This window comes from Ambystoma mexicanum, chromosome 7p (genome assembly GCF_040938575.1).
Source record: "Ambystoma mexicanum isolate Mex_15411 chromosome 7p, UKY_AmexF1_1, whole genome shotgun sequence".
Classification (NCBI taxonomy): Eukaryota; Metazoa; Chordata; class Amphibia; order Caudata; family Ambystomatidae; genus Ambystoma; species Ambystoma mexicanum.
This window is the reverse complement of record NC_090939.1, coordinates 8203736-8275824: the sequence shown is the minus strand read 5'-3', so window position 1 is coordinate 8275824 and position 72089 is coordinate 8203736.

The window sequence follows — 72089 nt, the reverse complement described above, 5'->3', positions numbered from 1 at the left end:
CAGTTCATGGGAATATACCTCAACGCCATCCCGATCCATTTGGATCCCTGAGGACCGCATGTCCAGTTCATGGCAATATACCTCAACTCCATCCTGATCCATTTGGATCCCTGAGGACCGCATGTACAGTTCATGGGAATATACCTCAATGCCATCCTGATCTATTTGGATCTCTTAGGGCTGCATGTCCAGTTCATGGGAATATACCTCAACGCCATCCTGATCCATTTGGATCCCTGAGGACCGCATGTCCAGTTCATGGGAATATACCTCAACTCCATCCCGATCCATTTGGATCCCTGAGGACTGCATGTCCAGTTCATGGGAATATACCTCAACGCCATCCTGATCCATTTGGATCTCTTAGGGCTGCATGTCCAGTTCATGGGAATATACCTCAATGCCATCCTGATCCATTTGGATCCCTGAGGACCGCATATCCAGTTCATGGGAATATACCTCAATGCCATCCTGATCCATTTGGATCCCTGAGGACGGCATGTCCAGTTCATGGGAATATACCTCAACTCCATCCTGATCCATTTGGATCCCTGAGGACCGCATGTCCAGTTCATGGGAATATACCTCAACGCCATCCGGATCCATTTGGATCCCTGAGGACCGCATGTCCAGTTCATGGGAATATACCTCAACGCCATCCTGATCTATTTGGATCCCTGAGGACCGCATGTCCAGTTCATGGGAATATACCTCAACGCCATCCTGATCCATTTGTATCCCTGAGGACCGCATGCCCAGTTCATGGGAATATACCTCAACGCCATCCCGATCCATTTGGAACCCTGAGGACCGCATGTCCAGTTCATGGCAATATACCTCAACTCCATCCTGATCCATTTGGATCCCTGAGGACCGCATGTCCAGTTCATGGGAATATACCTCAATGCCATCCTGATCTATTTGGATCTCTTAGGGCTGCATGTCCAGTTCATGGGAATATACCTCAACGCCATCCTGATCCATTTGGATCCCTGAGGACCGCATGTCCAGTTCATGGGAATATACCTCAACTCCATCCCGATCCATTTGGATCCCTGAGGACTGCATGTCCAGTTCATGGGAATATACCTCAACGCCATCCTGATCCATTTGGATCTCTTAGGGCTGCATGTCCAGTTCATGGGAATATACCTCAATGTCATCCTGATCCATTTGGATCCCTGAGGACCACATATCCAGTTCATGGGAATATACCTCAATGCCATCCTGATCCATTTGGATCCCTGAGGACGGCATGTCCAGTTCATGGGAATATACCTCAACTCCATCCTGATCCATTTGGATCCCTGAGGACCGCATGTCCAGTTCATGGGAATATACCTCAACGCCATCCGGATCCATTTGGATCCCTGAGGACCACATGTCCAGTTCATGGGAATATACCTCAACGCCATCCTGATCTATTTGGATCCCTGAGGACCGTGTGTCCAGTTCATGGGAATATACCTCAATGCCATCCTGATCTATTTGGATCCCTGAGGACCTCGTGTCCAGTTCATGGGAATATACCTCAACGCCATCCTGATCCATTTGGATCCCTGAGGACCTCGTGTCCAGATCATGGGAATATACCTCAATGCCATCCTGATCCATTTGGATCCCTGAGGACCGCATGTCCAGTTCATGGGAAAATACCTCAACGCCATCCTGATCTATTTGGATCTCTTAGGGCCGCATGTCCAGTTCATGAGAATATACCTCAACGCCATCCTGATCTATTTGGATCCCTGAGGACCGCATGTCCAGTTCATGGGAATATACCTCAACGCCACCCTGATCCATTTGGATCCCTGAGGACCGCATGTCAAGTTCATGGGAATATACCTCAACTCCACCCTGATCCATTTGGATCCCTGAGGACCGCATGTCAAGTTCATGGGAATATACCTCAACGCCACCCTTATCCATTTGGATCCCTGAGGACCGCATGTCAAGTTCATGGGAATATACCTCAACGCCATCCTGATCTATCTGGATCCCTGAGGACCGCATGTCAAGTTCATGGGAATATACCTCAACGCCATCCTGATCTATTTGGATCCCTGAGGACCGCATGTCCAGTTCATGGGAATATACCTCAATGCCATCCTGATCCATGGACGGCATGCCCAGTTCATGGGAATATACCTCAACGCCATCCTGATCCATTTGGATCCCTGAGGACCGCATGTCCAGTTCATGGGAATATACCTCAACTCCATCCTGATCTATTTGGATCCCTTAGGTCCACATGTCCAGTTCATGGGAATATACCTCAATGCCATCCTGATCCATTTGGATCCCTGAGGACTGGGTGTCCAGTTCATGGGAATATACCTCAATGCCATCCTGATCCATTTGGATCCCTGAGGACTGCGTGTCCAGTTCATGGGAATATACCTCAATGCCATCCTGATCCATTTGGATCCCTGAGGACTGGGTGTCCAGTTCATGGGAATGTACCACAATGCCATCCTGATCTATTTGGATCCCTGAGGACTGGGTGTCCAGTTCATGGGAATATACTTCAATGTCAATGCTCTCCACGAGGACACACTTCCAAGTCCCTCTAAAAGCTGAGGTGGGTGCAATGCTCTGCACCTGAACCAGGGGCATTCCTCTGGACAAACCTCCAGACCACTGTTGTGTATCCCATCTGCGCCACTGCAAAAGGGGAACAATAGTGTGGAACAGAGGCGTTGCTAAGGGTGGTGAGGGAGGCTGAGGAGGCTATAGTCCCGGGTCTTTTGATTGTAGCCCCGGATAGAATCTCAGGGGTTACAACCAAAAAAGGCTAGCTATCCCCCAGTCCCGATAGTACCAAAATTAGCATAGCCCCAGATCTTTTACAGTCCTAGCAACACCCCTGGTGTGGAAGGTTGCCCAGAACAATGTCAGTGGTTATGATTAATGTATAACCTTCTACCCATCACAGCCCGTGTTTATAACCCACCTAAAAGGAAGGCAGACAAAAGGGGCATTAACAGAACTGTTCACAGACTAGGACTCATCTGATGTTCAGAGTTGCACATTGCATTCTCCTCCGCTTTGTTTATTTGAAAAAAAAGCTTCAGACACGCGGGCGAAGAAGCGTTCTCCAAAAAACACGCCCGTTATACTATTTTCTGATGCTAATTTGTGGGAAGATCTCAAAGAAAAGCTAGTCTAGTCAGATCCCTGAGGACCGCGTGTCCAGTTCACGGGAAAATACCTCAACGCCATCCTGATCCATTTGGATCCCTGAGGACCGCATGTCCAGTTCATGGGAATATACCTCAACTCCATCCTGATCCATTTGGATCTCTGAGGACGGCATGTCCAGTTCATGGGAATATACCTCAACTCCATCCTGATCCATTTGGATCCCTGAGGACCGCATGTCCAGTTCATGGGATTATACCTCAACGCCATCCTGATCCATTTGGATCCCTGAGGACCGCATGTCCAGTTCATGGGAATATACCTCAACGCCATCCTGATACATTTGGATCCCTGAGGACCGCATGCCCAGTTCATGGGAATATACCTCAACGCCATCCTGATCCATTTGGATCCCTGAGGACCGCATGTCCAGTTCATGGGAATATACCTCAACGCCATCCTAATCCATTTGGATCCCTGAGGACTGCATGTCCAGTTCATGGGAATATACCTCAACGCCATCCTGATCTATTTGGATCCCTGAGGACCGCCCAGTTCATGGGAATATACCTCAACGCCATCCTGATCCATGGGAATATACCTCAATGCCATCCTGATCTATTTGGATCCCTCAGGACTGCATGTCCAGTTCACGGGAATATACCTCAACGCCATCCTGATCTATTTGGATCCCTGAGAACCGCGTGTCCAGTTCACAGGAATATACCTCAATGCCATCCTGATCTATTTGGATCTCTCAGGACTGCGTGTCCAGTACATGGGAATATACCTCAACTCCATCCTGATCCATTTGGATCCCTGAGGACCGCCCAGTTCATGGGAATATACCTCAACGCCATCCTGATCCATGGCAATATACCTCAATGCCATCCTGATCTATTTGGATCCCTGAGGACCGCGTGTCCAGTTCACGGGAATATACCTCAATGCCATCCTGATCTATTTGGATCTCTCAGGACTGCATGTCCAGTTCATGGGAATATACTTCAACTCCATCTTGATCCATTTGGATCCCTGAGGACCGCATGCCCAGTTCATGGGAATATACCTCAACGCCATCCTTATCTATTTGGATCCCTGAGGACCGCATGTCTAGTTCATGGGAATATACCTCAACTCCATCCTGATCCATTTGGATCCCTGAGGACCGCGTGTCCAGTTCATGGGAATATACCTCAACTCCATCCTGATCCATTTGGATCCCTGAGGACTGCGTGTCCAGTTCATGGAAATATACCTCAACACCATCCTGATCCTTTTGGATCCCTTAGGACCGCATGTCCAGTTCATGGAAATATACCTCAACGCCATCCTGATCCATTTGGATCCCTGAGGACCGCATGTCCAGTTCATGGGAATATACCTCAACTCCATCCTGATCCATTTGGATCCCTGAGGACCGCATGTCCAGTTCATGGGAATATACCTCAACTCCATCCTGATCCATTTGGATCCCTGAGGACCGCATGTCCAGTTCATGGGAATATACCTCAACTCCATCCTGATCCATTTGGATCCCTGAGGACCGCATGTCCAGTTCATGGGAATATACCTCAACTCCATCCTGATCCATTTGGATCCCTGAGGACCGCGTGTCCAGTTCATGGGAATATACCTCAACGCCATCCTGATCCTTTTGGATCCCTTAGGACCGCGTGTCCAGTTTATGGAAATATACCTCAACGCCATCCTGATCCATTTGGATCCCTGAGGACCGCGTGTCCAGTTCATGGGAATATACCTCAACTCCATCCTGATCTATTTGGATCCCTGAGGACTGCGTGTCCAGTTCATGGGAATATACCTCAACGCCATCCTGATCTATTTGGATCCCTGAGGACCGAATGTCCAGTTCATGGGAATATACCTCAACGCCTTCATGATCCTGAACTGGACCGCGTGTCCAGTTCATGGGAATATACCTCAATGCCATCCTGATCTATTTGGATCACTGAGGACTGCGTGTCCAGTTCATGGGAATATACCTCAACGCCATCCTGATCTATTGGGATCTCTTAGGGCTGCATGTCCAGTTCATGGGAATATACCTCAACGCATCCTGATCTATTTGGATCCCTGAGGACCGCATGTCCAGTTCATGGGAATATACCTCAGCTCCATCCTGATCCATTTGGATCCCTGAGGACGGCATGTCCAGTTCATGGGAATATACCTCAACTCCATCCTGATCCATTTGGATCCCTGAGGACGGCATGTCCAGTTCATGGGAATATACCTCAACTCCATCCTGATCCATTTGGATCCCTGAGGACCGCATGTCCAGTTCATGGGAATATACCTCAACGCCATCCTGATCTATTGGGATCTCTTAGGGCTGCGTGTCCAGTTCATGGGAATATACCTCAACGCCATCCTGATCCATTTGGATCCCTTAAGACTGCATGTCCAGTTCATGGGAATATACCTCAACTCCATCCTGATCCATTTGGATCCCTGAGGACGGCATGTCCAGTTCATGGGAATATACCTCAATGCCATCCTGATCTATTTGGATCCCTGAGGACCGCGTGTCCAGTTCATGGGAATATACCTCAACGCCATCCTGATCCATTTGGATCCCTGAGGACCGCGTGTCCAGTTCATGGGAATATACCTCAACGCCATCCTGATCCATTTGGATCCCTGCGGACCACATGTCAAGTTCATGGGAATAAAACTAAATGCCATCCTGATCCATTTGGATCCCTGAGGACCGCATGTCCAGTTCATGGGAATAAAACTAAACGCCATCCTGATCCATTTGGATCCCTGAGGACCGCATGTCCAGTTCATGGGAATATACCTCAACTCCATCCTGATCCATTTGGATCCCTGAGGACCGCATGTCCAGTTCATGGGAATATACCTCAACTCCATCCTGATCCATTTGGATCCCTGAGGACCGCATGTCCAGTTCATGGGAATATACCTCAACTCCATCCTGATCCATTTGGATCCCTGAGGACCGCATGTCCAGTCCATGGAAATATACCTCAACGCCATCCTGATCCATTTGGATCCCTGAGGACCGCGTGTCCAGTTCATGGGAATATACCTCAACTCCATCCTGATCCATTTGGATCCCTGAGGACCACGTGTCCAGTTCATGGGAATATACCTCAACACCATCCTGATCTATTTGGATCCCTGAGGACCGCGTGTCCAGTTCATGGGAATATACCTCAACGCCATCCTGATCTATTTGGATCCCTGAGGACCGCATGTCCAGTTCATGGGAATATTCCTCAACACCATCCTGATCTATTTGGATCCCTGAGGACCGCTTGTCCAGTTCATGGGAATATACCTCAACTCCATCCTGATCCATTTGGATCCCTGAGGACGGCATGTCCAGTTCATGGGAATATACCTCAACTCCATCCTGATTCATTTGGATCCCTGAGGACGGCATGTCCAGTTCATGGGAATATACCTCAATGCCATCCTGATCTATTTGGATCCCTGAGGACCGCGTGTCCAGTTCATGGGAATATACCTCAACGCCATCCTGATCCATTTGGATCCCTGAGGACCACATGTCCATTTCATGGGAATAAAACTAAATGCCATCCTTATCCATGTGGATCCCTGAGGACCGCATGTCCATTTCATGGGAATATACCTCAATGCCATCCTGATCCATTTGGATCCCTGAGGACCACATGTCCAGTTCATGGAAATATACCTCAACTCCATCCTGATCCATTTGGATCCCTGAGGACCGCATGTCCAGTTCATGGGAATATACCTCACTACATCCTGATCCATTTGGATCCCTGAGGACCGGGTGTCCAGTTCATGGGAATATACCTCAATGCCATCCTGATCCATTTGGATCCCTGAGGACTGGGTGTCCAGTTCATGGGAATATACCTCAATGCCATCCTGATCCATTTGGATCCCTGAGGACGGCGTGTCCAGTTCATGGGAATATACCTCAATGCCATCCTGATCCATTTGGATCCCTGAGGACTGGGTGTCCAGTTCATGGGAATATACCTCAATGCCATCCTGATCTATTTGGATCCCTTAGGACCACATGCCCAGTTCATGGGAATATACCTCAACTCCATCCTGATCCATTTGGATCTCTTAGGGCTGCATGTCCAGTTCATGGGAATATACCACAATGCCATCCTGATCCATTTGGATTCCTGAGGACTGGGTGTCCAGTTCATGGGAATATACCTCAATGCCATCCTGATCCATTTGGATCCCTGAGGACTGGGTGTCCAGTTCATGGGAATATACCTCAATGCCATCCTGATCCATTTGGATCCCTGAGGACTGCATGTCCAGTTCATGGGAATATACCTCAATGCCATCCTGATCCATTTGGATCCCTGAGGACTGGGTGTCCAGTTCATGGGAATATACCTCAATGCCATCCTGATCTATTTGGATTCCTGAGGACTGGGTGTCCAGTTCATGGGAATATACCTCAATGCCATCCTGATCCATTTGGATCCCTGAGGACTGCATGTCCAGTTCATGGGAATATACCTCAATGCCATCCTGATCCATTTGGATCCCTGAGGACCGCATGTCCAGTTCATGGGAATATACCTCAACTCCATCCTGATCCATTTGGATCCCTGAGGACCGCATGTCCAGTTCATGGGAATATACCTCAACGCCTTCCTGATCCTGAACTGGACCGCGTGTCCAGTTCATGGGAATATACCTCAATGCCATCCTGATCTATTTGGATCACTGAGGACTGCGTGTCCAGTTCATGGGAATATACCTCAACGCCATCCTGATCTATTGGGATCTCTTAGGGCTGCATGTCCAGTTCATGGGAATATACCTCAACGCATCCTGATCTATTTGGATCCCTGAGGACCGCATGTCCAGTTCATGGGAATATACCTCAGCTCCATCCTGATCCATTTGGATCCCTGAGGACGGCATGTCCAGTTCATGGGAATATACCTCAACTCCATCCTGATCCATTTGGATCCCTGAGGACGGCATGTCCAGTTCATGGGAATATACCTCAACTCCATCCTGATCCATTTGGATCCCTGAGGACCGCATGTCCAGTTCATGGGAATATACCTCAACGCCATCCTGATCTATTGGGATCTCTTAGGGCTGCGTGTCCAGTTCATGGGAATATACCTCAACGCCATCCTGATCCATTTGGATCCCTTAAGACTGCATGTCCAGTTCATGGGAATATACCTCAACTCCATCCTGATCCATTTGGATCCCTGAGGACGGCATGTCCAGTTCATGGGAATATACCTCAATGCCATCCTGATCTATTTGGATCCCTGAGGACCGCGTGTCCAGTTCATGGGAATATACCTCAACGCCATCCTGATCCATTTGGATCCCTGAGGACCGCGTGTCCAGTTCATGGGAATATACCTCAACGCCATCCTGATCCATTTGGATCCCTGCGGACCACATGTCAAGTTCATGGGAATAAAACTAAATGCCATCCTGATCCATTTGGATCCCTGAGGACCGCATGTCCAGTTCATGGGAATAAAACTAAACGCCATCCTGATCCATTTGGATCCCTGAGGACCGCATGTCCAGTTCATGGGAATATACCTCAACTCCATCCTGATCCATTTGGATCCCTGAGGACCGCATGTCCAGTTCATGGGAATATACCTCAACTCCATCCTGATCCATTTGGATCCCTGAGGACCGCATGTCCAGTTCATGGGAATATACCTCAACTCCATCCTGATCCATTTGGATCCCTGAGGACCGCATGTCCAGTCCATGGAAATATACCTCAACGCCATCCTGATCCATTTGGATCCCTGAGGACCGCGTGTCCAGTTCATGGGAATATACCTCAACTCCATCCTGATCCATTTGGATCCCTGAGGACCACGTGTCCAGTTCATGGGAATATACCTCAACACCATCCTGATCTATTTGGATCCCTGAGGACCGCGTGTCCAGTTCATGGGAATATACCTCAACGCCATCCTGATCTATTTGGATCCCTGAGGACCGCATGTCCAGTTCATGGGAATATTCCTCAACACCATCCTGATCTATTTGGATCCCTGAGGACCGCTTGTCCAGTTCATGGGAATATACCTCAACTCCATCCTGATCCATTTGGATCCCTGAGGACGGCATGTCCAGTTCATGGGAATATACCTCAACTCCATCCTGATTCATTTGGATCCCTGAGGACGGCATGTCCAGTTCATGGGAATATACCTCAATGCCATCCTGATCTATTTGGATCCCTGAGGACCGCGTGTCCAGTTCATGGGAATATACCTCAACGCCATCCTGATCCATTTGGATCCCTGAGGACCACATGTCCATTTCATGGGAATAAAACTAAATGCCATCCTTATCCATGTGGATCCCTGAGGACCGCATGTCCATTTCATGGGAATATACCTCAATGCCATCCTGATCCATTTGGATCCCTGAGGACCACATGTCCAGTTCATGGAAATATACCTCAACTCCATCCTGATCCATTTGGATCCCTGAGGACCGCATGTCCAGTTCATGGGAATATACCTCACTACATCCTGATCCATTTGGATCCCTGAGGACCGGGTGTCCAGTTCATGGGAATATACCTCAATGCCATCCTGATCCATTTGGATCCCTGAGGACTGGGTGTCCAGTTCATGGGAATATACCTCAATGCCATCCTGATCCATTTGGATCCCTGAGGACGGCGTGTCCAGTTCATGGGAATATACCTCAATGCCATCCTGATCCATTTGGATCCCTGAGGACTGGGTGTCCAGTTCATGGGAATATACCTCAATGCCATCCTGATCTATTTGGATCCCTTAGGACCACATGCCCAGTTCATGGGAATATACCTCAACTCCATCCTGATCCATTTGGATCTCTTAGGGCTGCATGTCCAGTTCATGGGAATATACCACAATGCCATCCTGATCCATTTGGATTCCTGAGGACTGGGTGTCCAGTTCATGGGAATATACCTCAATGCCATCCTGATCCATTTGGATCCCTGAGGACTGGGTGTCCAGTTCATGGGAATATACCTCAATGCCATCCTGATCCATTTGGATCCCTGAGGACTGCATGTCCAGTTCATGGGAATATACCTCAATGCCATCCTGATCCATTTGGATCCCTGAGGACTGGGTGTCCAGTTCATGGGAATATACCTCAATGCCATCCTGATCTATTTGGATTCCTGAGGACTGGGTGTCCAGTTCATGGGAATATACCTCAATGCCATCCTGATCCATTTGGATCCCTGAGGACTGCATGTCCAGTTCATGGGAATATACCTCAATGCCATCCTGATCCATTTGGATCCCTGAGGACTGGGTGTCCAGTTCATGGGAATATACCACAATGCCATCCTGATCCTTTTGGATCCCGGAGGACCCGATGTTGAACACATGGAAAAATAGGCTACAGATATTTATTTTATTTAGTGTTCATGTGCTCGCTTTGAGAAGCAACGGAGCGCTTTACAGAGGAATACAACAATACAGATACATTACAGAGCACTTTACAGATTAGCAAAACAGCGGGTGGCCGATCTCTTTCCTCGGCTGGCTCCTTCCTATGTAACAGCCTCCCTCTTCCTCTTCGTCTTGAGCCGGATCTCCTCAAATTCTAGAAGCTCCTCAAGACCTTCCTTTTCACCTCTTCCTTCCCTCCCTCCCTGACTTCTCTGCTAACCGCCACAGTACTGAGATTGGTAACCAGGGCCCTTATGTGTCCACCTGGGTCCTGGCCTCCCACACCCAATCGCCTCAGCCCCCGCCTGCTCCTAGCACTTGCCTAGGCACTCACTGGCCTGCGCTTTCACAGGCCTGCACTTATCTATTGCAGTTGACCACTCTCCTGAAGTAACTTAACAGCTGCTTACACCCTAACACTTCCCTCTGGGGCATTCCAAATGCTTATCTCCTCCGTCACCCCCCCCCTCTCTCTCTCTCTCTGCACTTACACGTTCTGAATGCTCACAAGACCTAGTAGGGCCGCCTCTTTGTTTCATTGTTATATTTGCATTTCATTTCCTTGTTCCCTCCCTGTTGCCATGTGCCTGCTTTGAAACACAATTGACTTGATATATAAGCGCCTTACAAATGCACAATCAATAAATAAATAAGTGCTGCAGGCCATAACACAGGAGCATCAGGAAACTTAGCAAGAACTAGGCCTGCAATGAGGGTCCAGGGTTGATCGACAGATATGTTCCCGATTCTCCCCACTTCTGCCTCGTAGGATAAAATGGTAACACCTAATTGTTAGGAAACATGCACAGGAAAAGGTGTATGATTGGACCAAGCTAAGGGATCTGCACAGTTAGATGGAGGAGGCTTCAAGGAGCATTGTACCTTGAGATCATAGTCCTCTAGGCTTGGTACTCACAGAATTTCTATTCCAGAGTTGACCTTGTAGGAACCATTTAAGGGCAATCCTGGGTAAAAGCCACTTTCCACACTACAGGGGTCCGCTTGAGCCCATCTCAAGCCCAGAACTACTTGCTCTTATTAGTTACCTAATGCTTTCCCAAACTGCCACACAGGCAGTCCATGGATTCCAAACATGTTAGAAGTTCCCTATTATTCTGCATCCGGATCAATGGTCCACTGTAATTGAATTGACATTAGCCCAAGCTACCACAAAACAAGACTCCCCCCGCCCCATGTGTATCCTCCATTCCCTATGTATGGGGCTCCTCCACCCTTTCGCCTCCTCTTTCCTTGTTCCTCTTGCTCCTGAGACCAAGGCCTAGATACCAAGGCAGGGTCAGGATCTGCTAACCTCCAGAAAAGCTGAGACCACAACAGTGGAAATTGTGCGCAGCATAAATCCTTCGTAACATAACATAACATAACATAAGCGAGGTGAGGCGGCAGACGTTGGGGATCTGTATGAAGTCTTGCTCCACTCTTTGGTGTGGATGGAGTCTGTTCCAGAGTGACGAGGCCTGTCATTGAGAGATCTTCTACCAAATGTTTCATATCTAGTGGAGAGATGGAAGGGAGTCAATGAGGCCAATAGCAGTCTTCTCATTTTACCTTCTGAAACTCTGTGAAGATCAGGTAACTGGGGCTCGTAGAATAATTTCGGAGTTGTGTCCATTGAGACAGTGCCAGTTTAATAGCGTTCATGCTGGATTTCCTTTATGATATGATATATGATGCAGCATTTATAATGAGCCGTGTTTCTAGGCGCAACAAGAAAAGGAGGGGGGAATAAAGGGAGGAGAAAATAACGATCAAACTAGGCCTTGTGTCAGTCAGATCGCGCCAGTGCAGGGATGAGGGAAGGGGAGCAGTGCCGGGGGGAGGGGAAGGGGGAAGTGCAGTTAACTCACACGTGTAGCCAGCAGGTGGCTTATAAGTTTAGAGAGAAGGGACTGTAGGGTTGCAGATACAGACCCGTAAGTGCTGGGGAGCCCCGAGGCAGTGCAAGGGCAACTGGACATGCAGGAGCCTGGGCCCGAGTTCAGAGGGTGACCTTGTGACCAGTGCGCAGAGCAGACAGGTGCATCAGCAGTGGGGAGGAAGAGAGAAAGCGGAAGCAAAAATGAAGGTCTGGAGTTGCTTCCGGAACCGGAGGTGGTTCTGCTCAAGTTTGAGAGAGGCAGGGAGGCTTTTCCAGAGGGAAGCCCCAGCCGAGGAGATAGATCTGCCCCCCACACTCTGCTTGGAGAAGCATCTGACCCTCAGAGAGTTGGAGGTGGATGAGCAGAGAGCTCGAGAAGGAAGATGTTTTGGAAGAGAAAGTTGGAGGTAGAGCAGTCCCATGCCCCAGAAAGTCTTGTGGATGATGCAGAGGGTCTTGAAGTTGATCCTTGCAGCCAAGGGGAGCCAGTGAAGAGATTGCAGAGCTGGAGAGATACGATCCCTGGGCTTGAGGCCAAACACAAGTCTCGCAATCCTGTTCTGGATAAGTTGTAGAGGTCGAAGAGTAGAGGCAGGAAGATTTAGAAAGAAGCTGTTGCAATAGTCGACCCTAGAGAGGACCAGAGCTCTGGAGACAGTGAGCTTCTGCGGGAAAGTGAGAAAAGGAAGAATACCTCTGGAGGGGAAGCTGATAGTTTGACTTCTTAGAGATGTCAGAGATGTGAGGAGAGAAGGAGAGGGTGTAGTCGAAGATGACACCAACGTTCTTAGCCTCACAGGAAGGAGCAGGAAGAGGGCCCTCAGTGGGTGGCCAGAGAAAGAGAGGAAAGGAGGGAGCGGGTGTCCCAATGAGGAGAATCTCAGTCTTACTGGCATTTAGGCAGCGATCATGTTCGTATGATGGCCGTGAGTAACGGCGGTCCGCTTGGACATTAAAAAACAATATCAGTCCCGGACTTTCGGCATCCAGGGCTGCAGCAGCGCTCGGATGTGGGCCGAGCGATCTCCACAGCACTTCACGTACCTTATACGGGCACACAGCAAATGGGGCCACTGCAACGCTCGGGCACAAGCGGTGCGGCCTCAACACTGAAGACAGCAAACGCAGCTCCGAACTGCAGGTATGGGAATCCTCGTCGCCAATTGTAGTGTGGGGGCTAAACAGAGGACACAGGGCAGCAATGGATATATGAAATTATGTATTTATTAAAGTATAACTATACAGGGAAAGAGGAGGGAGGCTCCTCTCCCTGTGAGAGCTGGGATAATGTCTATCTTCAAACAGGGTTCTATATTCCAAAATACCAGAAAAGAGCTTGTGCTTACTCCACCAACAAGGAGTAGAACACGTGGAACCATTATGTAGTCAGGCAAGTCTCTCCTCAGTCAGGCATGTTTCCTTCCTTCCATGTAGTTGGGATGCTACAGTGGCACACCATTCCTGAATTGCGGCCAGACAGTCTGGTACGAGAGAAGAAGCACAGGTGGCTGTAGGGAGCATGAAAGAGAGCTGGGTGTCATCCGGAAAACATTGAAAATCGGAGCAGAAAGTTGTAATGCAGTGTGCAAGCAGTGCCAGGTAGTGGTTAAAGAGCCGGAGAGAGAGGTTAGACCCCTGGGGAACAACACAAGTAGAGAGAGAGAGATAGAAGAGAAGAAAGACCCCAGTTGGACCTGCAAGGGTCAGTCAGTGAGAAAAGAGGTCAACCAGGTCAGGGCCGAATCAGTAATACCAAGGTTGTCGCTGAGACGATTGAGCAGGATAGCATGGTTGACCGTGTCAAAAGCAGAGGATATATTGAGGAGAGTAAGGACAGAAGGGAGATTAGAGTCAAGATTGGAGAGCAAGTCTTCACGGGTGTTCGGGAGAGCCGTTTCAGTGCTTCTGGTAGCTCTGAAGCCAGACTGGTGGTCATGGAGGCAACCAATGGATTCAGTATGCAGATTAAGCTGGGAGATGGACAGCTTTTCCAAGAGTTTGCCCAGAAAGGAGTCATGGAGATCATGCGATAGTTAGCGAGAAAGGAAGGATCGCCTAGGGCTTCTTTAGAAGGGGGTGCACAAGAGAGGGCTTAAGGGAGAGGGGAAGTTCCAGTGGCAAAGGAGTGATCACAGAAATCAGCCAAGGCTGGTGCAAGGGTGTCGATGTGGTCCTTGATTGTTCTGGATGAGCAGGGGAGTACCTACTTTGACAAGACTTTCATAGATCGGACTAGTCTAGAAACATTGTCAGGGGTGAAAATGGGAAAGAAGAAGCAGGAAGGAGGAGGAGAGACAGCCTCAGGCAGGCCAGGAGTGGTGGAGGAGGAGGAAGAGAAGGTGGACAGGATGTCCTGAGTTTTAGTAGTGGAATGAGAAGCCAAGGCTGTGCAGAGGGCCTGGGAGGGAACAGGATAGGTAGAGACTGCAGCAGGATTGGGCAGCTCCTTGCAGATTTTGAAAAGTTCGACCGAGTTGTAGATGCCGTAGAGATGCAGTCTTGGATGTAGGCTCTCTTCTTAGAGAAGAAAGAGTCTGTACTGCCTTTGGAGCAGGCGGCAGGCCAGTTTGTCAGGGGGTGCGCCCGATGCCCCCACTTCCTCTCTGTCACCATGCACTTGCGTTTAAGGGCAGCGAGGTTGTAGAGCGGTTGTGTCAGGGTGTGAGTCAGCCAAAGGTGCAGGAGGAGGAGAGAAAGTAGTTAGGTGGCTGTGCTGGAGTCAGCTTTACCTGCGGGTAAGAGAGAGAGGTGGGAAGAAAGGAGAAAGTGATCACTCCAAGAGAGACAAGTGGTTAGAGAGTTACAGAAGGGGAGGTTTTAGGAGATAAGAACATCCAGGGTGTGCCCTGCAGAGTGAGTCGGGACAGAGGAAATAATACAGAGGGAGAGAGAGAGAGAGAGAGAGAGAGAGAGAAAGAGAGAGAGAGAGAGAGAGAGAACATCGCAGAGGTTGCGAAAGCATCCTGAAGAAGGGCTGGTAGCAACCAGATGGATGTTCAAGTCTCCAAGGAGGAGAAGTTGAGAGGTAGAGGCAAAGAGCGAGGAGGAGCGGTCAGCCCACTCAGAGAGGCCAATAGATAGTGCCCCCAGTGAGAGAGGCCAGGAGAGATAGAGAGTCTGCAGACCAGGCATTCAAAGGAGGAGTAGTGCTGCATTGAAATGATAGAAGCAGGGATCCATTCCGGCAAAATAAAGGCTACACCCCCACCGGGACGGGTGGTTCTGGGTTCGGAGAGGATCTCGTAGCCATCGGGAAGGAGAGTGTCGAAACTCGTGACAGAGCTGGCCGTGAACCAAGTGTCGGTGAGACTGAGTACATCCAAATCAAGCTCTTCCAGGAGACGGCAGATGTCAGAGGAGTGTTTGACAGCTGAACAAGAGTTGAGAGTAGCGATGTGGAGCAGGTTGCCACATTTGAAGGGCTTCCGGGGAGGGGTACATGTCAGAGGTACACCCTGCAGAAGTGTTAGAGGTGCCCAAGGATGGGCAGAGGAGGAAGGAAGAGAAGGCAGGGTAGTCAGAGAGGGAGAAGAGAGTGCCAGAGGGGTGGCAGAGGAAGGAGGTAACAGGGTGGTCAGAGAAGCTGCAGGGGGTGCCGAAGTGGTGGCAGAGGAAGGAGTCAGTAGAGGAGCCAGACAAGGGTAAGAAGGGATAGCAGGAGAGGAAAGGAAGTTGATAAGGCACAGGAAGCATCTATCAAAGAGGAGGAGATTGGCCAGAGGGCCCTGGACCAAGACAGTGCCATTTAAGTAGACATTAATGATGGTCTTAGAGGAGTTGAAGGGGGCCAGGAGGGCCTCCCACGGGGTGCCACCATTAATGGGAGAAGAGGAAAAATGAGAGAGAACAGAGACCATATGGCGGGCCCATAGGCCTGGAGAGGGAACGACAAAGAGTATGTCAGTGAGGGTCTGCCTGGAGGAAGCACTGGTGTAGGTATCAGAGATAGGGTGGCCTGGGTTGGAGACCAGGATGTCCCTTTTGAGCTTCTTCCTGCTAGATTAAGACTTAATAAATGTGAACAGAGGGGTTAGACAAGGCTGCATGGTTGCACCATTTCTCTTTAAACTTTATCTTGGAGACTTCGGGACTCATTCTGACCCTGGTGGTAAGGGGTTAATGGCACCGGTAAGGATGCCGGTGCCGTTAACCCCTTACTGCCGCATTACGAGGTCCCTTAGCGGTTCCCTCTAAGGGCGGCTGGTTTTAACAGCCGCCCTTAGCAGGAGCTGCTAAGGGACCAGGGAGCTAATAACGCGGACCCGTTATTAGCTCCCTCCCCATTCCCATTGAGCCCTATGGTGGCTCAAATGGGAATGGGTATTGTTTTTTTTGAATGGGGACTTAACGGGTCCTCCAGGGTTGGAATGACCCAGTAAGTCCCCATCCAAGGAACCCGGACTCGGAGCGATTTTGGAGGCAGCCATGGCGCTAACAGCATCATGGCTACCTCCAAACCCGTAATGAGGCCCTTCAGCCAGGAGATTGATTCTTAAGCATTAGCAAGTGTTAAGTTGGGTTCCACGCCTATCAAGTGGCTCATGTATGCAGACGACATTGTCTTGTTGGTTAAGACCCCTGTTGGTCTGCAAAGACTTTTCAGAGCTTTGGACCTTTATATGAAAATAAATTACCTAGTTGTGAGCCCTGAGAAATCAAGAGTCGTTATCTTTGGAGAAAGGGGAGCTCGAGGAATCAGTTTCCTGTGGAAAATAAGTGACCAGTTAATTCCCGTAGCCAAGGAGATAGTATATCTTGATATACTTTACATGCGGTTCCAACAATTGGGCTACGTCAAGCTGAAATATTGACCAAATGTGCACAGTTAAAATCTCAGATGAAAAAGATTTTTGGCTTATACTGCACATTTTCTATTTTGCCAATAATAAAAATCTACACTGCAAAAATAGTACCAGTGATTCTTTATGGAATAGAGGCCAAGCCCCTTATTTGGTCCATGGATTGGCAAAAAATAGAAGCAGTAATCTGGACGCATGTGTTGGGCTTACCCAAAAGCCTTCAGATGGCTACACTAAAGTATGAGTTGGGTTTAAGATCTCTTAAGACCCAAGCTGACTGGAAACTGCTTTCTTTGTTTGGATCAATTAAGGACCCTATGACAAATACCCTGAAGACCTCTTGGTTCACTTGAACTCAGACTCCTCCCTAACTCTAAGAGATCTCAAAATAAAAGCTAAGGAGATCCTCGCTCGATGTGAGTGTGATATACATACACTGATCTCTAATCCTACAAAGGTTTAAAAAGCGCTCACAATGAGATGAGAGATTGGATCACAACATTTGACACTATGAGGCCCTCATCCGTTCCCACATCTTTCTCTAAATATGGCAAAAAGCTGGGCTGCCTGGCGAGATACCAAACCAAGTTCCTTGATACTAAAGGAAGCAGTACGCCTTCATTTCATCAGAACGGGCTCGGTTTTGAGTAAGTGGGGCCAAACAGAGGAGGCACGTATACTGGGCCCTGAATGTACCGACCCCAAAGACTAGACTATTGAACACATACTGAGGTTCTGCCGTGGGACTTGGGAAAGTAGAGTTGAACATCTGGGTAGTTTTGTTAGATGTATTGACCGCCTTTTATCAAATGTGTTCTGGGAAAGAATGATTGCAGGGTTTGAGACCAAATTGACATTGAAGGTTATAAAAGTCCTGCAGCAGACAGGATTTATTAGTCAAGAATTCTGGTAATGTACCTGCTGAGGGATATTTGATTTTACTTACTCTTTTTCACCTCCCCTTCAAATCTGTTGTTTGGGGAAAGTTCTTTTGGTATGAAATGAATAAGTAAAGGGAAGGGAAATGTTTTGTTTTGTTATTTATGTAATTTATGCTCTTCCTTTTCCTGTGCTTTTCCTCCTTCTTTGTTTCTTTTTGTTTGCTTTTTTTTCTTCTCTCTATGGGGTGTTTAAATCGTTTTAAATAGATGAAGTTGTATCGTAATGATTGAATTGTATGTTTTATCATTTTATGTAAGATAGTATGTGTAAAAAACCTTAATTGGTTATATCACAATAAATATTTTTTTTTTAAAAGCATCTTCCTGCCAAACAGTGAGAGGGATAGGATAGTCGATAGAAAAGCAGTTAGAAAAGATAGGTGAGGCAGAGAGCACCTTAGGAAATGCAGGGAGAAAAGAGGGGGTAGGGAGAGTGGAGTCCAGGCAGGGGAGGTGGGACGGGACGTCACGCGGGGGGCAGACAGGAGGGAGGCACAGTGGGGGACACAAAGGGGAGAGGGGCACAACAAAGAACAAGAACAAAAAACCTACAAATCAGATGCAGTCGGAACCATCTGAAAGAAAAGAGCACAACAGGGAACCTAGAAGTAGAGAATGCAGATGCAATACAAGACCAAAAGCAAAACACAGAGGTCAGCAGGGAACCTAGAAGTGAAGAATTCAGGCAATTGCAATTTGATGCCACAAAACCGTAGATAGCAACACAATATCAAAACTGTAGAGAGCAACCGCAAAGTCAATACAGTCAACAAGGCACAGAACACAACAGGAATGTAGGAAAAGAATGCATCCAATGCAAACTAATGCCAGAAAAACAGTGGAGCATGAGACAGTGTCAGAATAGTACACAATAGATCGAAGAAGGAAGGGCTGAGATGAGAGAAAGGAAGGGAGACGCAAGGGGGCTGGAACAGGATGCGGGATCTACAGTGTGAGCGAGCACACGCGACTAGAGAAGCAAGGGAGCGCATGCAGCGAAGTTGTGTGCACCAAGTTGTGGGTTAAGTATTTTAGCACAGCACAATACAACGCATAGATTCGACTCACCTGATCAGTCGCAACAGGTCGACGGCTGCAGGTTTGAGGAATTCGACCACCCACACGGGAAGAGTGCGCTCGCCTGTTTTTCTTTTTTTAAATAATGATAATGAATGATGGGAGATCATTCTCTGAGAAATGTGAGAGGCCATTCCGTGCACATTTCATCTGCTTCCCGCACAAAACGCATAGTCACGTGTACTCCAGCAAGACACAGCCTACAGGTGCCATCTATCTCTGTCCGTCATGTTCAGCTGGAATGTGACAGCCCCGGGTGCATCAAAGCATCTCAAGAAGGGGGAAAGGCACACCTCCCTCCAGCCATGGGCAGCCTTATTTAAATATCAAAGGTTCCATGGATCTGCATTCTTTTTGTCTAATCCAGCTGGTGGCAATGCATACTAACTAGATAATTGAAGCAAGCCCAGAGGAGAGGCTTGATTGCCGGACAGAAAACAGGAAGGCGGGACTAACAACCCTTTGGTATGCAATGAATCAACTTGAAGCTAGTTCCCACCTCTCTGTATGAAAGGCAGTGAATGGCCTGTCTGGGTCCAGTAGCTAGCACAGGTTTCCCTGCAGAGCAGTCCCCTTTCGGAGGGATGGAGGTTGTGATTTAGGGGAGACAGGAAGTCTGCCCCCAGCACAAACTTCAAGGGAGACCTGCGCTTTATTCAAGAGTCACAGAGGGCTCAGTTTACCTGAGAAACACTTTGATCTACAACAGACAGGAAGATGGGTGGAACTTAGGTAGTGTTGTCACCCCTTGTCTGTCCTGTTGCAGAGCACTCTGGACCTGACCTCATGCATACCAGAAGATTGTTGGGGGGACCCAGGAATGGTTCACTAAGGCAGGCTTAGCCTGCACCGATCACTGGGGCCAATTTGGCTTTAAGAGAGGGCTGAACCCCTCACTTTGAGATCATCCAACGACTTTGAAAGAAGTAAGAAGGACTCATTTAGACCCGGGCTGAAGGTATAGTCTACCTTACATCTTCTGTCAGTGAAGGAAGGCCAGGTGTTCCAGGAGGGAAGCAAGATCATTCCCCTAAACATCTTCCATGGAACAGAGGGAGATATCAGACTCAGAGGACCCATCCAGCAGCTCCAGAACCGGTACCCAGCCTGCACACAGTGTGCCCAGCTAACTGTCCCCAGCTTTGGCCCGTCTGCCGTAAAGGACAACACAAGCCCTGCGAAGAAGCTAGGAGGAGTGCCACAACAAGCATCAACCAGCATCCATCTTTCGACACTTTCGAGACAGTCGAGCCCCCGAACCGTGACCAGCTGCACCATTGACTGTTGTCACGCTGCAGTCACTAAAGCCGACCGAGATGCCACGACCAGCGTTCCAGATCTGCCAGCCAGCCCCGCGACAATGATTCTTAACCCCGAGCTGCCGTGTAGGCCAGCCTGCAGCCGTCGGTGCAGCCTCGCTTGCCGAACGGCCTGCCACCGGATACCCGCAGCTGTCTCCCATCTTAAACTCTGTCGCAGGAGCTGCAAAGCGTCCTGGAACTGACTCGATGCTGTCGAACATCAAGATCATCTCAAGCACCAGGTACTTTGTGGTACCTTCAGCCAGGGTCCAAATGAGTCCTTCTTCTTACTTCTTTCAAAGTCATGGTATGATCTGCTAAGTGAGGGGCTCAGCCCTCTTTTGGGCCCCAGTGATTGGTGCAGGCTAAGCCTACCTTATGAACCAATGCTGGGTCCCCATCAACAATCTTCTGTTATGCATGAGGTCATAACCAGAGTGCTTTGCAACAGGAAAGGTAGGGGGTGACAACATGTATTACTAAGTCCCACCCATCTTCCTCTCTGTTGTGGATCAAAGTGTCTCTGTGTTTAATTGAGCTCTCTGTGACTCCTGATCAAAGCGCAGGTCTCCCCTTGAGGTTTGTGGCGAGAGCAGACTGTGTCTCCATTAAATCACATACTTCTCCCCTCTGAAAGGGGTTGCCTACTGAAAACAGTTGTCCCAGACATGACATTCACTGCCCTTCATACCGAGGGGTGGGAGCCATCTTCAAGTTGACACACTGCATTTCAAAGAGGTGTTAGTTCCTGTCCCTTGTGTTAGTTCTGTGGCCAGGCCTCTTCATAGGCCTGCTTTTGTTTAACTCTGATCAGTATGCACTGCCACCAAACAGAACTTAATAGGCAGAGAGGATCATTGAGTTACTCCAGAGTTGATGTGAGTACTCCCAGATAGGAAGGGCTCATGCTACGCTCACTGAATGTGATTTTTCACAAAGGAGGGGACCTATAATAGAGCGATGCCCCAATGCTAGTGATCAATTAGAGGCATCCAAACATAACATTGGCATCTGGTGCATCTCGCACTGTCAAGAGGGCCAGCAGAATTACCAAACTAGTACAGCCTCAGTTGCCAACAAGGATGTGTTGCCCACCTATACTTGAAAGTGTAGTTGCAGTTCCAATGGTTTGAGGCAAGTAGGAGGTTAATTGGAGCAGAACATTTGGTAGAAAGCATTATATCCAATGCTTTCACAATGGAGGGGAGGCCAGAGATTTGTCTGCAGTTGGACAGTTGTCCGGACAGCGTGTGTCTTTTTGTGTCGGAGGTGATGGTTGTGGGTTTGCAGTTGTGTTGGGGGGCGTAACCTGTGGGAAGAAGGGTATTGAGGAGATTAGTGATGGTCAAGATCAGTGCTTAAAAGCCAAGATTGATGTCCTTTGCTCTACTGACGTCAGTGGAAGGGGACAGTGTCAGAGAAACAATAGAATCTCCCTGATGCAGCCTTATTCTCCCGGGGATTGCTTGCAGGAAGGTGGCTGTTCTCGTGGTGACGGAGAATGAGGGGGGCTTGCAGATGCAATGGTGGCCCTGATGGTGTTCTCTGTAGTGGTGAATGTGCGCTGGGTTTCTTCAGGATCACTTGTTCATTATAGGTGCTACATAATTCTTGGAAGGGGCTCTCAACTTCCATGAGTGGAGCTTGGAAGGGGGTCATTGAAGCTCCTATGTAGGTGAGCTTGTAACCCCGGACTTGCATATGACACTCCATGCTATCCTTTGGAAGTTTATTCGTGGAGTCACCATCTTTTGAGGGTTCTTCCTTGTCTTATGCTTCGGGGCCATCGTCTACCATTTCCATTGGTTGAGGGCTGACAATAGTTTGCTTTCCAAGGTTTCCACCATTTCTGTGTAGATTGAGAATGGCGGGTCGTCAATGCATACAAGAGCTTGGGGAAATACTATCGGTGAACATTTTTCAAATTTCTTGTTGGAAGATCTGATCCCCATTAATATCAATTGGGGAGTTGACGTGGATGTGATCAAACAAGTAAGTAAGAGCCCGGCAACATGTTTTGGGCTGACGTATCAAAAGCATGCAGCACTGGCGAGTGGTCCTGGCCTGTCCCAGGTGGAGAAAGCAACTGGGGCTGAGAGCCCAGCAGTGAATGAGAGCAGGATCTGAAGTGCAGGTGTACTGCTGTCCTGTCCCCGTAGGAGTGATGTCCCATGAGTATGGGGGAAAGGGGATGAGACGTAGGAGTACCTGTGGAAGTCGCTCAGGGAGGTGCATAGATAAAGAAGGTGGTTGGCCTGGTCACACTTCACTCCTTTGAATATCTGCTCCTGAAGTGTAGATGCATAATACACTTCTGGTATATTACATGATGCTGCCACCCATTCCTGTAGAGGCATAATACGCAATGGAGGAGATTGACTTCTAGTATATTACATGATGCAGCCACCCATTCCGGTAGAGGCATAATACACAATGGAGGAGACTGACTTATAGTATATTACATGATGCTGCCACCCATTCCTGTAGAGGCATAATAGGCAATGGAGGAGACTGACTTCTAGTATATTACATGATGCTGCCACCCATTCCGGTAGAGGCATAATACGCAGTGGAGGAGACTGACTTCTAGTATATTACATGATGCTGCCACCCATTCCTGTAGAGGCATAATACGCAGTGGAGGAGACTGACTTCTAGTATATTACATGACGCTGCCACCCATTCCTGTAGAGGCATAATACGCAGTGGAGGAGACTGACTTCTAGTATATTACATGACGCTGACACCCATTCCTGTAGAGGCATAATACGCAGTGGAGGAGACTGACTTCTAGTATATTACATGACGCTGACACCCATTCCTGTAGAGGCATAATACGCAGTGGAGGAGACAGACTTCTAGTATATTATATGACGCTGCCACCCATTCCCGTAGAGGCATAATACGCAGTGGAGGAGACAGACTTCTAGTATATTACATGACGCTGCCACCCATTCCGGTAGAGGCATAATACGCAATGGAGGAGACAGACTTCTAGTATATTACATGACGCTGCCACCCATTCCGGTAGAGGCATAATACGCAATGGAGGAGACTGACTTCTAGTATATTACATGACGCTGCCACCCATTCCGGTAGAGGCATAATACGCAATAGAGGAGACTGACTTCTAGTATATTACATGACGCTGCCAACCATTCCTGTAGAGGCATAATACGCAATGGAGGAGACTGACTTCTAGTACATTACAAGACGCTGCCACCCATTCCTGTAGAGACATAATACGGAATGGAGGAGACTGACTTCTAGTACATTACATGACGCTGCCACCCACTCCTGTAGAGGCATAATACGCAGTGGAGGAGACTGACTTCTAGTATATTACATGACGCTGCCACCCATTCCTGTAGAGGCATAATACGCAGTGGAGGAGACTGACTTCTAGTATATTACATGACGCTGCCACCCATTCCTGTAGAGGCATAATACGCAGTGGAGGAGACTGACTTCTAGTATATTACATGATCCTGCCACCCATTCCTGTAGAGGCATAATACACAGTGGAGGAGACTGACTTCTAGTATATTACATGATGCTGCCACCCATTCCTGTAGAGGCATAATACGCAGTGGAGGAGACTGACTTCTAGTATATTACATGATGCTGCCACCCATTCCCGTAGAGGCATAATACGCAGTGGAGGAGACTGACTTCTAGTATATTACATGATGCTGCCACTCATTCCGGTAGAGGCATAATACGCAGTGGAGGAGACTGACTTCTAGTATATTACATGATGCTGCCACCCATTCCGGTAGAGGCATAATACGCAGTGGAGGAGACTGACTTCTAGTATATTACATGATGCTGCCACCCATTCCTGTAGAGGCATAATACGCAGTGGAGGAGACTGACTTCTAGTATATTACATGATGCTGCCACCCATTCCTGTAGAGGCATAATACGCAGTGGAGGATACTGACTTCTAGTATATTACATGATGCTGCCACCCATTCCTGAAGAGGCATAATACGCAGTGGAGGAGACTGACTTCTAGTATATTACATGATGCTGCCACCCATTCCGGTAGAGGCATAATACGCAATGGAGGAGACTGACTTCTAGTATATTACATGATGCTGCCACCCATTCCGGTAGAGGCATAATACGCAGTGGAGGAGACTGACTTCTAGTATATTACATGATGCTGCCACCCATTCCGGTAGAGGCATAATACGCAGTGGAGGAGACTGACTTCTAGTATATTACATGATGCTGCCACCCATTCCGGTAGAGGCATAATACGCAGTGGAGGAGACTGACTTCTAGTATATTACATGATGCTGCCACCCAATCCTGTAGAGGCATAATACGCAGTGGAGGAGACTGACTTCTAGTATATTACATGATGCTGCCACCCATTCCTGTAGAGGCATAATACGCAGTGGAGGAGACTGACTTCTAGTATATTACATGATGCTGCCACCCATTCCTGAAGAGGCATAATACGCAGTGGAGGAGACTGACTTCTAGTATATTACATGATGCTGCCACCCATTCCTGTAGAGGCATAATACGCAGTGGAGGAGACTGACTTCTAGTATATTACATGATCCTGCCACCCATTCCTGTAGAGGCATAATACGCAGTGGAGGAGACAGACTTCTAGTATATTATATGACGCTGCCACCCATTCCCGTAGAGGCATAATACGCAGTGGAGGAGACAGACTTCTAGTATATTACATGACGCTGCCACCCATTCCGGTAGAGGCATAATACGCAATGGAGGAGACAGACTTCTAGTATATTACATGACGCTGCCACCCATTCCGGTAGAGGCATAATACGCAATGGAGGAGACAGACTTCTAGTATATTACATGACGCTGCCACCCATTCCGGTAGAGGCATAATACGCAATGGAGGAGACTGACTTCTAGTATATTACATGACGCTGCCAACCATTCCTGTAGAGGCATAATACGCAATGGAGGAGACTGACTTCTAGTACATTACAAGACGCTGCCACCCATTCCTGTAGAGGCATAATACGGAATGGAGGAGACTGACTTCTAGTACATTACATGACGCTGCCACCCACTCCTGTAGAGGCATAATACGCAGTGGAGGAGACTGACTTCTAGTATATTACATGACGCTGCCACCCATTCCTGTAGAGGCATAATACGCAGTGGAGGAGACTGACTAATAGTATATTACATGACGCTGCCACCCATTCCTGTAGAGGCATAATACGCAGTGGAGGAGACTGACTTCTAGTATATTACATGACCCTGCCACCCATTCCTGTAGAGGCATAATACGCAGTGGAGGAGACTGACTTCTAGTATATTACATGATGCTGCCACCCATTCCTGTAGAGGCATAATACGCAGTGGAGGAGACTGACTTCTAGTATATTACATGAAGCTGCCACCCATTCCCGTAGAGGCATAATACGCAATGGAGGAGACTGACTTCTAGTATATTACATGATGCTGCCACTCATTCCGGTAGAGGCATAATACGCAGTGGAGGAGACTGACTTCTAGTATATTACATGATGCTGCCACCCATTCCGGTAGAGGCATAATACGCAGTGGAGGAGACTGACTTCTAGTATATTACATGATGCTGCCACCCATTCCTGTAGAGGCATAATACGCAGTGGAGGAGACTGACTTCTAGTATATTACATGATGCTGCCACCCATTCCTGTAGAGGCATAATACGCAGTGGAGGATACTGACTTCTAGTATATTACATGATGCTGCCACCCATTGCTGAAGAGGCATAATACGCAGTGGAGGAGACTGACTTCTAGTATATTACATGATGCTGCCACCCATTCCGGTAGAGGCATAATACGCAATGGAGGAGACTGACTTCTAGTATATTACATGATGCTGCCACCCATTCCGGTAGAGGCATAATACGCAGTGGAGGAGACTGACTTCTAGTATATTACATGATGCTGCCACCCATTCCGGTAGAGGCATAATACGCAGTGGAGGAGACTGACTTCTAGTATATTACATGATGCTGCCACCCATTCCGGTAGAGGCATAATACGCAGTGGAGGAGACTGACTTCTAGTATATTACATGATGCTGCCACCCATTCCGGTAGAGGCATAATACGCAGTGGAGGAGACTGACTTCTAGTATATTACATGATGCTGCCACCCAATCCTGTAGAGGCATAATACGCAGTGGAGGAGACTGACTTCTAGTATATTACATGATGCTGCCACCCATTCCTGTAGAGGCATAATACGCAGTGGAGGAGACTGACTTCTAGTATATTACATGATGCTGCCACCCATTCCTGAAGAGGCATAATACGCAGTGGAGGAGACTGACTTCTAGTATATTACATGATGCTGCCACCCATTCCTGTAGAGGCATAATACGCAGTGGAGGAGACTGACTTCTAGTATATTACATGATGCTGCCACCCATTCCTGTAGAGGCATAATAGGCAGTGGAGGAGACGGACTTCTAGTATATTACATGATGCTGCCACCCATTCCGGTAGAGGCATAATACGCAATGGATGAGACTGACTTCTAGCATATTACATGATGCTGCCACCTATTCCTGTAGAGGCATAATACGCAATGGAGGAGACTGACTTCTAGTATATTACATGATGCTGCCACCCATTCCTGTAGAGGCATAATACGCAATGGAGGAGACTGACTTCTAGCATATTACATGATGCTGCCACCTATTCCTGTAGAGGCATAATACGCAATGGAGGAGACTGACTTCTAGCATATTACATGATGCTGCCACCCATTCCTGTAGAGGCATAATACGCAGTGGAGGAGACGGACTTCTAGTATATTACATGATGCTGCCACCCATTCCCGTAGTGGCATAATACGCAGTGGAGGAGACGGACTTCTAGTATATTACATGATGCTGCCACCCATTCCCGTAGTGGCATAATACGCAGTGGAGGAGACGGACTTCTAGTATATTACATGATGCTGCCACCCATTCCCGTAGAGGCATAATACGCAGTGGAGGAGACGGACTTCTAGTATATTACATGATGCTGCCACCCATTCCCGTAGAGGCATAATAAGCAGTGGAGGAGACGGACTTCTAGTATATTACATGATGCTGCCACCCATTCCCGTAGAGGCATAATACGCAGTGGAGGAGACTGACTTCTAGTATAGTACATGACGCTGCCACCCATTCCTGTAGAGGCATAATACGCAGTGGAGGAGACTGACTTCTAGTATATTACATGATCCTGCCACCCATTCCTGTAGAGGCATAATACGCAGTGGAGGAGACTGACTTCTAGTATATTACATGATGCTGCCACCCATTCCTGTAGAGGCATAATACGCAGTGGAGGAGACTGACTTCTAGTATATTACATGATGCTGCCACCCATTCCCGTAGAGGCATAATACGCAGTGGAGGAGACTGACTTCTAGTATATTACATGATGCTGCCACTCATTCCGGTAGAGGCATAATACGCAGTGGAGGAGACTGACTTCTAGTATATTACATGATGCTGCCACCCATTCCGGTAGAGGCATAATACGCAGTGGAGGAGACTGACTTCTAGTATATTACATGATGCTGCCACCCATTCCTGTAGAGGCATAATACGCAGTGGAGGAGACTGACTTCTAGCATATTACATGATGCTGCCACCCATTCCTGTAGAGGCATAATACGCAGTGGAGGATACTGACTTCTAGTATATTACATGATGCTGCCACCCATTGCTGAAGAGGCATAATACGCAGTGGAGGAGACTGACTTCTAGTATATTACATGATGCTGCCACCCATTCCGGTAGAGGCATAATACGGAATGGAGGAGACTGACTTCTAGTATATTACATGATGCTGCCACCCATTCCGGTAGAGGCATAATACGCAGTGGAGGAGACTGACTTCTAGTATATCACATGATGCTGCCACCCATTCCGGTAGAGGCATAATACTCAGTGGAGGAGACTGACTTCTAGTATATTACATGATGCTGCCACCCATTCCGGTAGAGGCATAATACGCAGTGGAGGAGACTGACTTCTAGTATATTACATGATGCTGCCACCCATTCCGGTAGAGGCATAATACGCAGTGGAGGAGACTGACTTCTAGTATATTACATGATGCTGCCACCCAATCCTGTAGAGGCATAATACGCAGTGGAGGAGACTGACTTCTAGTATATTACATGATGCTGCCACCCATTCCTGTTGAGGCATAATACGCAGTGGAGGAGACTGACTTCTAGTATATTACATGATGCTGCCACCCATTCCGGTAAAGGCATAATACGCAGTGGAGGAGACTGACTTCTAGTATATTACATGATGCTGCCACCCATTCCGGTAGAGGCATAATACGCAGTGGAGGAGACTGACTTCTAGTATATTACATGATGCTGCCACCCATTCCGGTAGAGGCATAATACGCAGTGGAGGAGACTGACTTCTAGTATATTACATGATGCTGCCACCCAATCCTGTAGAGGCATAATACGCAGTGGAGGAGACTGACTTCTAGTATATTACATGATGCTGCCACCCATTCCTGTAGAGGCATAATACGCAGTGGAGGAGACTGACTTCTAGTATATTACATGATGCTGCCACCCATTCCTGAAGAGGCATAATACGCAGTGGAGGAGACTGACTTCTAGTATATTACATGATGCTGCCACCCATTCCTGTAGAGGCATAATACGCAGTGGAGGAGACTGACTTCTAGTATATTACATGATGCTGCCACCCATTCCTGTAGAGGCATAATAGGCAGTGGAGGAGACGGACTTCTAGTATATTACATGATGCTGCCACCCATTCCGGTAGAGGCATAATACGCAATGGATGAGACTGGCTTCTAGCATATTACATGATGCTGCCACCTATTCCTGTAGAGGCATAATACGCAATGGAGGAGACTGACTTCTAGTATATTACATGATGCTGCCACCCATTCCTGTAGAGGCATAATACGCAATGGAGGAGACTGACTTCTAGCATATTACATGATGCTGCCACCTATTCCTGTAGAGGCATAATACGCAATGGAGGAGACTGACTTCTAGCATATTACATGATGCTGCCACCCATTCCTGTAGAGGCATAATACGCAGTGGAGGAGACGGACTTCTAGTATATTACATGATGCTGCCACCCATTCCCGTAGTGGCATAATACGCAGTGGAGGAGACGGACTTCTAGTATATTACATGATGCTGCCACCCATTCCCGTAGTGGCATAATACGCAGTGGAGGAGACGGACTTCTAGTATATTACATGATGCTGCCACCCATTCCCGTAGAGGCATAATACGCAGTGGAGGAGACGGACTTCTAGTATATTACATGATGCTGCCACCCATTCCCGTAGAGGCATAATAAGCAGTGGAGGAGACGGACTTCTAGTATATTACATGATGCTGCCACCCATTCCCGTAGAGGCATAATACGCAGTGGAGGAGACTGACTTCTAGTATATTACATGATCCTGCCACCCATTCCTGTGGAGGCATAATACGCAGTGGAGGAGACTGACTTCTAGTATATTACATGATGCTGCCACCCATTCCTGTGGAGGCATAATACGCAGTGGAGGAGACTGACTTCTAGTATATTACATGATCCTGCCACCCATTCCTGTAGAGGCATAATACGCAGTGGAGGAGACTGACTTCTAGTATATTACATGATGCTGCCACCCATTCCTGTAGAGGCATAATACGCAGTGGAGGAGACTGACTTCTAGTATATTACATGATGCTGCCACCCATTCCCGTAGAGGCATAATACGCAGTGGAGGAGACTGACTTCTAGTATATTACATGATGCTGCCACTCATTCCGGTAGAGGCATAATACGCAGTGGAGGAGACTGACTTCTAGTATATTACATGATGCTGCCACCCATTCCGGTAGAGGCATAATACGCAGTGGAGGAGACTGACTTCTAGTATATTACATGATGCTGCCACCCATTCCTGTAGAGGCATAATACGCAGTGGAGGAGACTGACTTCTAGTATATTACATGATGCTGCCACCCATTCCTGTAGAGGCATAATACGCAGTGGAGGATACTGACTTCTAGTATATTACATGATGCTGCCACCCATTGCTGAAGAGGCATAATACGCAGTGGAGGAGACTGACTTCTAGTATATTACATGATGCTGCCACCCATTCCGGTAGAGGCATAATACGGAATGGAGGAGACTGACTTCTAGTATATTACATGATGCTGCCACCCATTCCGGTAGAGGCATAATACGCAGTGGAGGAGACTGACTTCTAGTATATTACATGATGCTGCCACCCATTCCGGTAGAGGCATAATACGCAGTGGAGGAGACTGACTTCTAGTATATTACATGATGCTGCCACCCATTCCGGTAGAGGCATAATACGCAGTGGAGGAGACTGACTTCTAGTATATTACATGATGCTGCCACCCATTCCGGTAGAGGCATAATACGCAGTGGAGGAGACTGACTTCTAGTATATTACATGATGCTGCCACCCAATCCTGTAGAGGCATAATACGCAGTGGAGGAGACTGACTTCTAGTATATTACATGATGCTGCCACCCATTCCTGTAGAGGCATAATACGCAGTGGAGGAGACTGACTTCTAGTATATTACATGATGCTGCCACCCATTCCTGAAGAGGCATAATACGCAGTGGAGGAGACTGACTTCTAGTATATTACATGATGCTGCCACCCATTCCTGTAGAGGCATAATACGCAGTGGAGGAGACTGACTTCTAGTATATTACATGATGCTGCCACCCATTCCTGTAGAGGCATAATAGGCAGTGGAGGAGACGGACTTCTAGTATATTACATGATGCTGCCACCCATTCCGGTAGAGGCATAATACGCAATGGATGAGACTGACTTCTAGCATATTACATGATGCTGCCACCTATTCCTGTAGAGGCATAATACGCAATGGAGGAGACTGACTTCTAGTATATTACATGATGCTGCCACCCATTCCTGTAGAGGCATAATACGCAATGGAGGAGACTGACTTCTAGCATATTACATGATGCTGCCACCTATTCCTGTAGAGGCATAATACGCAATGGAGGAGACTGACTTCTAGCATATTACATGATGCTGCCACCCATTCCTGTAGAGGCATAATACGCAGTGGAGGAGACGGACTTCTAGTATATTACATGATGCTGCCACCCATTCCCGTAGTGGCATAATACGCAGTGGAGGAGACGGACTTCTAGTATATTACATGATGCTGCCACCCATTCCCGTAGTGGCATAATACGCAGTGGAGGAGACGGACTTCTAGTATATTACATGATGCTGCCACCCATTCCCGTAGAGGCATAATACGCAGTGGAGGAGACGGACTTCTAGTATATTACATGATGCTGCCAACATTCCCGTAGAGGCATAATACGCAGTGGAGGAGACGGACTTCTAGTATATTACATGATGCTGCCACCCATTCCCGTAGTGGCATAATACGCAGTGGAGGAGACGGACTTCTAGTATATTACATGATGCTGCCACCCATTCCCGTAGAGGTATAATACGCAGTGGAGACAGACTTCTAGTATATTACATGATGCTGCCACCCATTCCCGTAGAGGCATAATACGCAGTGGAAGAGACAGACTTCTAGTATATTACATGATGCTGCCACCCATTCCCGTAGAGGCATAATACGCAGTGGAGGAGACGGACTTCTAGTATATTATATGATGCTGCCACCCATTCCCGTAGAGGCATAATACGCAGTGGAGGAGACGGACTTCTAGTATATTATATGATGCTGCCACCCATTCCCGTAGAGGCATAATACGCAGTGGAGGAGACGGACTTCTAGTATATTACATGATGCTGCCAAACATTCCCGTAGAGGCATAATACGCAGTGGAGGAGACGGACTTCTAGTATATTACATGATGCTGCCAAACATTCCCGTAGAGGCATAATACGCAGTGGAGGAGACGGACTTCTAGTATATTACATGATGCTGCCACCCATTCCCGTAGAGGCATAATACGCAGTGGAGGAGACGGACTTCTAGTATATTACATGATGCTGCCACCCATTCCCGTAGAGGCATAATACGCAGTGGAGGAGACGGACTTCTAGTATATTACATGATGCTGCCACCCATTCCCGTAGAGGCATAATACGCAGTGGAGGAGACGGACTTCTAGTATATTACATGATGCTGCCACCCATTCCCGTAGAGGCATCATACGCAGTGGAGGAGACGGACTTCCAGTATATTACATGATGCTGCCACCCATTCCGGTAGAGGCATAATACGCAGTGGAGGAGACGGACTTCCAGTATATTACATTATGCTGCCACCCATTCCTGTAGAGGCATAATACGCAATGGAGGAGACTGACTTCCAGTATATTACATGATGCTGCCACCCATTCCTGTAGAGGCATAATACGCAATGGAGGAGACTGACTTCCAGTATATTACATGATGCTGCCACCCATTCCTGTAGAGGCATAATACGCAATGGAGGAGACTGACTTCCAGTATATTACATGATGCTGCCACCCATTCCTGTAGAGGCATAATACGCAATGGAGGAGACTGACTTCCAGTATATTACATGATGCTGCCACCCATTCCTGTAGAGGCATAATACGCAATGGAGGAGACTGACTTCCAGTATATTACATGATGCTGCCACCCATTCCTGTAGAGGCATAATACTCAATGGAGGAGACTGACTTCCAGTATATTACATGATGCTGCCACCCATTCCTGTAGAGGCATAATACTCAATGGAGGAGACTGACTTCCAGTATATTGCATTATGCTGCCACCCATTCCTGTAGAGGCATAATACTCAATGGAGGAGACTGACTTCCAGTATATTGCATGATGCTGCCACCCAGTCCTGTAGAGGCATAATACGCAATGGAGGAGACTGACTTCCAGTATATTGCATGATGCTGCCACCCATTCCTGTAGAGGCATAATACGCAATGGAGGAGACTGACTTCCATTATATTGCATGATGCTGCCACCCATTCCGGTAGAGGCATAATACGCAGTGGAGGAGACTGACTTCCAGTATATTACATGATGCTGCCACCCATTCCTGTAGAGGCATAATACGCAGTGGAGGAGACTGACTTCCAGTATATTACACGATGCTGCCACCCATTCCTGTAGAGGCATAATACTCAGTGGAGGAGACTGACTTCTAGTATATTACATTATTCTGCCACCCATTCCTGTAGAGGCATAATACGCAGTGGAGGAGACTGACTTCTAGTATATTACATTATGCTGCCACCCATTCCTGTAGAGGGATAATACGCAGTGGAGGAGACGGACTTCTAGTATATTACATGATGCTGCCACCCATTCCTGAAGAGGCATAATACGCAGTGGAGGAGACTGACTTCTAGTATATTACATGATGCTGCCATCCATTCCGGTAGAGGCATAATACGCAATGGAGGAGACTGACTTCTAGTATATTACATGATGCTGCCACCCATTCCGGTAGAGGCATAATACGCAATGGAGGAGACTGACTTCTAGTATATTACATGATGCTGCCACCCATTCCGGTAGAGGCATAATACGCAGTGGAGGAGACTGACTTCTAGTATATTACATGATGCTGCCACCCATTCCTGTAGAGGCATAATACGCAGTGGAGGAGACTGACTTCTAGTATATTACATGATGCTGCCACCCATTCCGGTAGAGGCATAATACGCAGTGGAGGAGACTGACTTCTAGTATATTACATGATGCTGCCACCCATTCCTGTAGAGGCATAATACGCAGTGGAGGAGACTGACTTCTAGTATATTACATGATGCTGCCACCCATTCCGGTAGAGGCATAATACGCAATGGAGGAGACTGACTTCTAGTATATTACATGATGCTGCCACCCATTCCTGTAGAGGCATAATACGCAGTGGAGGAGACTGACTTCTAGTATATTACATGATGCTGCCACCCATTCCTGTAGAGGCATAATACGCAGTGGAGGAGACTGACTTCTAGTATATTACATGATGCTGCCACCCATTCCTGAAGAGGCATAATACGCAGTGGAGACTGACTTCTAGTATATTACATGATGCTGCCACCCATTCCTGTAGAGGCATAATACGCAATGGAGGAGACTGACTTCTAGTATGTTACATGATGCTGCCACCCATTCCTGTAGAGGCATAATACGCAGTGGAGGAGACTGACTTCTAGTATATTACATGATGCTGCCACCCATTCCTGTAGAGGCATAATACGCAGTGGAGGAGACTGACTTCTAGTATATTACATGATGCTGCCACCCATTCCGGTAGAGGCATAATACGCAATGGAGGAGACTGACTTCTAGTATATTACATGATGCTGCCACCCATTCCTGTAGAGGCATAATACGCAGTGGAGGAGACTGACTTCTAGTATATTACATGATGCTGCCACCCATTCCTGTAGAGGCATAATACGCAGTGGAGGAGACTGACTTCTAGTATATTACATGATGCTGCCACCCATTCCTGAAGAGGCATAATACGCAGTGGAGACTGACTTCTAGTATATTACATGATGCTGCCACCCATTCCTGTAGAGGCATAATACGCAATGGATGAGACTGACTTCTAGCATATTACATGATGCTGCCACCCATTCCTGTAGAGGCATAATACGCAATGGAGGAGACTGACTTCTAGCATATTACATGATGCTGCCACCCATTCCTGTAGAGGCATAATACGCAGTGGAGGAGATGGACTTCTAGTATATTACATGATGCTGCCACCCATTCCTGTAGAGGCATAATACGCAGTGGAGGAGACAGACTTCTAGTATATTACATGATGCTGCCACCCATTCCTGTAGAGGCATAATACGCAATGGATGAGACTGACTTCTAGCATATTACATGATGCTGCCACCTATTCCTGTAGAGGCATAATACGCAATGGAGGAGACTGACTTCTAGCATATTACATGATGCTGCCACCTATTCCTGTAGAGGCATAATACGCAATGGAGGAGACTGACTTCTAGCATATTACATGATGCTGCCACCCATTCCTGTAGAGGCATAATACGCAGTGGAGGAGACGGACTTCTAGTATATTACATGATTCTGCCACCCATTCCTGCAGAGGCATAATACGCAGTGGAGGAGACGGACTTCTAGTATATTACATGATGCTGCCACCCATTCCCGTAAAGGCATAATACGCAGTGGAGGAGACAGACTTCTAGTATATTACATGATGCTGCCACCCATTCCCGTAGAGGCATAATACGCAGTGGAGACGGACTTCTAGTATATTACATAATGCTGCCACCCATTCCCGTAGAGGCATAATACGCAGTGGAAGAGACAGGCTTCTAGTATATTACATGATGCTGCCACCCATTCCCGTAGAGGCATAATACGCAGTGGAAGAGACAGGCTTCTAGTATATTACATGATGCTGCCACCCATTCCCGTAGAGGCATAATACGCAGTGGAAGAGACAGGCTTCTAGTATATTACATGATGCTGCCACCCATTCCCGTAGAGGCATAATACGCAGTGGAGGAGACAGGCTTCTAGTATATTATATGATGCTGCCACCCATTCCGGTAGAGGCATAATACGCAATGGATGAGACTGACTTCTAGCATATTACATGATGCTGCCACCTATTCCTGTAGAGGCATAATACGCAATGGAGGAGACTGACTTCTAGCATATTACATGATGCTGCCACCCATTCCTGTAGAGGCATAATACGCAGTGGAGGAGATGGACTTCTAGTATATTACATGATGCTGCCACCCATTCCTGTAGAGGCATAATACGCAGTGGAGGAGACAGACTTCTAGTATATTACATGATGCTGCCACCCATTCCTGTAGAGGCATAATACGCAATGGATGAGACTGACTTCTAGCATATTACATGATGCTGCCACCTATTCCTGTAGAGGCATAATACGCAATGGAGGAGACTGACTTCTAGCATATTACATGATGCTGCCACCCATTCCTGTAGAGGCATAATACGCAGTGGAGGAGACGGACTTCTAGTATATTACATGATGCTGCCACCCATTCCTGCAGAGGCATAATACGCAGTGGAGGAGACGGACTTCTAGTATATTACATGACGCTGCCACCCATTCCCGTAGAGGCATAATACGCAGTGGAGGAGACAGACTTCTAGTATATTACATGATGCTGCCACCCATTCCCGTAGAGGCATAATATGCAGTGGAGGAGACAGACTTCTAGTATATTACATGATGCTGCCACCCATTCCCGTAGAGGCATAATACGCAGTGGAGGAGAGAGACTTCTAGTATATTACATGATGCTGCCACTCATTCCCGTAGAGGCATAATACGCAGTGGAGACGGACTTCTAGTATATTACATGATGCTGCCACCCATTCCCGTAGAGGCATAATACGCAGTGGAAGAGACAGGCTTCTAGTATATTACATGATGCTGCCACCCATTCCCGTAGAGGCATAATACGCAGTGGAGGAGACGGACTTCTAGTATATTACATGATGCTGCCTCCCATTCCCGTAGAGGCATAATACGCAGTGGAGGAGACAGACTTCTAGTATATTACATGATGCTGCCACCCATTCCCGTAGAGGCATAATACGCAGTGGAGGAGACAGACTTCTAGTATATTACATGATGCTGCCACCCATTCCCGTAGAGGCATAATACGCAGTGGAGGAGACAGACGTCTAGTATATTACATGATGCTGCCACCCATTCCCGTCGAGGCATAATACGCAGTGGAGGAGACTGACTTCTAGTATATTACATGATGCTGCCACCCATTCCCGTAGAGGCATAATACGCAATGGAGGAGACTGACTTCTAGTAAATTACATGATGCTGCCACCCATTCCCGTAGAGGCATAATACGCAGTGGAGGAGACTGCATTCTAATATATTACATGATGCTGCCACCCATTCCCGTAGAGGCATAATACGCAGTGGAGGAGACTGACTTCTAGTATATTACATGATGCTGCCACCCATTCCCGTAGAGGCATAATACTCAATGGAGGAGACTGACTTCTAGTATATTACATTATGCTGCCACCCATTCCCGTAGAGGCATAATACGCAATGGAGGAGACTGACTTCTAGTATATTACATGATGCCTCCACCCATTCCTGTAGAGGCATAATACGCAATGGAGGAGACTGACTTCTAGTATATTACATGATGCTGCCACCCATTCCTGTAGAGGCATAATACGCAATGGAGGAGACTGACTTCTAGTATATTACATGATGCTGCCACCCATTCCTGTAGAGGCATAATACTCAATGGAGGAGACTGACTTCTAGTATATTACATGATGCTGCCACCCATTCCTGTAGAGGCATAATACGCAGTGGAGGAGACTGACTTCTAGTATATTACATGATGCTGCCACCCATTCCTGTAGAGGCATAATACGCAATGGATGAGACTGACTTCTAGCATATTACATGATGCTGCCACCTATTCCTGTAGAGGCATAATACGCAATGGAGGAGACTGACTTCTAGCATATTACATGATGCTGCCACCCATTCCCGTAGAGGCATAATACGCAATGGAGGAGACTGACTTCTAGCATATTACATGATGCTGCCACCCATTCCCGTAGAGGCATAATACGCAATGGATGAGACTGACTTCTAGTATATTATATGATGCTGCCACCCATTCCGGTAGAGGCATAATACGCAATGGATGAGACTGACTTCTAGCATATTACATGATGCTGCCACCTATTCCTGTAGAGGCATAATACGCAATGGAGGAGACTGACTTCTAGCATATTACATGATGCTGCCACCCATTCCTGTAGAGGCATAATACGCAGTGGAGGAGACGGACTTCTAGTATATTACATGATGCTGCCACCCATTCCTGTAGAGGCATAATACGCAGTGGAGGAGACAGACTTCTAGTATATTACATGATGCTGCCACCCATTCCTGTAGAGGCATAATACGCAATGGATGAGACTGACTTCTAGCATATTACATGATGCTGCCACCTATTGCTGTAGAGGCATAATACGCAATGGAGGAGACTGACTTCTAGCATATTACATGATGCTGCCACCCATTCCTGTAGAGGCATAATACGCAGTGGAGGAGACGGACTTCTAGTATATTACATGATGCTGCCACCCATTCCTGCAGAGGCATAATACGCAGTGGAGGAGACGGACTTCTAGTATATTACATGATGCTGCCACCCATTCCCGTAGAGGCATAATATGCAGTGGAGGAGACAGACTTCTAGTATATTACATGATGCTGCCACCCATTCCCGTAGAGGCATAATATGCAGTGGAGGAGACAGACTTCTAGTATATTACATGATGCTGCCACCCATTCCCGTAGAGGCATAATACGCAGTGGAGGAGAGAGACTTCTAGTATATTACATGATGCTGCCACCCATTCCCGTAGAGGCATAATACGCAGTGGAGGAGACAGGCTTCTAGTATATTATATGATGCTGCCACCCATTCCGGTAGAGGCATAATACGCAATGGATGAGACTGACTTCTAGCATATTACATGATGCTGCCACCTATTCCTGTAGAGGCATAATACGCAATGGAGGAGACTGACTTCTAGCATATTACATGATGCTGCCACCCATTCCTGTAGAGGCATAATACGCAGTGAAGGAGACGGACTTCTAGTATATTACATGATGCTGCCACCCATTCCTGTAGAGGCATAATACGCAGTGGAGGAGACAGACTTCTAGTATATTACATGATGCTGCCACCCATTCCTGTAGATGCATAATACGCAATGGATGAGACTGACTTCTAGCATATTACATGATGCTGCCACCTATTGCTGTAGAGGCATAATACGCAATGGAGGAGACTGACTTCTAGCATATTACATGATGCTGCCACCCATTCCTGTAGAGGCATAATACGCAGTGGAGGAGACGGACTTCTAGTATATTACATGATGCTGCCACCCATTCCTGCAGAGGCATAATACGCAGTGGAGGAGACGGACTTTTAGTATATTACATGATGCTGCCACCCATTCCCGTAGAGGCATAATACGCAGTGGAGGAGACAGACTTCTAGTATATTACATGATGCTGCCACCCATTCCCGTAGAGGCATAATATGCAGTGGAGGAGACAGACTTCTAGTATATTACATGATGCTGCCACCCATTCCTGTAGAGGCATAATACGCAGTGGAGGAGAGAGACTTCTGGTATATTACATGATGCTGCCACTCATTCCCGTAGAGGCATAATACGCAGTGGAGACGGACTTCTAGTATATTACATGATGCTGCCACCCATTCCCGTAGAGGCATAATACGCAGTGGAAGAGACAGGCTTCTAGTATATTACATGATGCTGCCACCCATTCCCGTAGAGGCATAATACGCAGTGGAGGAGACAGGCTTCTAGTATATTATATGATGCTGCCACCCATTCCCGTAGAGGCATAATACGCAGTGGAGGAGACAGACTTCTAGTATATTATATGATGCTGCCACCCATTCCCGTAGAGGCATAATACGCAGTGGAGGAGATGGACTTCTAGTATATTACATGATGCTGCCTCCCATTCCCGTAGAGGCATAATACGCAGTGGAGGAGACAGACTTCTAGTATATTACATGATGCTGCCACCCATTCCCGTAGAGCCATAATACGCAGTGGAGGAGACAGACTTCTAGTATATTACATGATGCTGCCACCCATTCCCGTAGAGGCATAATACGCAGTGGAGGAGACAGACGTCTAGTATATTACATGATGCTGCCACCCATTCCCGTAGAGGCATAATACGCAGTGGAGGAGACTGACTTCTAGTATATTACATGATGCTGCCACCCATTCCTGTAGAGGCATAATACGCAATGGAGGAGACTGACTTCTAGTAAATTACATGATGCTGCCACCCATTCCCGTAGAGGCATAATACGCAGTGGAGGAGACTGCATTCTAATATATTACATGATGCTGCCACCCATTCCCGTAGAGGCATAATACGCAGTGGAGGAGACTGACTTCTAGTATATTACATGTTGCTGCCATCCATTCCCGTAGAGGCATAATACTCAATGGAGGAGACTGACTTCTAGTATATTACATTATGCTGCCACCCATTCCCGTAGAGGCATAATACGCAATGGAGGAGACTGACTTCTAGTATATTACATGATGCCTCCACCCATTCCCGTAGAGGCATAATACGCAATGGAGGAGACTGACTTCTAGTATATTACATGATGCTGCCACCCATTCCCGTAGAGGCATAATACGCAATGGAGGAGACTGACTTCTAGTATATTACATGATGCTGCCACCCATTCCTGTAGAGGCATAATACTCAATGGAGGAGACTGACTTCTAGTATATTACATGATGCTGCCACCCATTCCTGTAGAGGCATAATACGCAGTGGAGGAGACTGACTTCTAGTATATTACATTATGCTGCCACCCATTCCTGTAGAGACATAATACGCAGTGGAGGAGACGGACTTCCAGTATATTACATGATGCTGCCACCCATTCCTGTAGAGGCATAATACTCAATGGAGGAGACTGACTTCCAGTATATTACATTATGCTGCCACCCATTCCTGTAGAGGCATAATATGCAATGGAGGAGACTGACTTCCAGTATATTACATGATGCTGCCACCCATTCCTGTAGAGGCATAATACGCAATGGAGGAGACTGACTTCTAGTATATTACATGATGCTGCCACCCATTCCTGTAGAGGCATAATACGCAATGGAGGAGACTGACTTCCAGTATATTACATGATGCTGCCACCCATTCCTGTAGAGGCATAATACTCAATGGAGGAGACTGACTTCCAGTATATTACATGATGCTGCCACCCATTCCTGTAGAGGCATAATACTCAATGGAGGAGACAGACTTCCAGTATATTACATGATGCTGCCACCCATTCCTGTAGAGGCATAATACTCAATGGAGGAGACTGACTTCTAGTATATTACATGATGCTGCCACCCATTCCTGTAGAGGCATAATACGCAGTGGAGGAGACTGACTTCTAGTATATTACATGATGCTGCCACCCATTCCTGTAGAGGCATAATACGCAATGGATGAGACTGACTTCTAGCATATTACATGATGCTGCCACCTATTCCTGTAGAGGCATAATACGCAATGGAGGAGACGGACTTCTAGTATATTACATGATGCTGCCACCCATTCCTGCAGAGGCACAATACGCAGTGGAGGAGACGGACTTCTAGTATATTACATGATGCTGCCACCCATTCCCGTAGAGGCATAATACGCAGTGGAGGAGACAGACTTCTAGTATATTACATGATGCTGCCACCCATTCCCGTAGAGGCATAATATGCAGTGGAGGAGACAGACTTCTAGTATATTACATGATGCTGCCACCCATTCCCGTAGAGGCATAATACGCAGTGGAGGAGAGAGACTTCTAGTATATTACATGATGCTGCCACTCATTCCCGTAGAGGCATAATACGCAGTGGAGACGGACTTCTAGTATATTACATGATGCTGCCACCCATTCCCGTAGAGGCATAATACGCAGTGGAAGAGACAGGCTTCTAGTATATTACATGATGCTGCCACCCATTCCTGTAGAGGCATAATACGCAGTGGAGGAGACGGACTTCTAGTATATTACATGATGCTGCCACCCATTCCTGTAGAGGCATAATACGCAGTGGAGGAGACAGACTTCTAGTATATTACATGATGCTGCCACCCATTCCTGTAGAGGCATAATACGCAATGGATGAGACTGACTTCTAGCATATTACATGATGCTGCCACCTATTGCTATAGAGGCATAATACGCAATGGAGGAGACTGACTTCTAGCATATTACATGATGCTGCCACCCATTCCTGTAGAGGCATAATACGCAGTGGAGGAGACGGACTTCTAGTATATTACATGATGCTGCCACCCATTCCTGCAGAGGCATAGTACGCAGTGGAGGAGACGGACTTCTAGTATATTACATGATGCTGCCACCCATTCCCGTAGAGGCATAATACGCAGTGGAGGAGACAGACTTCTAGTATATTACATGATGCTGCCACCCATTCCCGTAGAGGCATAATATGCAGTGGAGGAGACAGACTTCTAGTATATTACATGATGTTGCCATCCATTCCCGTAGAGGCATAATACGCAGTGGAGGAGAGAGACTTCTGGTATATTACATGATGCTGCCACTCATTCCCGTAGAGGCATAATACGCAGTGGAGACGGACTTCTAGTATATTACATGATTCTGCCACCCATTCCCGTAGAGGCATAATACGCAGTGGAAGAGACAGGCTTCTAGTATATTACATGATGCTGCCACCCATTCCCGTAGAGGCATAATACGCAGTGGAGGAGACAGGCTTCTAGTATATTATATGATGCTGCCACCCATTCCCATAGAGGCATAATACGCAGTGGAGGAGACAGACTTCTAGTATATTACATGATGCTGCCACCCATTCCCGTAGAGGCATAATACGCAGTGGAGGAGACAGACGTCTAGTATATTACATGATGCTGCCACCCATTCCCGTAGAGGCATAATACGCAATGGAGGAGACTGACTTCTAGTAAATTACATGATGCTGCCACCCATTCCCGTAGAGGCATAATACGCAATGGAGGAGACTGCATTCTAATATATTACATGATGCTGCCACCCATTCCCGTAGAGGCATAATACGCAGTGGAGGAGACTGCATTCTAATATATTACATGATGCTGCCACCCATTCCCGTAGAGGCATAATACGCAGTGGAGGAGACTGACTTCTAGTATATTACATGATGCTGCCACCCATTCCCGTAGAGGCATAATACGCAATGGAGGAGACTGACTTCTAGTATATTACATGATGCTGCCACCCATTCCTGTAGAGGCATAATACTCAATGGAGGAGACTGACTTCTAGTATATTACATGATGCTGCCACCCATTCCTGTAGAGGCATAATACGCAGTGGAGGAGACTGACTTCTAGTATATTACATTATGCTGCCACCCATTCCTGTAGAGGCATAATACGCAGTGGAGGAGACGGACTTCCAGTATATTACATGATGCTGCCACCCATTCCTGTAGAGGCATAATACTCAATGGAGGAGACTGACTTCCAGTATATTACATGATGCTGCCACCCATTCCTGTAGAGGCATAATATGCAATGGAGGAGACTGACTTCCAGTATATTACATGATGCTGCCACCCATTCCTGTAGAGGTATAATATGCAATGGAGGAGACTGACTTCTAGTATATTACATGATGCTGCCAACCGTTCCTGTAGAGGCATAATACGCAATGGAGGAGACTGACTTCCAGTATATTACATGATGCTGCCACCCATTCCTGTAGAGGCATAATACTCAATGGAGGAGACTGACTTCCAGTATATTACATGATGCTGCCACCCATTCCTGTAGAGGCATAATACTCAATGGAGGAGACTGACTTCCAGTATATTACATGATGCTGCCACCCATTCCTGTAGAGGCATAATACTCAATGGAGAGACTGACTTCCAGTATATTACATGATGCTGCCACCCATTCCTGTAGAGGCATAATACTCAATGGAGGAGACTGACTTCCAGTATATTACATGATGCTGCCACCCATTCCGGTAGAGGCATAATACGCAATGGAGGAGACTGACTTCTAGTATATTGCATGATGCTGCCACCCATTCCTGTAGAGGCATAATACGCAATGGAGGAGACTGACTTCTAGTATATTACATGATGCTGCCACCCATTCCTGTAGAGGCATAATACGCAGTGGAGGAGACTGACTTCTAGTATATTACATGATGCTGCCATCCATTCCTGTAGAGGCATAATACGCAGTGGAGGAGACTGACTTCTAGTATATTACATGATGCTGCCACCCATTCCTGAAGAGGCATAATACGCAGTGGAGGAGACTGACTTCTAGTATATTACATGATGCTGCCATCCATTCCTGTAGAGGCATAATACGCAGTGGAGGAGACTGACTTCTAGTATATTACATGATGCTGCCACCCATTCCTGTAGAGGCATAATACGCAGTGGAGGAGACGGACTTCTAGTATATTACATGATGCTGCCACCCATTCCTGTAGAGGCATAATACGCAGTGGAGGAGACGGACTTCTAGTATATTACATGATGCTGCCACCCATTCCTGAAGAGGCATAATACGCAGTGGAGGAGACGGACTTCTAGTATATTACATGATGCTGCCACCCATTCCTGTAGAGGCATAATACTCAATGGAGGAGACTGACTTCCAGTATATTACATTATGCTGCCAACCATTCCTGTAGAGGCATAATACTCAATGGAGGAGACTGACTTCCAGTATATTGCATTATGCTGCCACCCATTCCTGTAGAGGCATAATACGCAGTGGAGGAGATGGACTTCCAGTATATTGCATGATGCTGCCACCCATTCCTGTAGAGGCATAATACGCAGTGGAGGAGACAGACTTCTAATATATTGCATGATGCTGCCACCCATTCCTGTAGAGGCATAATACGCAGTGGAGGAGACGGACTTCTAGTATATTGCATGATGCTGCCACCCATTCCTGTAGAGGCATAATACTCAATGGAGGAGACTGACTTCCATTATATTACATGATGCTGCCACCCATTCCTGTAGAGGCATAATACTCAATGGAGGAGACTGACTTCCATTATATTACATGATGCTGCCACCCATTCCTGTAGAGGCATAATACGCAGTGGAGGAGACGGACTTCTAGTATATTACATGATGCAGCCACCCATTCCTGAAGAGGCATAATACGCAGTGGAGACGGACTTCTAGTATATTACATGATGCTGCCACCCATTCCTGTAGAGGCATAATACGCAGTGGAGGAGACGGACTTCCAGTATATTACATGATGCTGCCACCCATTCCTGAAGAGGCATAATACTCAGTGGAGGAGACGGACTTCTAGTATATTACATTATGCTGCCACCCATTCCTGTAGAGGCATAATACGCAGTGGAGGAGACGGACTTCCAGTATATTACATGATGCTGCCACCCATTCCTGTAGAGGCATAATACTCAATGGAGGAGACTGACTTCCAGTATATTACATGATGCTGCCACCCATTCCTGTAGAGGCATAATACGCAGTGGAGGAGACGGACTTCCAGTAAATTACATGATGCTGCCACCCATTCCTGTAGAGGCATAATACGCAGTGGAGGAGACGGACTTCCAGTATATTACATGATGCTGCCACCCATTCCTGTAGAGGCATAATACGCAGTGGAGGAGACGGACTTCAAGTATATTACATGATGCTGCCACCCATTCCTGTAGAGGCATAATACGCAGTGGAGGAGACGGACTTCTAGTATATTACATGATGCTGCCACCCATTCCTGTAGAGGCATAATACGCAGTGGAGGAGACGGACTTCTAGTATATTACATGATGCTGCCACCCATTCCTGTAGAGGCATAATACGCAGTGGAGGAGACGGACTTCTAGTATATTACATGATGCTGCCACCCATTCCTGTAGAGGCATAATACGCAGTGGAGGAGACGGACTTCTAGTATATTACATGATGCTGCCACCCATTCCTGTAGAGGCATAATACGCAGTGGAGGAGACGGACTTCTAGTATATTACATGATGCTGCCACCCATTCCTGTAAAGGCATAATACGCAGTGGAGGAGACGGACTTCTAGTATATTACATTATGCTGCCACCCATTCCCTCATTTTGTTGAACTTGACATGGTAGTTGGATAGTGTAAATGTATTTGGTATGACGTCCATTCATCACGGGATGTTTTTTCGCTGGGTTTTTTACTGCAGGTTTTTTACGAAAAAAAGAATATTTTTAGAAAAATATGCATATGGGCTGTCGGTGTTCGAAAATAGCAAAAAAATTAAAGGAGATTGGGGTTTGTGGGGAGAACCCTTAAAAAAAATATCTCTGATAAAAAAAAACACGAAAAAACATCCCACGATGAAATGACATGGAACCATGTATTTGTAAACCAGGTTTCTGGGAGTGTGAGAAGAATGGTATGAATCTGTGATCATATTGTAGACGATATAAGGATATAAGGAGCGTTTTTGATCAGGACCTTGCTTTGAGGGGGGCAGCAACACCTACAATCTTAAGTTATGGTATGGATTCATACAGTGCTTGACCAATGCTTATCCCAACTTTCTGGCGAAAAAAAAGATGCAATGGTTGTGGCTGAGGAAGATGCAATTGCGGTGCCAGGCCTGGCATCGCACGCCAGGGTGGGGTTGACTGGTTTTTGGTGGAGGGCGGTGACGCTAACTGGGATTGGAGGCTCTGAGCTGGCAACACTATAAAGGCTTGGTGTGGTCATGAGTCGATCATCTGGCTTACCTAAGAAACCATTGCTCTCCTAAAACAGCCCGGGGCAATCTGCCATTCATGCCGCTGCATCAGGAGATGGCAGAGCCATGGGCATTGCACATGCAAAGTTCTACCAAATCCAGTAGGGCATGGTTGGCGGCTGTTACCAGCTGAACTTTAGTGGATGGCCGCAAGGAATTGCCTTTCCACGCCTCCCTTACCAGGGAGAGGGGTGGCATCACCATCCTCTTGCACTTCTTCCCAAACTCCCCACCCCCTATCACACACAGAGGCGGGCACTGATGGGCCGTACTCCAGCAGGCAGCTTTCATGGCAGAAGATAACGCGAGGGTGATGGTGCCAGGGAAGCTGAAAACATGCAGGGCGCTCTGCCCCTTATAGCAATGGGCTCTTCTTGGATACCTAGGATGGGCACCAGTAGACTGGGCCTTAGCGATGGGTAACCAGAATCCTTGAACCACCCAAGCACGTGAGCTGCTCCTACGTCACCAACTAAAGGTGGATGCAGCTGATCGCTCAGAGCCTCCACCCTCCTCCGCGTGAGTCACCAAGCTAGGCATGGCACACCCGGTATCCTTGTTCATCAAGTATGTACAGGAATGCCAACACCGAAAGCAAAACATCCCTGTCCACTCTGCCATGGGATGACACGCCTGCATAATCATCTGGAACTTTCTCACAGGTGCAAGCCTTTACTACGAGGATACTAGCCGTGAAGGCGTGACATCCTGCAACATGGAACACAGCCATGCCAAGTGCCAGGTGAACATTCTAACGGGTAATAACATAACCTGCAGGCCTGGCCATGTCCAGAGAAAGTTGCACATTTCTTAATCCATGTTGGCTTCTCTCTTCTCCTAAAAAAGCAAAAACAAAGAGGTGATGGCTTGAAGGTTTGGAATAAACCCTCTGGCATCGTTCTGGGCAACCCTCCAGACCATCGTTCTTCATCTGCCAATCCATTACAGAAGGGCAAAGACCATATGTAAATCAGGCTTGGTCTCAACCCAAAGGAGCAGGCATGTTTCAGCCTCGTTGGTCCTCATCAGTGAGGAGTAGCTTGGGTCTCTTTGTTTTGCTATTGTCACCCCGAGTGGGACGGGTATGCCCAGACATGGGTTCCGTGCCTGCTGGGCCTAGAGACCCAAGCTACTCCTCACTGATGAGCCCCAACAAGGGTGAAACATGTCTGGGGATGCTTGTGGCCTCGTGCAGAAGGGATGTGACCAAGCAGTTTGGGCTGGACAGCCCCTTTTGGGGTAGGACCAAGCCTGATTTGCATATGATCTTTCCCCTTCTGTAATGGCTTGGCAGGCGAAGAAGATGGTCTGGAGGGTTGCCCCGAGCAATGCCAGAGGTTAAGATTCATTCTAACCCTCCGGCCATCACCTCTTTGTTTTCGCTTTCTCTCTTCTCCTAACACACCTGGCGCTCATCTCCAGAACATCCCCTGGTCTTTCCTTCCTGCATCACCATGGTGACCTTGGATCACACTGCTCTTGCTCCCAGAATAGGCACTGACTGCTTTCACCGCAGGCCTTTGCAGCATATCTGGGATTCTCAAGCAGGGTAGTAGTGCTGATCATACGTGCTTTGCATTTTCCCTGATGTGACGTCGCCCTGTTCATCACCTCTTTTATATTGAACTCAAGTTCTCCCTCTGGTTCCAGCCGACCCGGATGTACTCTGGTGCCTGGCCCCCTACACCTCCCGTTGATCCACGGCCAGTACTCCCCCCACTCCCCCCCAGGGCTTGGTGCCAGTTTAAGTTGGGCGAAAGCGCCACTTTTAGGCAGAGTGCCCGTTTAACTAATCGAAGAGGGGTGTAGCTAAAATAGTCATCGCTACCGACAACTGCAGGTCTTTGGGGGAGGTCACTTGTTCCGTTGGCCGATAGCTCCGCTCACGTCGTTGTGGTTTGGATAATGTTGCCAGACCCTCGGTGCCCTCCCTGAGCTAGAGTCATGACCCTCCTCCTCCCATCCTGGAGGGTACTGGGCAGCAGGCCATGCCTCCTCCGCTCCTTGTTTCTTCAGTCCGCTGTGGAATGGATTCGCTTATCGGGGCCAGAGTCGGTATGGAGTCTTCTCTCAGTGCACGACCTCTTGGGGGGTCCAGCAGGAGTTCCAGCCTTCAGCAGTGCATGCCAAGTTAGGCGAAGCCATCTCCAGAATATGGACATTTGCGACCCTTTACCGTCTCCAGACAATGAGCCAATCAGCTAGGACCAGGCCTCTGCTCCAAGTTGGCTATGGACACTACGTGCCATACGTTCATCTCCAGCCTCCCACCACCCCCTCACCCCCAACGCATTGGAGTCTGCTGGGCATTGCCAACAAGTGGCACACGGACGACAATTCTTCCATCTGTCAGTCAGTGAGGAGAATGCCACCCGGAGACTTCCACAAACGCCCACAGAACACGCTGCCCGGGGACAGGCTCGGACTGACCTATGGGGCAATGCCCGAACCAAAAATGCTAAATACTAGCGTGGGCCAGTTTCTTGGCTCAAAGTGGGTCACTTTTTTGGCCGGTGTGGGCCAGTTTGCTGAGGTCATTCGCTCTGTGGCTAGTAGTTTTGACCAGTGTAGCTGAATACATATTTTTTAAAATGCACAATTTGCTTCACATTTCATCAAAACACTCCCCCTTGGGCACTATTCAAACGGTCTGGAATGAATTGCCACTTGCAACTGTGGGCCACTTTCTCATTGGTTCCCGAGACAATTTTATACCCCAGTGCGCCCCTGCACGCGGGTCCGCTCCTCCCTTTTAAGGGGGAAGAGTAAAAAACGTCTCTTTTTAATTTAATTGTGTTTTGGCTTGAAATTCAAACCTTTCACTATAGCAATACATTAGTAAAAAAACAGTTACAAGCGTATGCGAAGGGCACAAAAGATGTTTCCTTAAAACTATCACATTCAACAATTTCATCAGTGCAGAAATGACAAATCATAAGAGAGTTCATTTCTGCGCTATAAGCGAACACGCCCATCTTTCCTTACACTCCCTCCTTCTAGTGTGACTAGGAAATACATAACCTACACATCTAATCAGAGCAGCAGTTCAGGACGCCGGCAGGCCCCAAGGAGCGTGTGCCCTCGAGCCCTTTATACATTCTCCCAGGTAGACATTTCTGCTGCTTGCCAGATGCTCAAGCCCGGAGCATTACAGAAGTGCGCGCCCTAGGAGACCGCTCAATCGTGGCCTCGTGGCCTCAGGGACAGGTAGGTGAAAGCGAGCTCTAGTAATTAGGAATCAGGGAATTCCCCTGAATCATTCGGCACAGCAGCAAGAGGGTCATTCGTATGTTTTCCAATCATCAATCGCCCTCATCCAATCCCTGCGTCAGCGTTTCCTTGTTAGCTTTAGGGGAGCAATGAACAGAGTTTCAATAGGGGCTTCAGTTGAGCCTAGAAGAAAGCGACCCTGCACAAGGCAAGTGTTCCAAGCACTGTTGCCCGGGTTAGGCACCGATTGGAGAGTCATCAGGTGCAATGGAACATTCCCGAAAGCAATCCAGGAAGGTCCAGTCAACGGCGGCCTGCAGAGAAGTTAGGCCAGGTTCATAAAGTCTAATAGTTATGGGTAGTCCCTTGGGTAGCCTCAGAACATGTTTCCAGAAACATGTTTCCACAGGGGACCGGGTGGACACTAGCTGCCCATGGCATTTACCTTCGGTCGACCCATTACACTGCCCACCCAGAGACCGCCAGCCCTTTCCTTAACAGTGTGCTGCGGCCATTACAGCCCAAGTCAACTTTCCCCGCATAGAGTCTGGAAAGTGCCCTCCCTGCTCTCCCCAGTCACGTTATTCCAGGTGCCCCAATTAGAGTGGACTGGAGAAGAAGCCCATGCGTGTCCTCGCCCTTGTCATGTATATCTCCGTGCCACGCGGTGTATTCATCATATCTCCCTGCGGTCATAGATCAGGGTGGAAAATGACGGCATTGCTTTGTACGTGGAATGCTAAGGCATGCATTCCATTTCCTCACATTGGATTCTATAACATCACAAGCAACCCTACGCGCAACAGGGTTCCCACAACCCAGGGAGGTCAGAAATGTATCAATGTACACACGGATCGTTCAACCTGTAGCTCCTATCCTTTGGTCCGGTGTTCTTCCGCAAGGAGCCATTCCAAAGAGAAGCCAGAATCGGCTTACCATTCATCTGTCCCCATAGATGGGATGTTGCCTACCAATCAACAGATCCCAGCTCAATAAGTCACCAATATAAAACCAATGGAGCTTCTCCTCCATCACCTTCTTCATGGGTCTTCTAGGCGTCCAAGAGGCTCCTTCAGATTCCCGTGGCCTCGCTTCAGCGTTCCTCCAGGACGGCTCCATCTTCCTCTGCTTCACCCCCACTGGCTTTCAGCCTTTCACCCCACAGAGGATCTTAGACTTAAGATACTCGGCAGCAAGGACTATCGAGGACTCTTGCCCTTGGTTGCAGGCTGGGCTGGCTTCCCGCAAGGACTCCTGTGATATGGCATGAGTTTCTTTCCAGCAACGTCGACTCCTGATGCCTTAACACGATGCATTTCCACAACATCTGATTATGTGTGGATATCTCTGCGATTCCTAGTCATTTGCCAGACCGCACGATCCCTTAATAACATATCTTCCCCTCTATGAAGGCTCTCTTTCAACAGCAATTCCTATTGGCCTTCGAAAAGACGATTTGCAACAAGCATTGCCTTGGATTATCAGACCTCGATAAAACCCGTTTGCCACCATGTATCAACTTTGATGATCCTCTTTGACTCTTGATGCCTCTCAGCCTTTGCATCACTTTGCAAACTGTGTAGGGTTGTCAGTATCAAATGAACAAGTGTTCAAGCAAACGTTCATAGCTCCTTCCAGCTCTGGGTCGGGAAGGGAATCTCCCTACCCCAGGATTCCAAATAGTTCCCTCTTAATCACAAGGGGCTCTCTTCCCAGAGCTTTCAAGTCTCACTGGTTTCACAGGAACACAGTTCCCCGGGATTCTTCCCGGCTTGTAGGCTTATTGGCGCTTTCATCTATATCATGAAGTTCAACTCTTTAAGTTCACAATGTACAAGCTTCTCTGTATATTCAACCACAAACAGATAGATGAGTCAAGTGGCTTAGTTGGGTGTTTTCGGTCTAGGCGCAGTTGTCAGACCACACGGTTCACAGTCATGCAACCAACACACCCGATTGGCTTCTTTTCGACAGTTACACCACCACTGCTTCCGCTCACCAGTGGTATTGGACTTAGATTCTTGCAGTACATTTTAGCGTTGGTTTTGCCACCATTCACTTGTTGGATTATCACACTTTCTCCTAGTATTGCCACAGTTTCAACTTTCAACTTGTACAATTCCTCTTTTGCTTATGGCTCTTGCCAATGCTTGCTTTCTCTCAATGTGTACAAGTCACAGCTCTTTATATTCATTACAAATGCTTGCTTTCCTGAATTCCCATGATTCACAGTTTCTTTGTATCAGGGAACGCTTTTCTCTGCTTTCCACTCATGTGGCGTTCACTTATTATTACTTTCCTTGGTTCGGTATTCAGAATTGCAGTTAATTCATAATCCAAAACAACATAATTGCAAATTCCCAGTTCACTCTGCTTCTGGGAATTTGCACCCTGCTCACAGGCTTTCATTTAATGTCAGGTTTACTGCTACTCTGGCCTTTCCAATTACACTACAATCCGGTATTCACAAACCGTTCCTTTATCAACTTTCACATTGTCGTAGTCATCAAATATCTGCGTTTTACATTTCTCGACCGGCAATCACATTGCCTTTGCTGTCACTTGCGAGCACTCCGACTTTCAGTCACAATGCGGCTCGCACACAGCGTCCCTGAGTCTTTCAGCCTCACTTGACTCACCGGATGTACAGTCTTCCTGTACCCTTCTCCGCTTTGGTCGGTTCTTTGTGGCTGCTGCTGTTCTCGGCTCGGCAAGCCCCTCTTCCTGGGTCTGCAACACCTCGGGCCACTGGAGAGGGAATCCTTTTTGACTCCAGGAGGTCGGCAGCCTGACCCTGCCACTGGAGACCTTCCGACAACGCCAGCCAGTTTTCTTCCGCTGCAACGACTCTGCATTTCATCGGTACTTCGGACACGAATCTCCCTGCCTTTACCTCCGGCTTCTTTGTCTGCAAGCATTTCACAGGCGACCTCGCTCTCTTTAGCCTCACCGGAGCGGGCCATTTATACCACCCTATTGGCTTCAGGTGCAGGCTATTTGGCTTTACTTCACAACAGTCTTGGTCCTCTGTATCCTTCGTACTCGTCCTAGTACCAGTGGTGTTTGTCTGTTTTAATAAAGGATGAATGGAAGTTCTTATGTGGTCTCTTCCCCGTCTCAGTACCATGGTGGTATACATTGGGAGATGGTTTTCTAACAAAATAGGGACACGATTGGTAATATCCCATAAAAGCCTAGGCGACATTTGTTTCCTTGTGAAAGGGAAATGGGATGATACCGTGTATCACCCAAGGGTGCCTCATCCCCACTCCCTGAGTCTCCTCCTCCCAGGTGATCCTCCCTCGCATATCCACCCCTAGGGTCAGAATCCGAAAGAAACTACCTTTCCCTGGCCACCTGGGATTGGATATTATGGGGAAAGAGGTGATGATGCCCTCAGATTATTGACAGCGCCAATTTCAACATGATGGTTGGGGGGGCCCCTGCTTAGAGTCAAAAAAGTCTGAGGCACCTGTGGGGTGCAAATATTACAATGGCAACCAAAATAAGGGTAAAAGCCGCCGATTATCATGAGACAATCAGGCAGCATTGGAGCGTAAACACTGAATGCCCACTTTAGAGCTCTAAACATTTCTTTGTCAGCAAGTGGCTGATGTGGAGGAACCAGTGCCAGAAGGCAATGAGGGGATAACAGTTATGCATATCATGTAAGAAGACAAAATGCATCTTATAATGCGGGTGCTGCAAGCATGCTTTTTAAACCCCAGAACAAGAATAGAGAAATTAATATATTGCTGAATTACAAGACTGACTGGCAACATAGGGGCAGTTGCTGGGGGCCCCCCTGTGGTTCGAGGACCATTTCATTTTGAAGTGTTTGTGGGAAGCCTGTACTGCTGCTGGGCTGCGCTTGTTCCTAGTATGTGAGGGAAGCACATACTGCTGGGGTCTGTGTGTGCGTGCGAGGAAGGGTGGTACGGTTGCTGTCCATGATCAGTGTGTGTGTGGGGGAAGCATGCACTGCTGCTGTCCCTGATCATTGTGTGGGGCGGAAGCTTGCATTGCTGCTGGGCATGTTCCTAGGGTGTGAGGGAAGCACACACTGCTGCCTCTGCTGCATGTGTTTAGGATGTGCAGGGGGAAGCACACACTGCTGCTGTCTGTGTCCAGTGTGTGTGTGTGTGGGAAGCTGTGTACTGCTGCTGGCCGGGATCTGCATGTTCCTAGCCTGTGAGGGAAGCATGCACTGCTGCTGCCTCTGCTTTACGTGTTTAGGATGTGCGGGTGAAGCATGCACTGCTGCTGTTTGTCTTGTGAAAAACCCAAGGGTCTTTCCTGGCCTACTCCCCCGGGATCATCTACACAGGTAGCCACGGGAGGGGGGATCGCTTTTGAATCCCAACCCTGGGGAGGACAAGCAAGGGAGGATAACCAGAGTGGAGGGCGCATGGGGGTTGGGGAGGGACTACCCAAGGGTGAAACATTGTATCCCGTGATCTGTCCAACTCCCCTCAACCTTCATATGATGTATTAAGACACAATCTTCTTTTCCTGAAGTACTGTGACGAAGAAGAGAAAATCAAGAGGAGTACAGATTTCCTATGAGAAACAGCACTATGGTACTGGGACGAAGAAGATGCAGATAGAGGCACATCAACATCTTCATAGGCTGTATCCCACTAGCAAGGTCAGGCGAAGAAGATGCAGATAGAGGCACATCAACATCTTCATAGGCTGTATCCCACTAGCAAGGCCAGGCCTCCTGTACCCTATCAAGCCTTCAGGAGAGTATAAAAGGAACACTAGCATTCAGCAAAGAGAGCGAGTTGGGAGGAGAGCTAAGGAGCAATGGAAGAAACAGGGATGCAGATGGTCTGTGTGAGGAAGCATCCGGGAGAAGCATGGCAAATGACCCCTGTTTACAGCAAAGAAGAGAAGTACAAAAAAGAGAGCAGAGAGGCGTGCTGATCCCTTGTTAGATTGGTAAAATTAAATGCTTGTTCCCCTGGTCCAGGGCAGGAACCCAGGAGTGTCTGAGCGGCAGGTGGGGAGACCCTGACCTCATATAACAAAGACGTTAGCCCAAGAACAAAGAAAACACCATTGGTGAGTGAAGCGCAGTGACAGCCCGTGTGCATTAAAGTAAGCAACCAAGATACAACGTTGCAGCCCGAATGCCAGTGCTCCAGATAAGATAAGTTGGGAGTAAAAAGATTTTTTTGTGAGTAAAAAGTTACATCCAGTTCTCAAAGGGAGTATTTTACAATCAAGTAAAATAATAAAGTTACACACCATAGTGACTACCTTACTCCTAGTCCATAGTACCCTTTCCTCCATATTTATGGGACATTCTTCCGTCCTGTGGGACAGGACCGGAGCACTTAGTAAAAAGCATCACATTTTTCAAAAATGTGTCCTTCCTCTCTTTTTACGCGGGGTACCGTACGCAGCCGTAACCCTGCGCTCCTTAGCTCCGCCCAGCGCATCGCCCATCAGTCCTTTTCTATCTCCAGGTCTGACACCTTTAAGCAATAACAGAGGAAACATTTTAGAGGGGACGGCAGGCAGGCGTATGGAGGAAAGGGGACTATGGACTAGGAGTAAGGTGGTCACTACGGTGAGTAACCTGGTTATACTCCTACATCCCGTCCCCTTTCCTCCATACTTATGGGAGATTCCCAAGCACTCCTCACAGAAATTACGGGTGGATGGAAAACTCCTTATTGAAACATGTTATTTAGCACAGCTTGATCGAACTGAGCATCAGCTCTGGAGCTCAGGTCTAGACAGCAATGCCTCCAAAAAGCCGATGGGGAGGCCCACGTAGCCGCTTTAGCGATGGTCTCCCAGGGGACATACTTTTGGAAGGCAACAGCAGCCGCCTTGCCCCGTACAAGATGAGCATGAATCCCTTTTGGAGGTTGAAGGCCTTGAACAGCGTAAGCCTCCGCAATACAGGCAGCAATCCATCTGGAGATGGTCGCTTTCGAGGCCGGCTTCCCTTGTGTATTACCAAAAGTCACCAAAAGCTGAGAAGAGTTCCTAAACTCAGATGTTCTGTCCAGATAGAACTTAAGAGCTCTTCTAACGTCCAGGCAATGCAAAACCCTCTGAGCCCATGAGGCTGGGTTTGGGAAGAAGACAGGCAAGGAGATTGACTGATTCAGATGAAAATCAGAGACCACTTTTGGAAGGAAGGATTCGTCTTCAGGACAACCTTATCCTTATGAAAAATCAGGAAGGGATGCTCCACCGACAAGGCCTGGAGCTCACTCAAACGGCTTTCTGAAGTCACAGCAACCAAGAAGGACACTTTCCACGAAAGGTACTTAAGGTCTACCGTAGCCAGGGGCTCAAAGCGTTTATGGCACAAGGCCGTAAGGACCACATTCAGATCCCACGTTAGATGCGGTTTGCGAACAGGAAGGTAAAGGTGCATGAGGCCAGCAAAGTGTCTTTTAATAACTGGATTTGACAGTGAAAAAGAGCACTGATCCGTGGACAGATAAGAGGCAATAGTCGACAGATAAGTCCTGCAGGACAAGACATGAATGCCAGACTCTGCCAGATGTGAGACAAAGGACAGAACTGCGTCGATCGTAGCCACCCTGGGGTCCAGCTTCCTAGTCAAACACCAGTGTCAGAACCGTAGCCATTTACTTTTATACAGAGATCTTGTCGAGGGCTTCCTCGCCGCCTTTCTAATGCGCATGTTATCTGCGGACAAATTGAGGCGCTCTAAGGATCTGAACTCAGGCACCATGCTGCCAAGTTGAGCGATTGTGGGGAGGGGTGCCACAACTGCCGATCGCTCTGGTGAAGCAGGTTGGGAACCATGGGAAGCCTGATCGGTGCACACACCGATAGATGCTGAAGCTCTGAAAACCTGGCCGGCCACCACTGTGCTATGAACAGAAGAGAACAATTCACTGTGCCCCTCAGCTTGCAAAGCGCCCGGTGGAATAGGGGAAGAGGCGGAAAAGCATAGGCCCTCATGTTGTGCCAGGAAATCTCGAGAGCATCTCCCAGAGAGGAGGCTCCCAGCCCGTTTCTGGAGGCATACAGGGGAAGCTTCCTGTTTTTCGACGTCGCGAAGGGGTCCACTTCTGGAGTGCCCCAACAATGAAAAATCTGTAACAGGACCTCCGTATTCAGTTTGTGCTCGTAGCTGACCATTGTTCGTCGGCTGAGGGCTTCTGCAGTAACATTCAGGTGGCCCGGGATGTCTACTGCCACCAGCCAGATGCCATGCTGAACAGCCCATTCCCAAATCTGAATGGCAAGATCCACAAGAGGAGGGGACTTGGTAATCCCCTGCTTGTTGATATAAAACATGGATACCACACTGTCCGTGCAGACACGGACCACTTTGTTGACAATGACAGGCCTGAATGCTTTCAGCACCAGGAATATCGCCAGGAGCTCCAAGTGATTTATATGAAGCCGCCTGTCCTGCGGCGACCAGAGATTGGAAACCTGAAGAGGATCCAACGTCGCACTCCAACCCAGAAGGGAGGAGTCCGTTGTGACCGCCAGTAGCGGGCAGGGGTCTTGAAAAGCTGTGCCTACCGATAGACTGCTGAGAGAAGACCACCACAGGAGGTCTATCCTCATGAAGGATGGAACCAGGGATCATTTTGGAGTCTGGATCCACTGCTTGGCGCCAAGAGCTCCGAAAAGCCATCTGCATCCTCCTCATCTTGAGACGAGCAAGAGGAAGAGCCAGCACACACGAGGCCATGAGGCCCAGAAGTGTCATGATGCATAAACCCGGGCATCCAGACCACGTCCATCAGCCCTGGGAGCAGGCATCATGTCGCCTTGAGAAAACCCAGCAACCCCTGCTAGGGGCTGCCTGGGTTCAGTCCTGGCGCCTATGGCACCAGGCTCATATGGGACATCAGTCCTGGTGCCAGGCTCATAGGTGCACACTTACCTGATGCAGACCATGCTGCAAGAAGATCCAAGCCCATCTGAGGCCTGGAAGAGACTACTTTACCTTAGGGACGATTTTGTTACTCGGGTGTGGTCGGGGAGGAATACCTACCTGGGACTACTTTGGAGGCTATTTAAACCACGCCCGAAGAGCAGCACACGCTTCACGTTATTCTGCATCCAGCAGCGTAACGCTCACCGTGCCAGCAGCAGCATCCAGCCTTCTGCCACGCCCGCCTCGAACCTGGAACACCTAGAAAGAAGGAAAGAAGCAAAGGTTAGAACAAGAGTATTACCTGATTTCTTACCTGATTCTGGATTCATCACATCTTCAAACCACAGGAAAGACTTTGTTTTAAACGCGTCGCATCGCCAGCAGCAGCGCCGCACCATATTCACTGTTCCACGCAGCATCTCTTCGATCCGGCGCTGTCTCCATCTTTACATCGCCGAATCTCGGCACCTAAGGGGGACAAGAAACAACAAGGTGAGCAGAAAGAACAGACAGAGACAATCTCTTTAGCCGTCATATGCTTACCTGATTTTACCGCCGGAGGTATAATTCATCAGCACGCCGCATCTTCTAATGCCGCACCTGTAAGATAAGGAGAAAGCAGCAAGTTTAACCCTTGGCATTATTTACCGGACAGTTTTGGGTAACACAGACTTTTACCGGAGTGCTTTCAGCTGTCAATCTTCTTTTTGGGTCAAAGCTGCAAGATAAAAGAGGAATTGGACAGGAGTGAATTCCAGACATTTTGAACTCTTATGAACTATATACTTACGGCTCTTCACCAGGACCTTTTGGAGTCAGGATTCGTCTACAACTCTTCCAATATCTTCAGGCCAGTGAAGTAACTGGTCATCAACACGCCCCTGCGTGCTTCGCAGGATGGAGGGCTCATCCTTCAAGAATATAAGGTGAGATTGCTGAGAGGGCGCTTCAGAGGTGATTAGTGGGGAGGACAGTGGGGGTGCTATCGCTTGAATCCACAAGTGGCTAAATCTATCTCTCCACTTGTAGGAGAATATTTCTATGGGCAAAGCAGACAAGATTAGGAGGGCAGATCCAGTCAGTCATCACTGCACTACGTATCACGTGGGTGGAAGCCGTAGCAGTCCGGGTCCGACCGACGCCCCTGTGGGAGCCAGGTGAGCGTAACAGAACGCAAAGCCAGTCTACAAATCCCCACCCGGGCGTTATGGAAACCTCAGAAACCGACCAACTGGCACAACTATTGGGGGAACTTAGGGCAGAAGTGCACTCCGCTCGCCAAGACACTAATGCCCTCAGAAGAGAACTAATTGTATCGAAGGAGCGCACAGATGATCTCGCTAGACAACTGCTGCAAACTCAAGCTGGACAAGCACCCCTACCTGGTTCTGGGGGAAACCCAGCTCTTGTGTTATCGAGTAATCCTGTGCAAATAAACCTACCAGGAAATATTCCATTAGCTCCACCCAAACGCTTTGCCGGAGATCCCAAAAGGTTTGCCGTGTTTATGAACCAATGCTGCTTGCACTTTTTATGCAGACCAGGAGCCTTCCCAAACGATCAAGCCAAGGTAGCCTTTGTATTATCATATCTCAGCGGCAGTGCAGCTGATTGGTCAATTCCACTAGTTACTCAGGATGACCCAATTCTTCGGGATTTTCAGGGCTTTCAAACAAGCATGGAAAGACTATTTGCCCGACACTCCCAAGGACAGACCCTGGATAACAAACTTTTGTCCCTACGACAGGGTAACCAGGATCTGCTAACCTATATCGCAACCTTCAATGGATTGATAGTGGAAACCGGATGGCCTGAGGAAAAACGAATTACATTATTTCATTGTGGACTTCGGGGAGAAATTAAAGACGTCTTGGCTCAAGTTGTGAACCCACCTCAGAATTGCGCAGAGTTTATAGACTTAGTGGTCCAGCTGGATCATCGACTCCAGAATAGAAAGGCTGATCGAGCTAAGTTCGAAAATCGGGTATTGGTTAAATCCAACGTTGCCCCCAAAGGAACAGATGCATCAGAACCTATGCAAATCGGGGGTGTCAAAGGACCCTTAACTCAAAAGGAAAGGGAAAGAAGAAGACAGATGCAATTGTGTCTGTACTGTGGAACCTCAGGACATTTTCTACGGGATTGCCCTATAAAACCACCCAAGAAGGTGGTAGGAGTTGCTGATAAAAGTCCAAAAGAGCCTGATTCGGAAAACAACCACCCCGACAAGCGTAGAGGTCCGCTTGCCGAGCTTAAAGAAGGACACTCAGACCTCGCATCTGATCATACCAATGGTACTAATTGATCCTAGACAATCCTCACGTATGCACGCAGTAAGGGCATACATTGATAGCAGGGCCGTAGGGAACTATATGGACCACGAATTGGCTTTCAGGATGAATCTACCTCTCTACTGAAAAAACCACCTCAGATGTCATCACCACAGTCGATGGAACTGAAATAGCCTCTGGGCCTGTAACTCATTCCACAGCAGAGATGACACTATTGGGTCAGGATGGGCATCGAGAGACTATTGTGTTTGATCTAATCAAAGCCCCACAGTTCCAAATAATACTGGGGATACCTTGGTTGGAAACACATAATCCTTGTATTGATTGGCGAGAGAAGAGAATAACCTTCCCGGATTGTGCACAAACCTGTTACACAAAGAAAAGTCAGAACGCAGGCCTGGCCACAGTAACCACAGCAGTCATGCAACTACCTCCTGAATACCAAGAATTCCAGGATGTCTTCCAAAAGGAACAGGCAAACATCTTACCTCCTCACAGATCGTACGATTGTCAAATCGATGTCATACCCGGTGCACAACCCCCTGGTAGCAGGATCTATGCCCTTACGGAACCTGAGAACCGTCACCTACGACAATACTTAGACCAGTACCTTGCCAATGGCTTTATTCGCCCTTCCAAGTCTCCTGTATCCTCAGCTTTGTTCTTCGTGCCAAAAAAGGAAGGTGACCTTAGAACGTGCATAGACTACCGCGCACTAAATCAGATTATGGTAAAAACCGGTACTTCTGGATCTCGGCTCTGAGAGAGGGTGACCCCGACTGCTGGAAGGGAGGATTGAAGGGTGGTGTAGGGGGAACGTGCAAGCTGAAGACTGCCCGAGCGACTGACAAGGCCCACCGGTCCTCGGTGATGGTCTGCTACGCCTCCCAGTGAGACGCAATGCGCCTTCCCACCGGGGTCTCGTGCGAGCGCAGAAAATTCTCATTTAGCTGTTTTTTTTGGTGGCTGTACCACCAGAACCTGAGGAGGAGGCCGAGGATCGAGAGAAAAACCGGCCTGTTGCTGAGGCCGACAGGAGTTTCCTGTTGGAGTAAATGCGTCTTCTGATCCAGAAACCCCCGAAAACCAGAGGAAGGCCGAGGCTGCGAAGACATCCTCTGCGCCCTGAAAGGCAGTTTCACCAAGATGGACAGGGATTTGGCGATCTGAGTGCTGTCCTTATTCTTGGTCAGTTCAACGTCTGTCGATGAATGAAAAAGCTCTTTGCCAAGGTGTCGACATGATGCGCCGCAGCCTCAAGCATATCCTGCGCCAGGACCAAGGCATCTGACAAACCCGCTTTAAAATCGTCTAGTTTATCCGTGGGGATGAATTCCTCAAATTCCGACAGACCTTTCCACATTTTCATATTCGCCCCTGCTAACACAAGCTCCGCGTTCGCTTGACGCAACTGCAGGGCAAAATTAGCAAAGATCTTCCTCCCCAAAGAGTCAAGAATCTTGTCCTCTTTGGCCAGAACCTGGGCTGACGCTGTAGATGACGCTGAAGCCGGTCTGGATTGTAACGTGGCAGCCACCACTGCCGTGGAGGAAGGGGGCGGACAAGACGCTAAGGCTACCTCTTCTGAAGAATGAAACCTATAATGAGCATCAATGTTTTTGTTAACAATCAGTCCAGAATGTGGTCTGACCTCATCCAAAACATCCTTCTGGAAGGACAAGCCGGTACGCTCCAGAGGAGACAAGGTGAACGCCCCAGAAAGCACCCTTTCCTGGGGAGCGGGTGCCTCGGGTAGATTGCTACAAGGTGACAGTAACTCCTTAACCTTCTGGACTGGGCTGGCCGCCTGACCATCTAACTGGTCCCTTTCTGTTGTCCAACACTTTTCTGAACCTTTGTCGAGACTTCGGTGCACTTTCAACCGTGCGACCTTGGACACATTCCTCGCGGATCCTCTTACAGTGGGTCCGGCTTTCTGAACTTTAACTTCACGGTTTTAACCTGCCTTCTTCTCTTACTGTGTTCGTTTTAAAGTGTTGGTACCTGTTCTATCTATACTTTGCCTTTCGCTCCCTTTTTAACCATGTTATTAGAGTGCCATCTTCGTTAAGCGCTCACCGCTGTCTGAAAATAAGTGTTGCTTTACTTAAGATTTGTCTAATAACTGTTTAAGGGAGTGTATATCTTTTAGTGACCGTGTTTTTGAACTGCTTGTGTTTACTAGATGTGTTTTTAAATAAATAATTATATCTCTTTTACACCAAGCTCTGGTCAGTGTTTGCTTGTCCTACTGTGCTCTCTTGACCTATTGTGTATGCTCTGTATACTGTCTAACTCTTCTTGAGAGAAGTCTGACTGCTCAGCCACAGCTACCAGGTAAATCTGGGCAGTGCAGACTGCTACCAATTGGGTTTACTGCCAAACACCTGTAGTCTTAAATCTTTTGCAGTGGTCCCATAGGGCACTGCACAGGTTTCTGTCTAACACTGGTGGCAGCGGTGGGATTTGTATTGAGTGTACACTTTAGTGTGCTTTAGAATACATTAGGACAACTAACCACAAAGCTTAGCACTAAAAAGCTGATTTTCTAATTATGTCTGCTATGGAGAGTTATACCCTAGAATCATTGTCTGCCAAAACTGCTGATTGCTTAAAAGTGTTGTGTAGACATAAGAATCTCTCTGAGAAGGGCAAGAAAATAGAACTTGTAGAAAGATTGTTAGAAAACCAAAGTCTGGGTGGTTCAGAGGAATCTACCCCCAGCAAATGTAGAAAACAGTGATGGTATTGATCTGAATCAAAGTCTTGATAATGAGTCAGAAGAGGAAAGTGAACCTAATGAAGTTAGCCACTCTGAGCCTCTTTCTGCTTTGCCAACTGTACCTACTGGGCCTATACCAGTTCCCACATGTAATCCTGCATATTTTGAACTTGAAAAAATGAAACTTGAATTAGAGAACAAACATTTTATTGCTCAATCTGAACGAAATCAAGAGTTAGAGTTCAGAAGAATCAATGCCCAAGCTGAGCAGAAGCAAGTTGAGTTGAAGCTCAGAGAAATAGAGCTTAATCATGCCCTTGAAATGAAAAAGTTGTCTGTGGAAAATGCTTCTCTATCCTCTGGTTCCTCTAGGAGTTCCAGTCCCAAAATACCCCGGATGCCTAAGGAATTAGTGGGTATGTATGAACCGAAATTGGATGTGTTGGATTGGTTGAAAATGTTTGAATATAAATATGGGCTCCAGGACATCACAGGGAATGAGTTACTTCCTTGGTTGTTCTCTAGGCTTCCCCCCGTTGCGACTGATGTGGTAATGGAGTTGGGGGAGGTGGATAAGAAGGGTTATGAATGTATAAAACTAGCTTTAATAGCTAGAGTTGGGAAGACCCCTTACCAGTACCTTAAGAGGTTTAGGACCCTCAAAAAGCATGATGGTACCCCTTGGGCTACCTGGGTGAGTGAAAGTTTGAAAAACGTAGAGGGATGGATTAAGGGTTACAGGGTTAACACTTATGAAGGAATGACGAATCTTGTAATGTTGGAGTCAATTTATGATGCCTGCTCTCCTGAGCTCAGACAGGACTTGGCTGATTCAAAGGAATTAGATTCCAGGAAGTTAGCTAAGGCTGCTGACTTGTGGGTTGCCAACAGGGCGACTCACAAGGATTCTGGGGCTACTCAGAAAAAGGAGGAGGGAAAACAGCCTAAAAATGACTCCAAAGAGAATTCTAATAATTCCAATCCCAAAGAGGGCCCCAAACAGAACCATAAGGGTAAGCCACAAGGAAAACCAAATCAGGCTAATGTACCTTCTGGTGCCAAACCAGAAGGAGGCCAGAACAAGCCACCATTCCAGAAAGCATTTGGTAAATGCTTTGTTTGTGGCTCTACTGGCCATGTGAAAGGAGATCCCAGATGTAAGGGTAAACCTTCAGGGGTCCAGCTTGTCTCCTTAGCCAGAGGAGGAAGTACAAATGGCAAGTGGAAACTTTCTACTACTGGCTGATGAACCCATTGGAGTCTCAGCCAGTGTTTCTTTAGTGTCTCTGGGTTTGTGGGAACAACAGAATTTAGATGTCTATAATTCTATCCCAGATAATACTAAAGAGTATTATAAGGACAGTGTCCAGGTGAATGGTCAGGAGACTCCTGCCATTAGGGACACTGGGGCCAGCATAACTGTGGTGGACAAATCGTTTTTTGAGGCTGAGGATGTTGCTAAGGCACCCAAATGCCTCACCAAGTTAGCTGGAGGGCCTGTACAGATGCTTACCCAATTACCAGTTCTCATCCAGTGTAATGACATGACTGTGAAAATACCTGTCAGCATACAAAGTGAGATGCCAGGAAGAGTTCTGTTGGGTAATGACTTGAAAACTCTTGGAGTAGTGTCACATACCCTCAGACCCCCTAGTAAAAGGTTACAGGAGCTCACCAGACCTGCAAGGGAGAGAACCATGAGAGGTACTCCCAAGGAGATGATGAAGAAAGAGATCACTCCTGCTCCACTGGAGATGTCAGCTGCTGCATCTAAGAAACCAGAAGAAAAAGGGAAACCTAAACCTTCTAAAAAGAACCCAACAGCCAGCACTCCAGTGCAGCCAACAAGGACTTCCCCTAGGTTGTCCAAAGTTACACCAGTAACTCCCCCTCCAGCTGAGGCTGAGAGGGTGGTACAACCCTGTGTGGTTGAACTAGACTCTGAGGAAGAGCTAGTGGAAGACCAGGAACTCATTGGAGATCTGGATCGTGTTGACCATCCTGACCTGCAGTCCTTACTGGCAGAAGGTGGACCCAACAGGGCAGACTTCAGTAAGGGACAGAGAGAATGTCCAACTCTGGAAGGTCTTCGCCACCAGGCAGATGCTCAGGCTGAAGGGCAAGAGCCTGGGAAATATAGGTTGCAATGGGAAGATGGCCTCTTCTACAGTGAACCAACAGAGTCTGCACCTGGGGACAACAAACGGCTTGTAGTACCCCAAGAGAACAGACCACAGTTCTTGCAGTTAGCCCACAAGATTTCTTTGGCTGGTCACTTGAGTTTCAAGAAGACTAAGGAAAGGCTATCACTCTACTTTTATTGGCCAAAGATGGGGGCTGAAGTAGATAAGTACTGCAGGAGCTGCCATACCCGCCAGACCTCTGGTAAGGTTGGCTCCAAGGATGTGGCACCTTTAGTGCCTCTCCCAGTTGTGGGAGTCCCATTTTAGAGAGTAGGGATTGACATTGTTGGTCCCCTTGATCCTCCAACCTTCTCAGGCAACAGGTTTATACTTGTTGTAGTAGACCATGCTACTAGGTACCCTGAGGCAATTCCTATGAGGACTGTTACAGCTCCGGCTGTGGCTAAGGCCCTCCTTGGTATTTTTACCAGGGTTGGGTTTCCTAAGGAAGTAATCTCTGACAGGGGGTCAAACTTTATGTCCCACTACATGAAAGCCATGTGGAAAACCTGTGGAGTTACTTACAGGTTCTCAACAGCATACGACCCTCAGACAAATGGGTTGGTTGAAAGGTTCAACAGAACCATGAAGAGCATGATAGGTGCTTTTGAGGACCCCCTTAAACGAATGTGGGACCTTCTACTGCCATGCCTTCTCTTTGCTTATAGAGAAGTCCCTCAGGAGGGAGTAGGTTATTCTCCCTTCGCGCTTCTTTATGGTCATCCGGTCAGAGGCCCCTTAGCCCTGATCAAGGAGGGGTTGGAGAGTGCTCCTTCACCCAAGCCAGTCAGAGTGACTGACTATGTGATAGGTCTCCGGAGGAGAATGTCACACATGATGGCAGAAGCAAGTGATAACTTGAAAGCTGGACAAGCTTTGGTCAAGCACTGGCATGATCAAAAGGCTAACATGGTTGAGTTTACTCAAGACCAGCTAGTTCTCGTTATGATTCCAACAAGGCAGAGGGACTTGCAAGACAAATGGATGGGACCCTTCAAAGTTGTGGGTAAACTTGGAGAGGTCAACTATCTGGTGGACTTGGGCAATCCGAAGGAGGCTCCAACAGTCTTCCACACCAACAGACTAAAAGCGTACGTCTCCAGACCTGATGTAGGAGCTGTGCTTCTAGCATCATCGGAGGAAGAAGAAGAGAGTGAAGCTCTTCCTGATCTCCTCAGAGGCTTACCTTTAGATGAAAAGATTGAAGGAGTAAATCTCTCTTCAAATCTGACACCTGAGCAACAGGAAGAGTGCACATCCATATTAAATCAGTTTTCCTCTCTGTTCGCACTTTCACCAGGCTTGACCCCTTGGGGACAGCATGACATACTCACTGGTGACTGTCTGCCAGTCAAAAGCAGAGGATACAGGATGTCAGAAAATGTAAGAACCCACATCAAAGGTGAGGTCAGCAAGATGCTTGATCTCGGGGTATTAGAGCCCTCTACCAGTCCATGGTCTAGCCCAGTTGTGTTAGTGCCAAAGGCAGGATCTAAAGAACTTAGATTCTGTGTGGATTATAGAGCTCGTAATGCAGTCACCAAGACTGATGCCCACCCTTTGCCAAGAACAGATGAGTTGGTGGATAGACTTGGTTCAGCCAAGTTCCTCAGCACATTTGACTTGACGTCAGGCTATTGGCAAATAGCCCTGACAGACCGTGCCAAGGAGAAAACTGCATTTTCTACCCCAGTTGGCTTATACCAGTTTAAGGTTATGCCTTTTGGATTGAAAAATGCACCTGCTACATTTCAAAGGATGGTGAACCAGGTTCTGAATGGGATGGGGGACTTCTGCATGGCATACTTGGATGACATAGCAATGTTCAGCAATTCCTGGGAATAACATGTGGACCACTTGAGATATGTTTTGCAGGCTCCTGGACAGGCCAATCAGACCATAAAGGCAAGTAAATGCCAGATTGGACAGAGTAAAGTGGTCTACCTTGGACATGAGGTAGGAGGTGGAGAAATAAGGCCTTTGCTCAGTAAGATTGTAGCTGTGCAAAATTGGACAACACCTACTACTCAGACTCAGGTGAGAGCCTTCTTAGGTCTCACTGGGTACTAGAGGAATTTCATAGAGAACTATGGGGCCATAGCTTCTCCACTGAATGTCATCTCCTCTCTGAAATTCCCAAAAAAGGTTAGATGGAATGAGGAGTGCAATCAGGCCTTTGAAAACCTGAAAAAGGCTCTTTGCCAAGCCCCATTACTCAGAGCTCCTGACTACCACCAAACTTACATTGTGCAGACAGATGCTTCAAATGTAGGAATAGGTGCAGTCCTCAGTCAACTGGATGGGAAAGGTAGGGAACACCCCATTTGCTTCATCAGTAGAAACTGAAGGATCCTGAAACAAGGTGGGAAACCATTGAACGCAAGTCTTTTGCTATTGTGTGGGCTCTGAAGAAGTTTAGGCCATACTTGTATGGTTCTACTTTTTTATTCAGACTGACCACCAACCCTTGAGATGGTTGATGCAAATGAAGGGGGAAAACCCAAAACTATTGAGATGGTCAATCTGCCTGCAAGGGTTTTATTTCACCATTGAGCACAGGTCAGGGTGTCACCACCAAAATGCTGATGGTCTCTCTAGGATGTATGTCATCGACTAGAGGTATGAGATTCATCCAGGAGTGGATTACATCCTCCTGTCCCTTAGTCTGTGGGGTGGGCCGAGTGTTAGGGAGAATTCTCTGTTTAAGCTGAATTTCCTAACCTAGTGAGTCCCCCAGCAGCTTTGCTGGATTTCTGGAGTTTGTTTTTTTCTCCTGCCAAGAGTGAGACTCTTTTCCTCGCACTCTTGGACATGATTTGGGGTATTCCTTTGTTGATCTATGTGTTTTATGGGCTATGGGGTCTTTTACTCCATAGGGTCTCATGTGTTTTTTTGCTATGTGTGTTACACAGCACCCTCGGTGCAGTAACACAGGGGTGTTCTAGGTGACCCCCACCATAGACTCCATACCCTGGGACTGACTACTGTCTCCCAGGGCATGTAAAGTCACCATTGGCTTTACTAGTCCCAAATTACTAACAGAACCAGTACAACCCATCATATTGTGGACGTACTGGTAGGGGCAATTCGATTTCCCCTGGGTCTGTTGTTCGAGGGGGTACTGTCCCGTCCCCCCTCGTCAAGTTTTGGCTGGTGGCAGTGGATACTTCTTGTTATATTCCTTAAGAATTTTCTCTATGGGATTTTCGCATGTATTTTACTCGCACCACTTTTTGGTGCAATGTTAAAGATACCGCCGTTTTATTTATTTAATATTAATTCACCGGTAGGGTCTTTGTGCCAGAACTCGGTTTTAAAATGGCATTTGTGTTCGCCTCTGTAACTCCAAACCAAAGGTTGAGCCCTTTGTTCCACTTTTGGCGGGCTTCTACACAGAAGCCCTCCGAAGTGGTGCCACTCTGTCTGGGTACCACAGGGGGTGTGGGAGGGGGTTTAGGCACCTTGGACTAAGTTGCCTTGCCAACCCAAGTCGCACTCTTGCGTGATTGGCCCAAGTGGTGAGCCGCCCCGCTCACCACTTAGCATGTTTGATTGACAGCTAGGCTGAATGAATGGGGGTTTCTTGCATAAAAGCAAGGCTTTTGGGACTGGAACTTCAGAAGTCGCCACAGGACCTGAAAATCCGAAGAGGGAGAAGCTGAGCCGACCTGCTACAACGACACCACCGGTGGAGCCCTGCTGAACCGACTCACCACTTCCCAATGACAGAGGAGATCTCCCTGCTGGAGAGTCTTCTTCCCTTGACTGGTGGGAACAACCAGTTTACCTTCTTTTTCACTTCCAAGACGTCCAAGTGGTCGAATTGCCCGTGCCAAGCACCCCGGCAACCGGATAGCCACTTACCCTTGCACCGCGAATAAAAGGACCGCTCCTTTTAATTGAGAACTTCGCGGCTGGTTTCTTCCCTGGCAGTGCAACAACCTTCTGCTTTCCTCCACCACGATATCCTCTCTTCCCCCGGACGAAGCACCGACTTGCACCCGCTGCCTGCTGGAGCGTTCTCACCATTTTTAAGGTACCGTGTCCAACCGGCCTCCCTTTCTATAGATTGCTACAAGGTGACAGTAACTCCTTAACCTTCTGGACTGGGCTGGCCGCCTGACCATCTACCTGGTCCCTTTCTGTTGTCCAACACTTTTCTGAATCTTTGTCGAGACTTCGGTGCATTTTCAACCGTGTGACCTTGGACACATTCCTCGCGGATCCTCTTAAAGTGGGTCCGGCTTTCTGAACTTTAACTTCACGGTTTTAACCTGCCTTCTTCTCTTACTGTGTTCGTTTTAAAGTGTTGGGACCTGTTCTATCTATGCTTTGCCTTTCTCTCCCTTTTTAACCAAGTTATTAGAGTGCCATCTTCGTTAAGCGCTCACTGCTGTCTGAAAATAAGTGTTGCTTTACTTAAGACTTGTCTAATAACTGTTTAAGGGAGTGTATATCTTTTAGTGACCGTGTTTTTGAACTGCTTGATATTAGTGCCAGTGTGTTTACTAGATGTGTTTTTAAATAAATAATTATATCCCTTTTACACCAAGCTCTGGTCAGTGTTTGCTTGTCCTACTGTGCTCTCTTGACCTATTGTGTATGCTCTGTATACTGTCTAACTCTTCTTGAGAGACGTCTGACTGCTCAGCCACAGCTACCAGGTAAATCTGGGTGGTGCAGACTGCTACCAATTGGGTTTACTGCCAAACACCTGTAGTCCTAAATCTTTTGCAGTGGTCCCAGAGGGAACTGCACAGGTTTCTGTCTAACAGAGGCCTGTACTGCTGCTGGGCTGTGCATGTTCATGGCGTGTGAGGGAACCGTGCAGTGCTGCTGCCTTTACTGTCCGTGTCCAGTGTGGGTGTGTGTGGGGGGGGGGTGGAAAGCATGCACTGCTGCTGTCCAGTGTGCGTGTGTGGGGGAAGGGTGTAGTGCTGCTGTGCAGTGCATGTTCCTGGTGTGTGAGGAAAGCATGCACTGCTGCTGTCCAGTGTGCGTGTGTGGGGGAAGGGTGTAGTGCTGCTGTGCAGTGCATGTTCCTGGTGTGTGAGGAAAGCGTGCACTGCTGATGCCTCCGCTGTTGTTGGGGAGAATTCTCATTTATGGCTAATTTCCCTTCCCTGGTGAGTCCCTCAGCAGCTTTGCTGGATTTCTGGGGTTTATTTTTTCCACCTGGTAAGAGTCTGAGCCTTTTTTTCCCACTCTTACAGTGTATTTTTTGTGTGTGTTGTACTTTTTGTGCTCATGGGCTATGGAGTGCCACCAGCTCCCTAGGCATCATCTTGTTATTATGTGTCACACAGCACCTTTAGTGCAGTGACACAAGGATGTCTTTTAGACTTCCCTTATGAACTCCATTTCTGGGGATGACTACTGTCCCCCAGAAACATGTAAAGTCACCATTGGCTTTACTAGTCCTTTTAAATACAGATCCAGTGCAAACCATCTTACAATGGAGTACTGGAGGGGAATATCTTTCCGCTGTCCTTCTGTAATTCAAGGGGCACTTTGTGTCCCCCTTCCCGACTCGACATGGCTGGTGGCAGTGGTAACTATCATTTTTACACGGATTCCGTGTTAGAGTTCTGGCTGACAGATGTGTGTGTGGTTAGTGTGGTGACAGATGTGAACATAAAACCCGCTACCCCATATTGTTTTTATCGTGGGTCCTAGGATGGTTTTTCGCCATTTCATGTTGGAAAGCTTTTTCTTGTTGTTTGCTTTTCGCGGCAAACCAGGTTTGGTTTCCTTGTTTGTTGTCGTTTGGCAGGCTTCTGCAAAGAAGCCCTCCTTTGGCGTCTGGGTGTCTAGGTGGTCTGAATGTGAGGGAGGGGTTTAGTAACCCCCTGCACAGGGTCACAAGTCGCACTTTGTGTCGATTGGCCGAGGTGGTTGTCCGGGCGGACAACCCCCCTGCTGTGTGATTGACAGCCAGGCTTTAGTGAATGGGGGATTTTGGCATAAAAGGCAGGATTCTTGGGCTGGAAGTCAGGGTTGCCACTGGAACTACAAGAACCAAAGAGAAGTGGAGAAGAAGACGGCTGCTGCAACTCCTGGATCCCGGTGAAGCCCTGCTGCAGCCCTTCAATGACAGAGAAGATCCAGTCCGGAGTCTTCTTCCCTTGAGCCTGGTGGGATCAACTAGCTCACCTTCTACAGCCAGAGAATCCTCTTCTGGGTTGAAATCGCTGCACTGAGCTGTAGTGGTCTGGATAGCCATCAGAAGAGCCCTCTACTGTTTTTAAGGAGCGCACCTTTAATTCATCATTGCTTTGCTGCTGCTGGCTTCATCCCTGGGTAGTGTTACGCTCACCTGGTATCCACAGGGACGCCACCCAGCCGGGTTACTCGCTGGTATGCTTCTCAGCTTTGCCCTGATATGGTCTGTGGGAAAGGTTCTGCCTTGTGGTAGAATTAGGCGTGCTCTCCGTCCTGCCTTCTTTGCAGGGGCGCGTTGTCTTTCATGGGCGAGTGCGGTCCAGTTACTTCACTGACGCCGGCCCGTTTGATATTGTTCAGGTAGGTCTTATTGCTGTTCTTTAGTTTTATTGCTATCCTGCATGCCTTTCTTTTGTTTAAAATGTCTCTTTTTAATCCCTTAGGTATGCAGAGCTTCAGCGCGGCAAACTGGCTTGGTTGAGCCCCGCTGGTAAATGATGGCGCATTAAGAGCGCTATGATGCGGTAAGTAAGCGCTATGCGCAGCGCTATGAAGTCTTGCCTTTGCTAACCTGTGTTTTCCTTCCT